The sequence below is a fragment of the Podarcis pityusensis genome, assembly GCF_964106645.2.
Source record: "Podarcis pityusensis genome assembly, chromosome: 3".
Taxonomy (NCBI): Eukaryota; Metazoa; Chordata; class Lepidosauria; order Squamata; family Lacertidae; genus Podarcis; species Podarcis pityusensis.
In genome coordinates this window covers 68236272-68308360 of record NC_138026.1, presented here as the reverse complement: position 1 = coordinate 68308360, position 72089 = coordinate 68236272, and positions in this window count along the sequence as shown.

The window sequence follows — 72089 nt, the reverse complement described above, 5'->3', positions numbered from 1 at the left end:
CTTTCTTGTCCAAAGCTTCCAATTTTTCAAAAATTTTGTCTAGAACAGAAACAGATGCTCCTGAGGCCATATCTTCCAATTGTAACTGCTCTGCTTCGCCCTCTCCCTCCACTTCTGAGGGCAAAGTAGGCACAGATGATCTACGTGTCTGTGAGGCTGAGGTTAGAGTTGTTAAAGTTGTTTGTTTAGCTCTCCCTCTTTTTCTTGTGCCACTCATTCCAACGTTATCTATCAGTCAAGGTCACACTGAGTTATTCCCATGGGAATGGAAAGGTCCAGAGCAAGCAAACAGCAAGGGAATCGAAAGTAAAAAATGCATGTAAAGTCACTGTTTTAATCCAATCCTCTAGAGGGAGCTTAATCTATCTTTCAGAGTCTAATTTAATGTCCAAGAACCTTCAAATACAAATGTTTAGCAGAGTTTATAAATGGTCACTTTGTTGCAGACAGTGCTTATTTATCTCCAAAAAGAATGTTTCAAATTTAAAAGGTCTCAATACCCTCAGATTGTTTCAAGTTCCAATATACAGTATCCAAATCTGCAGTGCTGACAGCTCCCTTAGTGCTCAGGCAGCTCCTGACTCTGGGTTTCACCTTCTAATTTGTAATCCAATAAAAGGAGGAAAGTCAAGTGCAAATAAAATTCCCAAATCTTTAGCTTAAAGTCTTTACTTTAAGATGCAAGTTCAATAGATGCTTAGATCTGTAAAACTTAGAATCTCTTTCTTTCAGCCTCCACTCCTCCAGCTGATTGCTTTTTTCAAGTTCAATGGCTGCGGAAGACGGACTTCCTGCTTCCACGTCTCTCCGCTTTCAGCCAAGTTCAAGCCAATTTAAGTTTTCCTTTTAAAATCTCAAATTTAAGTGACTCAGTCTTTTACTCACAAGTTAGTTGCTTTTTCGTCCGAATCCGTAATTTAGCAGGAAAAGGGATCAGCGCTCACCGACAGTAGCAGCGCGGCTTCACTCCTCAGGCTGTGAAACAGCTCACAGCGCCGCAACCCCCCTCCGCGCTCCGGAGCCCCTTACGGGGTTCCTTCTGCACTTGGAGGGTCGCTCAAGGCGCCCACCGAGCCTCAAGACCCCAGGCTCTTGCCGCCTGGGGTTTTCCAGAGTGGGTCTCCGCTTCGCCGTAGCGGACGACCCGTTGCCTGCGGAGCCTCCTCTCCCGTTCAGAAGAGGACCGCCATTGCCGTTCGCGCCGCCCCCGGAAGTCCTCTCTTTACGCTTATATTTTGTCCTGTATTTCGTTATGCTTATTTGCTGCTTTTATTGCTGCTTTTATTTCTATGTTGGGTGAATTAATGTTATTCACACATTTGTGCACCCCCCTGGAATATTTTGACGAAGGGTAGTTAAGGAATATTTTAAGCAAACAAAATAACTGACAGCTGTTGTCCATAATTCCACGTGCTGCCTGATTATTAGAGAACTCTTATATGAACTTAAGTGATAGAGATAACCTGGCCAAGGTTATCCTGATAATACGGTTGAGTGTGGATTGTATGTCAGACTGCCTTTGAAGACTACTCAGAAACTTTAATTGGTGCGAAATACAGCAGTTAGCTTATTGATGGAGATTGTTTGTTGGAACACTTCTTGTCAGTCATGAAACTCTACTTAGCTACCTGTCTGTCTCCAAGCGCAATTAAAAGGGTTGATTCTTGCCTTTAAAGCCTTAAATGGCTTGGGATCAGGGTGCCAGGAGGACAGCCTTCTCTCACATGAACCTGCCTGAGAAGTACAAATTTCAGAGGATAGCTGCATTTGGGTTTGTCTATGGGCTTGGGAATTGTGAATTGGGTAGGCTTCAAATTGAACAACTTTAGCTCCCATTCCAAGGAATGAAGACATTCTTGCAAGTGGAGACCTGTACACATAACCCAGGGCTCCTGTTCCTCCAAGGAATGATATAATTTGGATGAGTGTGCTTAGAGCAAAAATACAAAAGAACAGATAGCATGAGAAACTTGGTAAGCTTGTCTTAGTCATCTACCTCACAGAGGTGTTGCAAAAATAAAAATCACCTGACCCAGGTAAATTGTCCTGACCTGACTTAGATAAAAGACTGAATTTGATAGACAGGCACATAAACATACAGATAGATTTGTCTGACTGATTTTCCTGAAATAAAAGATTTGCAGTTCCAGATCCCTAATGGCAAATTTCTCTTAAAGGATACCATTCGTGCCTATAGAATGTGGCTCAATGTGTGAGTATAGATGTTTGACTATATCATCTATCTATCAACTATCTATCTATCTATCTATCTATCTATCTATCTATCTATCATCTATCTATCTATCTATCTATCTATCTATCTATCATCTATCATCTATCATCTATCTATCTATCTATCATCTATCTATCTATATCTATCTGATATAAACATTCAACATGGCATTTAAAAATATAAAAATACGGTTGTTTTTTCTCTGAGCCACAATACAACTTATTTCTTACACTCATTGTGTAAGAAAACTAGACTCCCACATACATTCATTTTAATATTATGAAAACAAAACTGCTAACTAAGTGATCCAGTCATTGCTTTTTAAAGCACAGATGTGGAAAGCCAGGGGCAGCCTAAGTGATACCGTTCAGATGTTGCAGAACTCCAACTCCCATCACTCAGATAAAGGGCAATATAGAAATTTAATTAACAATGATAACCCTTTGTTCAAAACAAAAGCAATATGCAAGAGCCACAAAAAGCCTAGTTGTTCATGCTTATGTTTTCCACACATACCCTTTTTTTTGGTCTTTTTGGGTGCCTGTAAACAAATTAAACAGCTTCAGGGTTTCTGAAAACAGAAAAAAAAAAACAATCTTCCTTGTTTACAGAGCTGTAAGTTTGTGAAGAAACCGACATGCTCTCGAAATGCTGAGTTTAGAAAATGTTCATCTGTGCCATGTCTTCACTGAGTTCAATCTCTAAGAAATAACAACAATAAAATATTTGACCCCTACCAGAGGGTGTGACAATGGTGCAAACAGAGAGGGGGGAGGTGACTATCCTGCTCACCAAGATTTAACCGTTTGACTTTATTTCAAGTCTTGACCCAGACCTCGAAAAGTCAATTTTAAAGACAAGCTGCAATAAATTATTGGCCTCCAAAGCTACCTTTTGATGCACCATCTCTTCCCTCAGCACACTTTGGCTCAGTTGAGTATGATCCCTTGCCCTCTTCCCCATCTTCAGTACCTTCCTTGGGCTCCCAAACCAACGCTTCAATGCTTAACAGTGTTTTGAAGATACCCTGAGTTCATTTACTGATGTATAAATTGACCCTTGGTGAGTCATAGACATAAAATGGGTTGTCAATTGCTCTGGAACTATACATTCAGGACAGATTTCACTGGCTTTACGTTTGGTGGGCTGGATAGAGGTGGATTGTGGCCTTACACATTTGAAGGGAAATTTTAAATAAAAGAGCACAAATGCATGTCTAAAGTCTTCATGGTCTTTCTTGCAGTTTTCCCTTCTAGTGCCACCATTTTCTTCTTCTTCTTTTTTAGTTTTTTAGTTTTTTTATTCAAAATTAAAACAAGACATATTATCCAAAAACATATCATCCTTGTCCCCCCCCCCATTTTTCCTCCCTCCCCCCTCCCACACAAAACCCACCCGCCCCTACCCCCCGACTTCCCTCAGTTCCAGTCTTTGGTTTCTCCGAGACTGCTGTTTTCTGCATGTTACAAAGTTGTATAGATCCTCAAACTATTTATCTGATTATTATCAATAAAAAGTTTGTGAATGTTTATTCAAAACCTGCCTAGGAGTCCAGTTCGCTTTGTTGTGTCTTCAGATACTTTGTAAAGGGTTCCCATTCATCCTTAAAGCCACAGTTATCCTTGTCCCATAGCTTATATGTCAGTTTTGCTAGTTCTGCATAGTCCGTCAATTTTTCTTGCCATGATTCTTTAGTTGGGGTTTCTTCAGTCTTCCATCCTTGTGCTACCAGAACTCTTGCGGCCGTTGTTGCATACATGAAGATGTTTTTCGACTTTTTTGGCAGGTCTTTCCCTACAGTCCCCAACAAAAATGCCTCGAGTTTTTAAACAAATGTTAAATGGAACATTTTCTTCAATTCATTGCATATCATTTCCCAATTTTTTAAAATTACATTACAATCCCACCACATATGATAAAATGTCCCTTCCTTATCCTTACACTTCCAGCATATATTTGAACTAGTTTTGTACATTTTCCCTAACTGCACTGGTGTTGTGTACCATCTATACATCATCTTCATGTAATTCTCCTTCAATAGGGAACAATCTGTAAATTTTAAATCAGTTTTCCATAATTTTCCCCAATCTTCCATCATAATGTTGTGACCTACATCTTGTGCCCATTTAATCATAACTGATTTTACCTCTTCATCTTTCGTCTCCCATTCTAATAATATGCTGTATGCGGCCTTCAGTAATTTCACTTTCCCTTCGATCACTTCCGTTTGAAACCTAGATCCTGTATAACTGAAAGGATTCAGCCACCATCTTCTTTTCCCACCACAACCGTAAATGCTTGCCCCCTCATATTCAAGAGTCACACAGCAGAAACAGGATGAAAAGGAACTGAAAACATCTATAAATGATATCAACAAAAGATTAAAAGCAAAGAAAAACAGACAAAGGGTATAATCTGATCACCCAGACAAGAACAGCACAGGGATGGGGTGAGGAGAATAAGCCACTCAGAGTGGCTGGTGAAACCCAGCCAGATGTGTGGGATATAAATAAATTATTATTATTATTATTATTATTATTATTATTATTAAGAGCAGTGGATCAACCACAGCATCCAAAGCCCTCTTGGACCACATTGAACAGAGCAGAAGGTGGGGAAGGGTTTCTCTGTCATTTTGCTGTCATCAGATCCTTATCTGGGAATGAACTAGCAGATGATTCAGGAGGTCCATGGGCAGCTGTGCTGAGGCCCTGAGAAACGTCACATTTCAAGGGCCTCTCCTGGCTACTACTGGGGAGAATCATAGGTCACATCATTATAGTATCAAAATATAGCCTTGAAACAGCTATGCCCCAGATATGTCAATGATGGCCCCATTCAAAGAAAATGGTTACTTGACACAGAATTTCTCTGCTTTTGTCCCAGCTGAGGCTGCATAGAGTTGTTTGGCCAAAGAAAAGAAATGACTTTCAGGAAAAGAAACTGTAATGCTTTTCAGCTCATTTAAATATAATATTCCTGACCTGTCTTGAGCTACACTGCGCGGAATAAAAGCCAAAGGAATTTAGCCTGAGGAGGTGAGCCGAGAATGCCATTAGGAACAATGGCTTGTGCTTATCTTTTCTATGAAATGTGATATTTTACATCTTGAATGATTTTAGAATATCTCTTGCTTCCACCATGATATGAGATGCAAAGACACCTAGTCAGACAACTGAGTCTCAGATACCTTGGCTTGATGGGAAATATCTAAGATTGCCATCTTCCATAGCCCAACTTTCAAACTTCCCTGGGGGTTCCTGTTCCTTCCTACCATGCTCAGGCACTGAGCACCATTTCCATGTCAAATATTTTTAGTACCCATGTAATTTGGTGAGACGAGCACATTTGAGAAGGGTAATTTTGAGCGGAATAAAACTGCTATTGACCAAAAAAGGTTAAGCACCTCCCTTCTCCCCACAACATTTCCCTTCAAAATCACAGCTTCCTCGGGCTGTATAAAACACTCTATTTTGGCCCCTTGGCTAGGTATGGAGAAATCCATTCTATCTGTGAAACAATTTGCAGCCAGTTTTGCAGAAGAAATTGCCTTTTGGAATGAACCCCTTGAATATTTTAAAGACTGACACCATGAGCTGATTAAGTCAAGGTCTTTAGTAAAATCATGCTCAGAGGAATAGCAGAGCATCTGATATTGTAAAAAGTTAGGGGATAAAGCTACCCAGAAGGATCTGGAAGGAAAGGATCAAACAGGTAACCAGATGAGGGGAATCTAGAGGAAGATTAGGAAAGACAATTACTTGAAGTCATGTCTCCTTTAGGAATGTCATTATAGGAATTAATGTCATGAGTGGAAAAGAATTCCTTAGCAAGAAGGCTATTTCTTTATTTTGTAGCCTCCATCTAAAACAAAACCTTGAGAGGGCATAGTTAAAAACCTGCCAATGTACTGTTTTGATTGAGGGCATGGCTTTAGTTGGGGATGGGGCAGAGTTGTGTGTCTAGCTGAGGCAGAAATTATTTCTGGATGGGGATGAGGTTTGCTTCTTTCAGTGGATTTGGGGGCTCTTCCAGGATAAAGGTTGTGCTTAAAAGGTTACTTCTACCTCAATTTTGGCTAATGTGAAGGAACCCCAGGTACTGGGTTGTATTCAACATTAGCCAAACTTGGAGTGGAGACCCATTGAAGTTAATGGACAGGACTAACTTAGGTCCATTACTTTCAAAGGGTTGATTCTGAATAAAACCTAGTTAGCTTAAAAACTCCCCAGAAATACATAACCATGATGAGAAATCAGATAAAGGTCTTGCTTAAAAGGTTACTTAGCTTCTACTCTAGTATTTGCTCTCACCAAGACAGAATAATGCTATTTGGGGATGTGAAATCCTCTACAATTTTGACACCCTGTTTCTAATGCACTTTTAAATATACACATGCAAGAGGCAGATGAAATCCTGTAAGCCGGGAGGAGTGAATCAAGTCAGAAATAGAGGCCACATTACAAAATCGGAGCCTTTTCATTCCATTTAGAGTGAGTATTATATGTTCCCTGTCTTTAAAACACCTCATTTTGGGAAGGCAAAAGCGGTCAGCTTTTCAAATAAATGCGAGCCAGTCAAGATGATCTGCAGTAGCTGCTCTTTCAGGTCAAGCCAAAATGCTGTGAAAATGAGAAATAAATCAAAATGAACTGATTTGGAACCAATTATCATTTCATGTCATATTGACATCAGCTGTGGCACATTATTAAAAACCCACATGGAAGCTGAAGGCATATAGGCTTGGTACAGTGCCATGAAATTGAAAACCCTCTCTGAAGTGTTCTGGCCTCTTCACCTTCAAATATAGCCAAATGGCCCATGTATTCAATAATGTCTATCAGGCAATTAACAAAGACTACATTGAGGAGCAGATGTGCAATGCTTAGTTAATGCCGGTTTACTTTTAAACACACACACATACACTGTAGACTCATAATTATGACACTTGTATTGTAGTATAACTTTGGGGAGGGGAGGGAAGAGATTCTCTCAGACTGACCATGGCCCTCCTCACCCGTCTCTTATGGGCATGCTTTAATGCAAATTTCTGACGGCATATCTTGCTCTTGAAATGCTTCTTATGCAACTGCACAATTCACTTACAGAATCTGGTGTCACAAAATGCGGTGACGCTTGACGGATAGTAGATTGGAGCCAAACTGCACGTTACGCTAAGTAAGTGATTTAAAAAATGCAGTTGGGACCAGGCTGCCATTCCTCATTCTTAACAAAAAGCAGTCATGGGGTGGAGCAGGGGATGGCTACTCCAATCTGGACCTATGGCACATTGAACCTTTCTGCATATACTCTCCTCTCACTGAAAACCTGCTCTCCAGGAGCTGCTATTTGCTGTGATTACCACTTTCAAGGACAAATGTAGCTTTGGAGTTTTGTGGGCAGCACAAGGAGAAAGGACTGAGCCTCTCCCTGACACCTCTCCCTTGATCTGATAACCCATTTCCCTCCCTCTTGTTTTTTGTTAATTGGGCCCAATATTGTGTGTGTGTATGTGTGTTAATATTGTGCTTATCAGAAGAATAAATAGCTGATGAACTATTTTGAGCAAAACGGTTATGTCCATGTGGAGATGGCAATATTGATTCAGTGGCTCATGTGCTTCTGGCTTGCACTCTTTATAAAGATTTGAGGAGTGAGGTTATTACCCCTCTACAACTATCCATACCAGGTCACTCAACCATTGCTACTGTGCATTTCTTCTGGCAGATCAAGATGATCAGGTGACAGCAAAAACTGCAATTTTTTTAGCAGGGGCAATTAGAATAAGATCTGTTATTTGATTATTGAGGGAAACCTCCAAAATGTATTTTGTATAGTTAAGTTTTTTACCTATATCTTTAGTACATTTTATTTTATTGCTATGGATAGTGACAGATGCAAATAAAGATTCTTCTGATTCTGAGTGTGCTTGGATCATTCATTCATTCATTCATTATTTTTAAGGGTGAGGCCAACTCATGGAGAATGGGTCCATCAGCATCTCTATCACAGGCAATATGTTCAAAGGCAACATATCTTGCAGGAGGGCTCTTGCCTGGGGACATCTGTTCAGCCACGGGGGGTGGGGGTGGGGTGGGGTGGAAGGATGCTGTTTGAGATTGAATAGCTCCTCTTATGTTCTTTTGTCTTAAGAGGGGGAAGCAGGTTGCTACTACTCAAATATGTATCACAGGAATGAAGATTCTTCAAAATCCAATTTGTACTTGAGTTCCTTTTGTTAGCAGTGTCCATTGTGGAACCAAATGAAAGAATGTGAAAGACATCTTTGCAGAAAGGTTACTCTTGCTTCCCACCTAACATCCTTTCAAAGCCCTAACAGAAATGGGCATACATTCTTGACAATACAATCGCACTAGCCAAAAGGCACTAATCTCTTCTTGCCTCTGTTGTGGTATACCACAAAATTCACATCGCAAGGTAGGGCTGGATATATGCTGCATGTCAGCCATGAGGACCAGGGAATAAAATGTCAAATGCAGCCTTCTATATTTTAGTTTAGAGGCAGTTTCTGGCACCCAGCTGCATGGAAAGCAAATTGCATGGGCATTGTTCACTTCAGTATTTAAATTTAAACTTTTATTTTTTAAAAACCTGAAATGAGCATTGGATGAATTTTCATCATGGGAAAAAAAAGCAGAGGAAAGGGAAGAAGCTTTGTTTTTATGTGTTTTTAAACTGAAGTGTTAAATATCACGAGCTGTTCCATAATATTGTCACACGTTCACATAACATGAGAGATTGTAGTTAAAATTGTATCAGTCACCACATGAGGTTGTTCTTTTTTTTAAGAAAGCCAAATTGGGCAGGGTGCAAGAATATCTATTCAGGTAACGCCTTGCTCTATGAAAATTGCTAAATTGCTTTGCTTTGAAACATGATTTTAGCTCTACAATATTCAGTTATCCTTCTTCCTGTGGAATTTAACTATATGCAAATGAGGAGTTTATTCTGGAGTCAATAACATAGGTTCTTGGAAGATGATACATGATGGAGAATTACCTGTCAGAGGGAAAAAATCCATTCTGGAAATGATGTGATTCATGTATGGTATGTACCTAATAAATTATTACAGCACAATAAGTAACACAGAGACCACAATGCATTTTTAATTAGGTAAATCACACTTATTATAAACTAGTATTAACAGTGATTAGAGTGTAGGGATTCATTATTCTTTCATCTACACCTGCTGTTTTACAGAACAGGAGTGGGACCAGCCAGCCACTCATGCTCAGGGTACCCAATGAGCATGCTCAGTCCTCATCAAGCTGTTTGGGTTTTACCCCGTCAGGGTCCACACAAAATTTTGATTTGGACATCTGTAACCAGGGAGTTTCTCCAATTTTGCTGAGGCTTATCTCTTGTGTGTGGACATTGCCATTTCTTTCTTTCTTTCTTTACAGCACATTTACCTCACTCTTCAGCTGAAAAAGATCCCAGAGTGGCTTACAAATAAATAAAAACGCCCTAGGCATACAATCTAAAAAGATGTGACACAGAATAAAAAGGGTGCAGAAGGAGGAAGGGAAAAGCAAATTCACCCATCCTCAAAGCTCCAAGCTTTTATATGGGCCTAGACTATTTTTATGGAGCGTCACAGGCACAGTGGTGAGAAGCCAAATTAGCATTCAGATGTGAACAAGAAGCAAAGAGGTAGCAAGAGAGAGCTACACAAGAAGCACCAGCAAGAACAGTTGGTGACAAAAGCAGTGCAACCCTCCATCCTTGCCTTTTGCCAGCATCTGACTGGTCACTATCTGATTGGGCTTAGGCCCATTGACAACCTGATCGTAAGCATGTTTACTTAAGTCCTGCTCCATTCAACAAATTCTACACCCATATGCCTGCCCAAGTCAGTAATTAAAGAATGGCAGCTTGTTGGGCTAAGCTTCATTTGAATCCCAGGATCTCCTTCTAGAATGATGGGACAGCCAAGGTTTAAAGATGAAAATAAAGGAACATGCACACAGAATGTCTGCCAATGCAACTTTGAATTAAGTCTTTTGAGGAAAATACCTATGGTTAAAACAAGTGTGGGAATGAAGGAGCAATAGCTCAGCGATCTACCCATGTGGCAGCCGTGGCACCCCATGAGAGTTGAGCACAGTGGAGAGCAAGATGGGGGATTAGTCAGGAGCAGGTATCTTTCTAAAGCCCATGCAGAGGGTGCCCTAGCAACCAGATGTCACCCAAATCCACTCCTCAGTCCACCCACATGAACACTGGGAGATTTTCTGTGTGATGGGGAGGGCACACTATTTTTTATTTACTGCATTCTTTCTTTTTTCTTTTGTAATTTTGCACCCCTGAGAATTTTGTGCCCAGGGCAACAGCCCCTGTGGCCCCGCCCACACTATGCCACTGGGAGGGACAGAGCTGAATCTGAGAAGATCATAATGCAGAAAGGCCACAGCCAAGTTCTAAACCACCATCTTTGTATGCAAAGGTACCAGTTTAGAAACCCAGCCTCTCCAGATAGGGCAAAGAAATATTCCCGGTCTGAAACGCTTAAGATTTGCTGCCCCTCAGTGTCGGCAGTACTGTACGAGATGGACTGTTGGTGTAACTCAGTGTACAGCAGCTTCCTATGTTCCTGGTAGCCTGGTATCCATAAAATTAGCACACTGACTATTTAGCTTTGTAGTATGTTCATTGGATACAGTGAGGATGAAGATAGATGGAAACCCTCATGAAAGATTTCCACTTCCATCTTTTAGCCTGAGGTCCAGCTCCCAGGGCCTTCTGGTGATTCCCTCACCGTGAGAAGTGAAGCTACAGGGAACCAGGCAGAGGGCCTTCTCGGTAGTGGCACCTGCCCTGTGGAATGCCCTCCCATTAGATGTCAAGGAAATAAACAACTATCTAACTTTTAGAAGACATCTGAAGGCAGCCTTGTTTAGGGAAGTTTTTAACATTTGACAATTTATCGCTTTGTTATTATTATTAACATTCTGTTGGGAGCCGCTCAGAGTAGCTGGGGAAACCCAGCCAGATGGGCAGGGTATGAATGAACGAAAAATATCATCATGACAATGGCAGGTCAGGCACATATGCAAGAACAGCTTAGGAGGTGAGCTCCTACTCTAGGTAATAAAACTTCAGCAGGCTCATGAAAAGTTATGCTTGTTTCCCCCTAAGCGGCCTTGATCATGTGTAGAGAATGAGCCATTAATTATTAAGATGGTTATGCAAATATCACCTCCCAATCAAACAGAGGGCCTTCTGCAGATACAGTGGTACCTCGGGTTACAGATGCTTCAGGTTACAGGCGCTTCAGGTTACAGACTCTGCTAACCCAGAAATAGTACCTCGGGTTAAGAACTTTGCTTCAGGATGAGAACAGAAATTACGTGGCGGCAGCGCGGTGGCAGCGGGAGGCTCCATTAGCTAAAGTGGTACCTCAGGTTAAGAACAGTTTCAGGTTAAGAACGGACCTCCAGAACGAATTAAGTTCTTCAAGATTTATCTACAAAAATACTGTAATTTGAGTGAATGTTAAGCAGGATGCTAGATCATAAATAATTGAGCACCACTAGATTAGATGATTCAAGATGATAAGTGAGATTGAGAAAATATAAACTTTTTCGAGAATTACAAGATTATAAATAAATAGATGGGACATAAGAATGCAAACAAGATGATAAATTGCTGGCAAAAAGTTATAACGATGAAAGTGGGAGCGGGAGATGTGAGGGAGTCCAAAGAAGATGTGAAACTATGTTAAGACATATGCTACATTGTTTATTATATTTATTCTGTATGTTAAACCTTAATAAACATTTATTTAAAAAAAAAAAAAAGTTCTTAACCCGAGGTACCGCTGTACCATGTTATCAGGAGATCGGTTCTGTATGTGATAGGAATCAGGCCTTTAGTAGGGTGGCAGTACCCTTGGGAATTCCTTCCTGTTGTATATTAAGACAGGCACCGTCTTTCCAGCATCTACTGAAGACCTTCCTCTTTCACCCAGCCTTTTATGTGCATGTCTTTATCCCAGTCTACATCTGTACTGCAACTATTTTTTGTATGTGGAATTGTTTTTAAAATGTTTGCATCATCTTTATCTACGAAATTGTTTTTAATCATTTTATATTTAGACTTGTTTTTGCTTTTACACTTTTCTTGTTTTATGGTTGCACCTGTTTTATTTCTTTTACTGCTGTACATTCTACTGTTATTGAGTTTATTTAATTGCAAAAATCTGGCCCAGGAGGTAAAGCGTATGGTAAAGGGCAAGGTAAGAAATCAAATCAAGTCAATAAATGACATGTACATGTTAATAGTGGTAGATGAACACTTCATGTTATTTTTTGAACATCTACCTTGCTTCCAGAGAATTCTAAAAATGGCACTTGTTTCTTAATCACATGTGGCAGATATTGCCAGAATAACTGTATAAAAGGAAATCCTCTGAGCTGCTTGCTTCAGATTACTAATATTTTTTTTGCTTGTTCCCTTGCTTCATCTGAGCAAAAGAGGGGGAAATTGCCTTTGTCTATGTATTTGAAGTTAAAAGTAAATTTCATTCGGATCCCTTAACAGCATTTTGTGTGCACTTCCCAAACATTTGAACTCTACTAGCACAAATATTGGCAATAAGAGGATTTAAAACTCAGCCGGTTAAATATTTGCCCAATGTCAGTTCTGAATTATTTTGCTTTAAATAATTACAATTTAATATTTTGCTGGATTGGTATTCCTTGCCAGTGAGCATAAACAACACCAGGTAAAAGCCACAAATTCATACCCTTTGGCTGTAATTACCATGCAAGGATCATGGAATTGTAGTTTACCTTACTTCCCAAATAAGCCTGGGAAACAATGAACTACATGTCCCTCAGCAGGAAAGGACACTCCAGAGCATCTTCGTATCCAGAAAATGAGAGCCTGGAAAGGTCTCCACCCCCATCATCCAGCCCAGACACTGAGGTCCAGCACCGAGGGCCTTCTGGCGGTTCCCTCACTGCGATAAGTGAGGGTACAGGGAACCAGGCAGAGGGCCTTCTCGGTAGTGGCGCCCGCCCTGTGGAACGCCCTCCCATCAGATGTCAAGGCAATAAACAACTATTTTACTTTTAAAAGACAACTGAAGGCGGCCCTGTTTAGGGAAGTTTTTAATGTCTGACGCTGTATTTTTTTTAATATTCGGTTGGAAGCCTCCCAGAGTGGCTGGGGAAACCCAGTCAGATGGGCAGGGTATAAATAATAAATTATTATTATTATATTATTATTGTCTCTAGCATGTTTTCCATGCCAGTTGTTACCCACTCCCCTTCTCACAGGCATTTCCTTCCTTTGGAAGTGGACACTATCAGAAAAGAAGGGTGATTGTCTCCACCCATTAATGATTTTTGGCAGGGAGGGAATGCAGAGTGTTCTCCCAGTCCTTCCATCTGTGCAAGCATTCCAGCTTGCCAGACAGAATGATTCCCCACTCTTCTCACTCTGCTCATTGTTTTTGGGGTTCTCCTAATGTCCCCACAGTGCACATTGCAGAAAGGTACAAGGGTGGGGCAAGAGGAAAGCCCCACTACCCAAGCGGAAGTGTAAAGAATTCTTTTGCTTTCTCAAGAAAGAGCTGGGGGAAGGGCTTACTATAGGACCTAAATATCCCCACTTTACATTTGACGCCTGACCAAGAAATGTGACATGGCTCAGGAGATCAGACCTTTCGTTAGTGGGGAAAGTAAACCTTCAGCAACTTGCCTCCTGGGTTTATAAGAGCCAGTGTTGTGGAAAAGTGTCATCACGAGTCTTTGTGGGGAAAAACTTCATGAAAACCATCCAGGTATGGCTGATATGGAACAAAAAACAACAACAACAAAATACCTTAACTAAAAATGGGTTTGATGGCCATATATATACAGGGATACAGAAAAATCAATTCATATCTGCCATTCTTGTCAGTTTGAACAAGCTAGGCTATGCCTTGTACCAGAAAATCTCTAGCTACTGCCTTTGCAGCCTATGGAAGCTACCCTCGTATCAATTTTGCTGGCTATTTTTATGAGGTAAAACTTTTTGATATTTGTAGAAGCAATCAAATGACTGGCCATTATCTGTATGCCCTCAGTTAATAGTGACAGTTACCTTTGATTTGGAAGCTCGTGAATTACCACTCCTATTTGATACAATCTTTACAAGCTGAGGATTGAAGAACTTTTTGTAGGCTAATAACATTGGTCTTGCATGTTATACTTGCCTTCGGACACTGGGCTGCAATAAGAAAGTGAAACATGGTGTGGGGGCTTGTCAGCTATCATAAAATAGTTCTTAAGGAGATAAATCTCCTTAAATTGGAAAAGGGAACTTTCTTTCTAGTGTTTTCATGGAGAGCACTAGAATTCCAATAATTTGGATTGCTGCTCAAATTATGGAGAGCTTTTATGAAATTAAGTACTCCATTGCTTTGGGATTTTAAAAATAAAATAAAATAATCAGGTTAGTGCTTTGGGAGGGAAGGGCAAAATTTCCCCCCTGCTCACAGGCTGCAATCCCTCTGAAAATCAGCCCTTTTAACCCTTAGTATTAAATAAACAAAAGCTCCCCGTGTTATCACCAATGATCCAATTAGCATCACATATAGTTAGGTCCTGTAGACTTCTAGGAAAGGAACTAAAGGGAACATCACATAACACAGAGAGGTAGGAGTAGAATATACAAGAATATAAGAGCCCACTGGATCAGACCAAATATCTTATCTAATCCAGCATCCAGTTTCCCAGACAAGAAATCAACAGTCCACTTCTGGCGTTATTCCTCAGAAGGAATGTTAAGGAGGCAGCAACTTCCACCCCCAATGTTATGTACTGAAGTTCTCACCCTGGGCCAGCAGGGGGATACTGTAGATAGTTTTCACTCAGGTCCACATATACAAATAAGGAATTGAAAGTGACGTTCAGTGATTGGATAGTTGCAGAAAGTTGTTACTGTTGCTTTGTAGTTGAGCTCTATATAAGCAGCTTGGCTGAACCCTTCAGCCCTGTTCTGTTCTGGCCTGTGAATAAACAAGAGCTGTCTAAAGAATTGCTGTGTCTGATATGTTCACCCACAACTTAACACCCAACTTTCTTTGTTGCAATCAGCACTGTTTCCACTACAATTTGGCCTCAGCTAACTTGTGTGATGGTCATCTCGCTATCTGCTATGGTAAAAACAAGTCATTCATTTCAATGCATTTGAGTGCAAGGGAAAACAATGCAGAAAATATTTACATAATCTTTGCAGACTAAACACACACACACACTGACAGCAAATGTCACTCATATGTGCTTGCTTGATTTCCATTCCTGACTTCAGATGCGCATGCAGGTAGCTGCTATTTCTGCAGTTTCCGTTTCCGACAAAAGTCTCCAACATTCTTGCTCCCCAGAGAGGAGCATTTTGACACACTGCTTTGCATTCAGAGTTCGTCTTGGCTTGGGCTCCTCTGATGTGCAGGCGTCCCAGCCTAGCAAGAAATGCCTCTATCTCGTCAAAGTAGCCTGAGCAGAGCAGAACCTTTTGCTCTGGTTGCAAACGCTGTGTTCCCAACTCTTTGGTGATTATGCACATTTTGCAGAGCCATGAGCTTTTTATTCTCTTGGGAGGTTCCCCAGTAATAATGTTCTCAAGGGCCGTTCCTGGTCACTACAAATTCCTGGTTAAGTGACGGGCCATTTCAAATGGAGGTGAGAGAGAGGGAGAATCAAATTTCCACCACAAGTGGAATAAGCCCAGCCCAGTGTAGCCCTGGTTTACACAAGGGACTAATGACAAGGGGACTAAGTTTCCTGCTTAACCGCCCCCTCCCCCAGCACATCGCAACCCCATTACACCAACTAACGCCATGCACTAACACTTGGGTTCGGAACTGGAGTTTTCACTCCTCTTCACAATACACCATTTAATTGCAGTAATGTTTTGTTGCACTCCTTTAGATTAAAATGCTATTTCTAACTGTCAGTTAATAGGTTTTAATGAAAGCAATTTATTAGACATTATGTACTCTGTTTAACTCTAACAGGGTAACTAAACATTAAAGTAACCAAGGATGGGGTGGGAGGAAATCTATATTGCTCTAATTTGTATTGTATGTTCCTCTTACTGAGTATAATTGCTATCGACTGCCTAGAGCAGCACTCACCAAATCACAAATAATCAGAAAAAAATATAATTAAGTAAAATAAGCACATTCTGGAATAAACATAGGGCAGGAAGGCAGGAATTAAGTCTACTTCAAATTCAAGCTGCAGGTGGATTTCTCCCTCACATCTGCGCTTGCCTATTGTTCTAATGGAAAAAATAAAAATTATGACCATCAGCCTTAGAACCATCATTTATTTCTCAGGATTGCTGCAGATGCTGCTTAATGGTTTTATTGTAGGTAGCTGTTAGAGGAAGGGAATACTTAATGGGTATAGGAGATCTGCGTTCGAGAGCAGAATGAGACACAGGTCCTAGTTTCACATGTGTGTCCACTGTTTTCTCATAACTTGACAGCAGCACTTGATGGACTTGCCAGTGAATGTGTAAACCAATGAGTAAACCAACAAGTGCATTGTGTTGTTATGTTTGGTGTTTTGGGATGAATCATGGACAATGACTTTGTGGGTCAGGAGGAGAGGGGTTGGCAGATTTTGGCACATCAGAGCAAGAGTCAAGAGGAATAGGGTGTAGTAGGGTCAATGGGGAGGGGGAAGTGAACCTCCTCCTCAAAATGCCTGCTTGATATCACTAGGCAAGGAGTTCCAATGTGTACATGCTGCCACACGAAACAATGAACTTATTAGAAATGTGGAACAGGTGTTAAGCGGTACCTGCAGTAGAGCTAATTCAACCAATTGGAAACATGAAGAGTTGTTATGGCTTGGTCTCTCCCACAAACGCGAGACGACTCTGGCTGTTAATTATTTCAGATTTATTGCTAAAACAACAAACTAGGATGGGGCTCCTCTACTCATCGTCCTCCCCAGAAGATGGAGTTGCCCGTACTGAGCCCCTTCCCCAGCACGGAAGCCCCCACCATCTCTTCCAGTATCTTTTGCGCGTTGGCCACTTTTGAGATCCTACAAGATTTTGGAGAGAATGTCTCCTGCATTCCAACGTCTGGCTCGCTATTGGAGCTCTTTGTTCCGAGCTCAGATTACAGCTGCTCTCCCCTCCTCTCTGCCTTCTGCTGCTAACTGTTCTCTCCCTATGCCTGCTTCTTCTCCTCCTGTCAGCATCTGAGCTTTGCTGACAAGAGTAAGGCAATCTCATATGTACCTACCTCCCATGTTGTTATGCACAGTTAGCAGCACAAGTTGCAACCAACCCTAGTCAGAGATGTTGGAAACGTCAGCCAAATATTGTTTTCCCAAATGGAAAAGACTCAAGTGTCTTGTATGCTGATGTCACTCATTAGCAGTATTTGTACCAGAAGACCTTGCAATTCAAAAGCTGTTTCCCGGACAGACAGGGACAGGAAGTAATAAACAGATCCAGCTTGCCCCCATGCTGTTATCTTTGACAAAATTGGCAGAATTTTCATACAACCTAAATATAACTATAATTGAAATGATCTATCTGTGAAATATCTTTTGCGTCTTCCAAGCCATTTTAAGACAGTAGCATCCTCTGAGAGGACAGCATAACTCTGTATCTACCTCAGACGTTCAGGTAAGATCAAGCATACACAGTTTCGGGCCTGTACTTCACAATGACTGGATGATTTTATAGAAAGAAAGAAGGACTTAACAAGTTGCCCGTTGGAATTTCAACTTCACATATTGCTTTTAGAGCTTGTAAGTGAGGAACATGTTTTGTGCAGTGACAAATAATTGATCTAATGCATCTTGATTACAGCACACATGCTGATCACTTTACACTGGAAAGATCACAGAACTTTTCATATAGAGTAATGAACGTACAAACAGTGGGACAAGCCAGAGTCAAATTCGGACAGTAAAAAGAAAAAACAATTCTTACAAGATTGGTGGCTTTTGGACTTCTAGGATAATACAAAATATAGTTATAAATGCAACCAGACATTCAGAAGTGTTATCCAGTGCTGGACTTTCCCTTCCTTTCTTCTCCTGCTTCCCTCACTTATACCCCCAAAATCTGCTCTGGGGGTTCCCTAACATTTTGAGAGTGTGGGGGTGCAGGAGAAGGAAAAACCCTATTGTGCACACTCTTGCGGACCTTCTGGAGCAGATTCTCTCTCTCTCTCTCTCTCTCTCTCTCTCTCTCTCTCTCTGTGTGTGTGTGTGTGTGTGTCCTATTTTGAAAGCAATATATTCTTATTAATTTCAATATGCAATTTGAACTTAATTGAGTGTAGACATTGATATAGAAAGAGCAGTAGGGTGGGAAGGAATAGGAGAGGATGGTTCCTGGGTTTTTCTTCTTTTTCGTAAAATGTCAAAAACAGTTTACTTAAAATAAGAGATACTGTATAACAATTTTTTTTGTTCATACTGGTAAATCTCATTCTACACACACACACACACACACACACACACACACACACAAAGACTAGATAGGAAACATGCTAAAGTGAAACTCAGACAGGAAGGGGACTTGCAGAAAAAGGCTGTGTAATTATCACCACCAAGTGATTATTTTAGGCAAATGTGTATTTGATAGTTATTTGAAGGTTCCCTTGCAACCGGGTCTCTAACACAAAGAGAACCTCCCCAGTACCTTGCCTATTCTACTGAGTCAATGAAAACTTCATTACAACTTCTGTGTCTATCTATCAAATTCTGTGTTACAATCCTCCCAGAGCTCAACAAAAGCATGCTAATCTCATCATCCGCCTGTGAGAAGAAATTCAAAGGCAGAGTCTGGAGACTTTGTGCCTAAGAAATGTCCAAAACACTTTTATAAAATGTGACTGACAATTTAAGACTGTACATGATCTCAGGCTCCAGCATCTGACTGTGGCTGTTCCCGCCACCTCCTTTCATCCACTTTAATAGAATTCTCACCTGCTAAATAACAGATGTGGCTGTTAGATGAGAAAGATGTAGGCAAAGGCGATAAAGCCAATCTTTTTCACATATTCAGAGCTTAATGGTGTTTGAATTATTATATCTTTTTAGCTGTATAGTTTAGGCTAAATCTGTGTCTTTTGTGGGTAAACCCACATGTTTTAATTTGGTTAAGGCCGCAGTTCCAAGCGAAAGCTCACACACATTCCCCGTCATATAGGTGATAACCAGAGGTCACTTTATACACCCTTCTGCACTACAGACAGAATCTTTTGTGAACCTACACAGAATCATGGAATTGCAGAATTGGAAGGGACTGAAGGATTGTCTAGTCCAACTCCCTGATATGTACAAAGCCTACTCAAGCAGGCCCTGATCATGCAACCCATTGTCCATGAGAAAGGACTGAATGGATCCCATTATGTGCAGAGCTCACTTGCGCAGCATTAACATTGCCCCCAATACTGCCATCCAAGAAGGGAACTGGAAGATGATCTTCTCAGTGGGAAAGAACATACCTGCCAACCAGTAATGTTACACAGCTTAGTTTCTATTGACTTTACACCAATCATCTAGAATTAATCTTCAGCTTTGCTTATGCGACTGCCATGCCTTTTCTTTCTTTCCGCTCAATGCTTCCCATATTCTTAGGCATGTTCAGAAGTTCACCAGAACACAAGGATGCTCCTAGTGTAATTAGAGGCAGGTACATATACTCTGGCCTCAGTGTCCCTGTATGTGTCGTGCCACCTTCAGTCCCAGACCATCCCTGTGGTTGGTGAGAAAGATCTGCAGTGGGCTTCTACTTGCATTCACCTGAACACAAGTTGAATTCCTCACACAACTGGGGGCTTTGTTTTATCAGGGTCACCAGTCATACGGAGGGTTCTGCTCACATTCAAGCTAATGCAAGAAGAGGCTCCCTGCTCACCTTCACTGCTCAACATGGAGATGGCTAGGAACTGAGCATGCAGGGCAATATGCACTGGGAAATTAGGGGATGGGCACAGAGTTTATATTTTCAGGCAAACCCCTGAACAGACTTGTTCGTTGGTATAATCTGAAATCTTCTTTACTGAGCATAAACTGGTAGATTACTTTAAAAAGAGCTTTCTGAATCATCACTGTAAGACTGTCACATATTGCTGATAAGGTTTCTATCATGTTGTTTACCAACAAGATCTAGTTCCCAAGTGGTTCTATTTGTTTCACACCAAGCTAAGGGAAAGAGTTCTGTGAAACTACATGTTATCCAGACAATCATTCAAGAAATTCCAGAGGAGGAGGACTGGAGGGAGGGATTTCTACATGGAAGAAGAGGACAGCTGTGAAGAACTTTGTAATAGGAACAATTTATTGTACCATTCCTGATATGAAAAACTTGGTCCGACTTTTAAGGCAGAACTAGATGCTATGAAAAATGTAGAAGTGTCACCGCTCTGTGTCTCTTTCTCTCTTCCTGCAGTGTTAGATCTAATAAAACACACAATGTGATGTCATCAGGCAAGGGATGGAAGAGTCTGTCAATTTCAGCTCTCCCCATTTCTCATTTTTCCAACATTAAATTCAGCTCCCCACTAGCAACTTGCAATTTATTTTAATCCTCATGAAAATTCATCAGCATTTTAGGGCAATTTTCTCCTAACAAACATATTTTTGTATTCAGCTTTGACTAATGCACTTTTTTTTTTTTGCAAGCAATTTCCCCCAATACAATGCACTTTGTGCATTATTTTCATTTCTACATTTTTATATGCACTTTCTCTTAATATGTGCATTTTTGTGATCGTTGGTTGGGGATCTGCATCGTAAAATTCAGATAAGCACAAATTTAGAAGAGTAGCTGTGTTGTGGAAAGCACAAATTTGTTAGATTTGGCCTTAAATGCACACTGAATCTATTTTCTCCTCCATTCCTGCACCAGGCTGTGATGATTACATTGTCTTATAATGTGAGGCTGTAGCAAGGAAACACACTGTGCAATGATACCACATTTTGATACTGTATTTCAAGTGCAAACCAGGATCTGAAAGCTTCAGTGATTGGCCTGCTGCTAATTTAAATGTGCCACTACTACTAAAGCACTACAGTCCCAAGTTCAGCTTGGGATAGCAAGACCCAAGCTATTTGGTATAGACCAAGGCAGCAAATGCATACCTAAATGTAAGATGCTCTTCCAGTTCTATGGCACTAGGCATACCCTGTGCAAAACACAGCCCCACTTTCACACAATAACAGAAGGTATTTCTCTCATGGCTGCTGTTATGGAATATCTTGCAATGTTGATGTTTCCCAGTCGATGCCGTTATATAGGGAAGGGCCCCTTGTTGTAACGGCAGCTGATGGTTCTTGCAAAAGAGGGCAAGTGTGTGCAGAGCAGCAGCTCTGCCTGTTAAACCTAATTAAAAGTGCTTGTGTGGGCCCGCATTGTGCAAAACCGAACAGGCATTTGGCTGCAAAACAATCAGGCCTCCAGAAGGATTTCAACATGATACTTGTTTTTATCATAGTGCCAGAATTTTAATTGAAATGAAAGCCGGGGGGGGGGGGAATCTGGTGCGAAATGTTCCCTTTATGTTCAATAATTGTACATAGCTTTAAATCATTTAGAGAGAAGAGTAGGGGCAAATTCTTGGCCTGGGTAGGACTCCTTGGGCCACAAGAGGTACAGGAAATATGTTAGAAACCATCTGAAGTTGGAATCTGAAAAACAGCAACCCTACGTATACACTTTGTGATGGTAGGATGCCTGTGTTGCTCAGGCCTAGTGTAAACAACCTCCACACCACCATTAAGTATGATAGTGTTAGTATGTGCTAACTTAATATAGGTTTCCCAGACTATTGAAGCTGCAGTTTATTTTACAGGTGGGGCAGTTCCTGACAAATTATGGCATGCCATTAAGATTATGATATATTTGTAACAGCTCACCTTTTGCTGGGCTAACTATGGCTTTCCCTTGCAAGCAGGCAGTCATAGATAGGTGATGATGGGGACAGGGGACAGTCTGGGTTGCATTTTATTGCAAACGTATCAAATTCACACTTTCTAATACTATCTGTGAACTGAAACACAGCTATCCTTTGAAATTCACAGTGCATCCTCTGAATTGCGTGATTCAGTTCTCTAATGAAATAATGTGTATAAAAATGCATATATTAGGGGGAAGTGTGCATAGAAGGCGTATATATTAGTGAAAATAACATACACAAATGTACTATATTTGGGGAAATTGCTGGAAAAAATATTGGGATATTGGGAAAATGTTCACACAAATATTGATTTTTTGTGATTATCTCTTTACACTCATCCGTATGCATAGTCACAGGAAGTTGGGTTCTTGCTCAAAGTGCAGGTTCTAAGTTGATGTTACCTTGATGTTATCTAGTCAAATTGCAAGCTTAGAACCCTCCAATAAACAACAGCCCCTGAGACCTATGAGGCCTTGTGGAATTTTATTCCTGGCATGTCAGCATCTGACAAATGCCTTTCCTTGTCCTAGTCTTATCAAGAGTTTTGTCCCTGAATCTACTTCACCTTGAGCCCTGGTCTTGAGTAATCTTTAAATTCTGATTGAGAAAGAGCTTGTTATTGTTTCCTTATATACTAATTATATTAACTATTTGGGGGGGGGGGGACGACTGGTCTGTAATCGTGAAATTAGACCTTGCCACTCTGCTTTTGCCAGTGCATTCTCTTAGCACATTGAATTCCAAACTGTTCCACAATGTTCATTCAGTGAGTCTATGATTCCTCCAAATTAATTTGGTAAGCAGTGTGAGATAATTCATGCATCGTTAATTAAGTGTGAGGACTGATAAAACACAGTTCCACCTTCATGCAGCAGCCCTGAAAAGCCACCTGAGTTGTGTAGCGCAATTGTTTAAAAATTAGAGTAGCCATGGAGAACACCACTATTGGTCAGGAGAACTTTTGCCCCTCCATATGTTGATGGATTAAAACTCCCATCATCTTTGACCATTGACCATGCTGATTGGAGTTGGAGTCCAGCAATACCTAAAGGACCACAAGGTTCTCCATTCTTCTTGCAGAAGGTGTTGCATGCAGTTCATTATCCATTTAAATGAGCAGTCAGTCGCTAGGAGTTAAGAGCCACTTTGACCCAATAGGCTGTGTTCATAGATCAGATGAAACTGGTTGTAGAGTGTTCTGTTCCATATTGAACAGGGCAAGAGTTGCAGAACTATGAAAAGCTCCAAGTGAGCAACTTGCTCCAACGGGTTGAAAACAGATCCTTTATAAGCCTCTACTCTCAGATTCAACCTCCCAGGCTCTAACCCATTGTGGAGACCTTAGATTGTTTAAGAGTCAATTCTGTGGCCTGAAAATGGGCACTCCCTGTATGTTTCATGGTCCTCTACCTGGTGTGCTCCTGGTGCCACTGGACCAGTAAAGGCACAAAGTTCCTCCAGTTCAGGGGGAAAGGCCTTTGAGGGTCCTGGTTCTTGCTCTACAGGCCCTGGTTCTATGGGATATTGATCTGTCATCTCCTGTTGGCCCAGTGAACTCCAGGTTTCCAACAGCACACTAGGAGCCCTGAAACTGCTCCAGTTCCTTAGCTAGTGCCTTTGCAACTTCCAGTTCTGTGTCTGGATTGCTGCTGAACTCAGGGGTCACCACAACACTGAGTTCGTTGGTCAATGTGTTTAGCTATAAATGTGAACAAGCCCTTAGATGCTAAAAGGGCTCAGTGGTGTTGGCATGATAACCTCAGTAAGAAAGATCACCACTGCAGATTTTTTAAATAATGGAATTCCTAGTGAACTGAGTGCATGACTATTGGTCACACTTCTTTTGGTTTTGTTAAGTTTATTTTTTGCAATAGGGTGCTGGCTTCGTTAATTTAATTCTCTGAAGCATAGTAGTTATTTTAGAAATATTACCATATTACTTTTAAGATTCTTGAAGAATGCTTTGCTGTACTGACTGGTTAATGCTTTATTGCCATTCCTAAATGGACTTACCTTCTGTAAGCAATATTTTTGTTTATTAAAAAAAATAAAGTACCACAGCACTTTTTGAAATCCACTTAGGAATGGATTTTTGTCAAGCAATATTGCCTGTCTCAAACTGGGGACTAAACTAATTCAGAGAGAAAAGAAATGTGCATAATGCACTTAGGGAGACTTGGTTCATACTGGTTATTTGACATGCATGAGTTTCGGCATATGTTAAATTACTTAGTACCCTTTAAGCATAAAAATAAGCAGTCAGAATTACAAAGTATGGATACGAGGGACTCGGAAAATGGAAGCTATTTAGTTCCCAACAACAATTTAAGTTATGTTTGATACTAAGACAGGCAGCACAAATCCAGATCCAACGATCCTACTAATCTTTCTCATTTGGCTTTATTTATCAATTAACTTTCCTAAAAAGTATAGCTATAAACTAAACTCAAAAATGTTTTCCAAAAAAGTTCATCAAAATGCGTAACAAAACAAAAACTGCTCAGATTACACTAAATAAATCTATTATTAAAATCTACATTACGCTAACGAGTTTGATAGATTTAAAAAAGGATATGGTAGTGACTGAATTAAAAAAAGAACTGCAAGATATTTGCCATGAAATGCTTAATACCCAGTCGTGGAAATTAACCATTCCCACGGCAGAGCAAATGTCTTCTAATCAGATTTCTGCCTCATTTGTTGCCAACAATATCTTACTGCATATGAAGAACCAAATGCATTTGGAAGTATCTGATAAGGTGCCTGCTCCTGTGTGATCACGCTGGCGTATAAATACTTGGGAAGGCTCCATGTTTTGCAACTATCACAAGATTCTTGATTTGCCCAGGGGACGGGCCCTCCACAGTGGTGTGGTGTTTAGGCTCTGGAATAATCATCATAAGGGATTACTGATTCAGTGCCATGCTGTACTGCAAATAGGATTCTTTTTCTCTACTTGCCAATCAACCTATGGCCTGATCATCATGTGACTTGTGCAGAGAGAGTTCTGCCAAGATGCTAAGACACATGGTATCTCATTTATGCTAAAAGCCATGTTTGTGAATGTCTCAAATGTGGCTGGGAAAATTCAACCACATTCAATGGTTGCAGCAACAAGGTTGATTTCGCTTTCACCTGTTATAGTCACTTCCAATGCACAGTTCCTCTTTTGACCCAGGGATAAAAATGACAAACATACTGCAAAGTTATCAGAACTGGACTAAATTACACTGGCAACTATGAAGGACATTCTTTTTGCTGACATTGCTAAAATAAAGTAGATAGGATCAACCCCAAAATACAGACTGTCCTAAAAACATGAAAAGAAATAAGATGACAGGTACCAGTTATTTATCTTAGTAGGACTAAACTCAACCTGCAATTGCTGGTGATTTACACATGGCCTTTATTACTTGATGTTCTGAACGAGTCTCCAAAATTGTTTTCGCTTTACCTTATTAGAGCAATAAAACCATGCACATTTAACAACTTTTTGCATTAGTTCATCTCTGTCTAATTAATATTAGTTGCAATAGCTGGCTCACTTCAGGATAGGTTCCAGTGGACTTAAGCATTTATTTTTTAAAAGAATATTTAAATGAGACCCATCTTAAATTAATTGTATAATTAATCTTGTCAAATTAGGTAACATTTCATACAGGGCCTTATTAAGGAAACCCTGCATATTTTAAATTCCTGTGCTATTAGGTATTAATAAATGTTCCCCTTCTATATTGTTCTGCTTTAGAATACAAAGAAGGCAATTGTAGTGCAAAAGCTTCTTTCTATAGAGTATTAATAATTAGTTGCACATTTATCCATATACTAGCTTTATTTTTCTTCATTGCATTTTTAAAATGAGATGTATAGGCTGTTGAAAGAAAGAAAGAAAGAAAGAAAGAAAGAAAGAAAGAAAGGCAAAACAAAAAAATGGAAAAAAATAATAGTGTTGGTTTGAAATACTAAGTGGTAGTTTGACTGGAATGTCAAAAAGGAAAAAGGCTTCTGAGAAATCTGGTGTTAACAGGCACATGGAATGGTGAGGTTCTTCCTTTCAGATCAAGTGTTCTCCTTCTACCCAGGAATAAGTGGCACATTGATTTCTTCAATGTGAGCGAAGGACTGCAACCCACCCACCCCGAAGCTCCAGTGATTTACAAAACACATCAACTTTCTTGCAGAAGAGACAGTTTCCTCCGGAGACCCCCTGGAGGGTGGCCATGAAGATGATATGCAGGAGTCAGGAATCAGTGGCGGCTGCTGTGATGGAAAAGAGGCAGCCAGGCGGGCTGACAAAAGAGGAATGGATAATGAAAAGGGCCATCAATTTTTTACGGGTATGGAAATTATGCTCAAGGTCATCATAAAGTCCAAACTCATCTAGATATGCCAGGGATATTTTCACGAACATCTGAAATTTCTTTATCTATCTCTGTTATTCTCATGCTGTGTCACTTTATTTATGATATAGAACTTACAGGTGCAACTGCTGTACATACATGTACAAATATATGTTCACAAATATATGTGTGCATGTGTGTGTGTGTGTGTGTGTGTGTGTGTGTGTGTCTCATGTTTCATAGATACAGAGGGGGAATCAATGAAGTTTTACTCAAAGTAGACCCATTGAAATTAATGAGCCTTACTAAGTCATGTTCATTAATTTCATTGGGTCTGCTCTGAGTAAAAATTAAATAGCATCCATAGATATGGTTGTGACAGATACATATACATATAGGTACAAACATGTATTCATCCTATATCTTGGAGTATCCTAATAGGAGGGTTTTTTTTTTTAAAGAAAATACATTATAATGGCATGGGGGGCACAGTGGCAAGTGTCCTAACTTTGTTGTCATTTCTGTTGTCCTTCACAAGTTGGAGGTGACCTTGCCCTTGATTTTAGAAACCTTATTTTTTTTAAGCATTCTGAAATGCATGTGCAGCTTCAGTGAGTAATGGAGGCTGCATGCTTCAGACCTTCACCCTCCACCTGTGTAAAGGGTGACAGGAATGATGACAAAGGAGGCAGAGCTAGCTTGTTCTTGCACTGTCACCCCTTTGTTGTTAGCCTATATGTTGACAGAACGACTAAGGGTATTTATCTATCAATTGTATGAATTATTGACACAAACACACATCCCCCATTGAAGTGAATAGGACAGGAAATCTCACACTTGCATCCATAACCAAAACCAAGTTTTTTGAACCATGGAATTTGCCATCTGCCAGTGGCAGGTGTTGGGGTCTCAAATTTCAGCAAAGCCAAAATTCAGTGCCCCCCCCCCCAATTCTAAATCATAGCTGCAGTGCCCCTGGAGGCTCTCCTGAGGCTCCACGCCCAGTGCTCCTGAACCACTAGCACCTCTGCAAATCAAACAGTAGTGAACAGCATGGTGGGGCAGCAGCACTCCCCTGATCTCCCTAATCTAACTCACACTAGTGAGTTTATTCATACAGCAGAGTACATTCCCCCTTTTACATAGCAGGAAGCTAGTTGCAGATTCATTAGAATCTCTTAAATTCTATTATTCCTGGTAAGACCACTTGATCACCTCCTAAAAGAATAAAGACACAACAGTCTTGTTCATGAGTAACAATAAGAGGTTTACTCACGATCAGAGGACAGTGTGGTCCCGGAAGGCAGGCTTTAGGCATGAAGTTACAAATAAGTAGAAGGAGTGGACATATGCCTGTACTGTGGGATGAGAACCAGAAGTGCAGTCCAGGAGACAAAAGGAGTCAAAAAAGAGAAGAAGCATCAAGAGGGAGGTGGCTGAGATGACTGGACCTTTTGTTAGGTCTGCAAGGGTCACACACCCCTACCTGGTTACATGCAAAAGGAAGGATGCTCCAGACTAGGTGTAACAGGAAGTTCAACTGGATGGACTAACATTCCTCTGCATATTCACTCTAGGCAAACAGGAAATGTTGTACTTGACTGCTCCAGAAGATTACATCCCACAGACTGCGCCAAACCAAGCTCCCTGCTGTCTCACTCTTTCCTTCCCAGTAAGCAGACAGGACTCAGCTGACAGGAGGACAAGTAAACTGCCCTGCCCCACCATGAGGTCTGCTACTAACACCAAGAGAGGCAACCAGCAAGGTAAACAGGGCAGAGATGAGCACCTTGATATGCTGGTGTGGAATCCCACATCTGTGCACAGATCATGTTGCTGGATTGGGGCACACACTTGGGAATCCAATTAGCTACTAACAACAGCAGAGTAAAAATGAGCTTGGGCTGATTTTCCATTCATTCTACACCCAACTTTTGGCTTTAAGAAGGAATTCTTGGAAAACAGCAGAAAGCTTCTATCCCAGGCATATTAAAGCTTTGAAGGGAAACTGCTTGGAGACACTCCTGCAACAGGGTTCTTTGAACCATAGCTCTCCATGCATTAACTGTGTTAGAGCAGAGAACGCCAATGTGTAATGCACAATTGTCAGTGATATTCCCCCCCACGAACTTGATGGAGCTGCGTGTTGATTTTTAGCAGAACTGTCATTCTTATTAGCCTTTTTTTCCTGTGTATAATAATATTTGTACCACCCCCATGCAACTCCATCTTCTTCCCCCACCCTCTCTCCATAATCTATACTATTAGACATTCTGCATTATATTACTTTGAGATTTGATTTCACTTGTGTCAGGCATACTGCTCAACCTGTCGCTGGCCTCCTGCTGCTCCGACTGACACTCACAGACTCCTCTGGTGTTGTGCTGTGGGGGGAAAAAAAAGAGGAGTGAAAGGAGGGGTCCTAGGGATTTATTCCTGCCACAGCGTTTATTAAAATCAATCTTACTCACCTGCAGGGTTTCTTTTTATTATTTTAAGCTCCCCCCCCCCTGTCATTCCATATTATCATCAGTTGTTAATAAAACTGGCCACTCACAGTGAGGGGGAAATTATTTTTATCAGGTGTGTATTAGCAGAGCATGCTGGGCCCAATTGGCTCTTTTTACAGTTAGCTATTTGTCTCTGGTGACAAACCTCCCTGTTATTAATATTTTCCATCTTCAGCACAGGCAGAAATGGAGTTTGGTCCAAGCGGATAATGCAGAACTTCTAATCAAGACTGGCAGACAAAAACCACTTCCTGAAAGTTTGAAGTCCGACTTCAGCTCTAGATCAGATTTGTAGTTTTGAGAGAGCCTGTCACACAGAGTGGAACACTTATTCTATTTGTCTCTCAAACTACAGGTTCTAGAGATCTATGAACATTCTGTTCTAATATTGCTTCTGACTGGATCCATATAACACAATACAATACAATACAGTACAGTACAATACAATACAATACAATACAATACCTACCCTATAACACAAAACCATACAGTACAATACATACATTACGTATCAAATAATTTCTATACCTATATACCTACCCCACATAAACACACCTGCAGTGGCTTGACTTCCAACTATTCTCATTGTGCTAATTTATATTTAATTAACCTATACACATTTTATTTTGAATAATCTCTTCATCCAATTGTTTTCTACTCTAGTTTCGTTATATTCTCTCTGTTTCCTAGATTCATTCAATATCTGTCAGGAGATCTGCCTTCTCCACGTAATCTTTAAGATATTCTTTGAAGATAATCCATTCCTTATTAACTTTTTGTACCATATTTTCTCTAACTCTCCCTGTTATTTTGGCGATATGTAAGTATTCGATCATTTTTGTTAACCAGATTGTTTTTGTGGGGACACCGTTACTTTTCCAGTTCTTGGCAATTAAGATCCTTGCTGCCATGGTCGCATAGATAAATAATGGTCTGACTGTTTTCTTGAGGTCCCGTGGGTCTTCCAGGCCTGGGTAAAGTGCCCCCTAACCTCCCTCATTCCCTCATACCTTCCAACATTTCTCCGATGAAAATAGGGACATCCTATTCAACAACAATAATAGTAATAATAATAATAATAATAATAATAATTATAGCTCACCCATCTGACTGGGTTGCCCCAGCCACTCTAGGCAGCTTCCAACATATATAAAAAAACATAATAAAACATTAAAAAACTTCCCTATACAGTCCTGGCTTCCATTTTCCTCTAAACGTTTATAGTAACTTATCCCCTTGGCTCGGGGGTCACTCCATAACTCCATACCCTCCAATGAAAATAGGAACATCCTACCACACCCTTCAACATTTCTCTGATGAAAATAGGGATGTCCTAAGAAAAAATGGGACACTCTGGGATCCAATCAGAAACCAGGACTGCTTTTGTAAATCCAAGACTGTCCCTTGAAAATAGCGACACTTGGAGGGTCTGCTCCCATACATGGGTCTCATGAATGAGGCTCATAAGACACTTTACAGTTGGCTATAATCTTTCCTGTAAGTAACAAGCAGAGTAATGATCAGGGGCATAAATCCCAAAAATGGTGAGAGCCAGTCCTGAAAGTGAAAACAAACTACCTTGAAGAATGAAGAATGAAAGCATCCTGAACCCATACATAAATGGTAAAAGAATACCACAGTCCCCTTGTTTTCCATACTGTTTAGACTGGCAATATGATATCCTCTTGATTCAGACCAATATGTATTCCAGTTATGAAATTTTCTTGATACATTGAATTATTGTGTCCAAGAACCGACCAGAGGAGAGGCAACCTTCAAGCTGCCAAGTGGCAAGGAGGATTTTACCACACACCAGGAACAAATATGGTGGTACACATGGTGAAATGGCCATTCTACAGCAGCTGACCCTCCCCTGGTGCCTTCAGATGTTTTGGTTACAACTCCCATCAACCACAGCCAGCACAAGTCATCCAAAACATCTAGAGCAGCCATAGGCAAACTCTGCCCTCCAGATGTTTTGGGACTACAACTCCCATGATCCCTAGCTAACAGGACCAGTGGTCAGGGGTGATGGGAATTGTAGTCCCAAAACATCTGGAGGGCCAAGTTTGCCTATGCCTGATCTAGAGGGCAGCAGGGGGAGGAATGGCAAGGGGTTAAATGAAAACATTGAGGTAGGGACTGATGTTGCACAGGCCTGTGATGTTCAGTCTTGGTCTTAACATTGCATTTTGGCAATAATGTCCTAGAATGAAATAAAAGCATATACTGTACTGAAATAAGAGACTCTGCCTTTCATCTCTTGCTAGTTGAATACTTTGAGGTATCACAGCTAGCAAAAGGGCACCTGGGACAGAGAACAGAGGCAACAAGTACTACTTCTATAAAGTTTCTCAAAAATGGAGCAACTTTCTTCTACATATTTTATTCAGCATGTCGGAGCTTAAAGAATCCCCTAGAATGGAAGTTTGAATGCTTAATTTAGGTGTCACAATATCTCCTGCGTATAACGTTATGTGAAATAAAAGTATCTGTCCAGCTTCTTTCTTCCTGATTCCCTTCGTTTACACCCTGTCCAAGTCTGTAGGGTTTCCTAAGAGAGCAAGTTTATTCCCTGTAGAGCAGAAGTCAATTTTAAGCTTGCTTTTCTTTCTGCTTTCCTTTCCTGTATTCTTAAAGTCTGACAAGGGCCTTTCTCTAGAGAGGCATCTTCACCAGCCCTCTTTGTATTTGCTGTCACTTGTTGGCATTTTCCTCCATGTTAAGGAGTCAGGAATGTAGCCATTGCTGCCAACATCTTATAGATCCACTTACCAGAATATAAAATAGAATAAATCTAATATGCTTGGCTAATAATGATGGACATGGCGAACACTAAGCTTCATTTCTGACTTTGGATTCCAGTCAAATTTGCTGAAGAGAAAATAAATGACCTCTTGGATGAATACTGATGTTCTTCATGGGTTGGGATGTGATGTAGCCTATACAGCACATGTTCAGAGGAAAGGAGATGATGGGTGTCAAAATGATGCTAATTTTGGATTCTTGTAAGTATCTTGGGTGCTGTATGTCACTCAATGATTATAGCAGGTTGAAATGAACTTTCTGGATTCCTTATGTTCATCTTTGATTAAAAGACTTGGCAGCATTTTGTCAGCTAATCAGCATTCCGTCTGGTACTTGTATCTCGGTGTGTGTGTTTTTAAGGAAGACAAGGGTTCAATAAATCAGTGAGTAACAATGCAATTATATACATGTGTACTAATAAGTAAGCCCAATTGAGTACAATGGTACCCCAGACAATACAATGGTACCCCAGACAGTAGCAGCCAGCAGGGCTGCATGGATTGGGCTGCACTAATCTCCTGCCTCCCAAATGAGGTGCAGCACTGCCACTTACCAAGAGGAGAAGCGGAGGGACAAGGCAGCAGGAGTTTGGCATGGGGCACACAATGGAGCCCAGTCACTGCTCCATTCATTGTCTGTTTTTCGCAAGGTGCTTTTGCCTTTGCTGAAAAGGGGTGGCTTTGGAAGTTCTCAGGAAATGCAAAAAGGATTACTTTGGGCCTCATTAACACAGGCCGTGTGCACACTACCAGCTTAAAATTCACCTAACGCATTCTTTTTCTCAAATCAAATGGAAGCTGGTTTGGGGGATAATGCATCAACACATAAGAAACAACAGGATAGGTATGGATTGTGGCTATCGTCACGTAAGGGAGTCAGCGGTGGGAGCACATTGGCTGCCGAGTAAATGGGAAGGTGTACACAGCGGCAGTCTATTAGCAATGTGCTCTGGCAGGGCCATCTTTAGCATATGCGCTGCTGGGGTGCAAAGATCCACCCAGTGCCCCAATTTGGGGGAGGGGGTACAGGTCAAAGTTGTTGAGCTTTTTTAGGGGCGCAAGTCTAAGTTGTTGAGCTTTTAAGGACAGGAACAGTGAAAACCGCTAACATGAAAATATAAAAAGTGGCAGCGATAACTCCGCCTTCCGTTTTTGTGATCTTGCGAAAATGAAATACACCACTGGGGGCGTTGCTAGATACATTGATTCTGCAGCTCTTCCACAAAAGAGAACGGAAACGATCCGTTCGCGGTCGACTGGTTGCACATCCCTGAGGTAGATAGTTAAGAGCTTAGGCTCCCCAGAATTCGGCACACGGGTGCCCCACACCCCTTGCACCTCCAGGTAAAGACGGCCCTATGCTCTGGCCTTCACTGAAAGGGGACAGTTGTCACGAGGCCCGCAATCCCAACTGGTTCAGGATGGCTGGACAGCTCGAGGAGCAGCAGCCAGAAGCGCTGATCTCCATCATTTCCCCAAGAACTTGGTGCTACTTCCACCATTGGCAGCAGATGTGGGCCTTCAGTCTTGTAGGGAGCGAGCATGCCATATCTCGCCTTTAAAAGCTGGCAGGAGAAACTTGCATGTTTAAAGAGACACTATCACAGCTTTTGTCCAGTCTTGGGACCCTGGCGTCATTCTCAAACTCTTAGTTGTGCCTCTATTGATCTATACCAGTCGTCTGACCCGAATTGTTGTAAGCCTTGAATAAAGCTTTCTTTCTTACAGGCACTCGCAAGAGCCTCTGTCCTTTCATTTGTGACAGGAGTTTGGACAACAGGCTTGGGTTGCTTAGAAAATATGAAAGGATGTGTAATTTAATTGAGGTGGGGTATGCTTTCCAGCTGAGACCCATTTAGTTACAATGGGACATTACTGGCTGAATTTGGAGCATCGCTTGCATTAAGTATAATTGGAACCTTTGCTTAACTGGGCCAGGGTAAAACCTTCTGCTTGTGGTTAGCATGTATCTCAAGCTTACACCAGCACTGACTTCCACAATATGGGCTTTCTTTGGTGCCTCTGGTGATATTCTCATTGTTCAAAGCAAAGCCAAATTACAGACATGGTTTTGGGGCACATGTAGAATTCCAGCTGAACCTAACTTTTCTGTAACACAGTGTTTATTTTTGACACGGCATTTAGGCAAGAATCAATTGCAATTTAACTCCACTTTCTTTCATTGTATCACCCCTTTTCTCTTGAGTACATACTGTGTTTTGTGACCAAAACCCTCTTTGCACCAGGTTAAATTCTAGTTGGTTTAAACATGGACTGTTTTAAGTGACTTTTGTTATAGCAAATCTCATTTCAAATTAAATGTAAGTTGCTATGCAGTGCTTTTTCCATGGTGCTCTGCTTAGCTCCAGATCATTTATATTTTGTCAATCAGTCCAACAGTGCTATTTATTTATCTATCACATAATAACCGTGCTGAAGAGAATAATTTATCTGGCATAGCATGGTAATTTGTACTATAATTTCACCCCTGCTGCCGCAGACTTGCATTCCGTTACAGTGATGGTTGAGAAAATTATGATTCTGAGGTCATTTTTTTTCTGGCTCTGTTTTCTGTCTTTCATAATTTTATTTTGTCTCATCTCCAGCTGAGGGTTCATCCAAAAATATTAAGGCTGCGATGGGGGGGGGGGGAGAGGCCTGTTGTTGAAGCCTCCAGTTTTAAGTTATTGCCTTAAAGATGAGGCAATAAAATAAGTGTGTGTTTGTGTTTAAACATTGTTGTTGTATTTACATGGCACTCAAATCTCAATGTTTTCTTTTGGTGCAAAACTGCAAGGTCTGAACTCACTATCTGTTCCTGGTGTGATAGTGGGTTAAATTCTGCTCACAGAAGAACATGGTGTTTAGCTGGGCCAGATATCTCTTTCTACTTGGGAGGATTGCCTGGGAAAGTAGAAAGTGAGAACACCCATTTCCAAAAACTTGTTTCTGCTGAACGGATCACTGAGGGTCAACTTACCACACATTTATATCAGAGGTGTGATAAAATCCTCCTTCCTTCTTCATACAAATAATAAATACAAATAATAATACTCGGAAAGGCATGTCTTCTCACTCTGGCATGGCACCATTGCAAGGTGAATGAAGGGGTTCCCCCCCCCATCGCTATACTGGGCTAGGAGGAGAAATGCCTCAGAGTGTTTTGCTCTCCTCTCACAACATTCATTTATCCATGAGCATGAGTGTTGTGGAGTAACTCATTTACATTAAATAGTGTTGAAGACACACACGCCCCTAGAAATTAGAATGATTTCAGGATTAATTTCAAGTGACCTTAACTTTTACTAGTTTTTTTTTTTTTTTTAGTTTTAAAGAAAAAAGAATTAGATTAGTAAATTACATTGCTCCGTTAACTGGATGTCAGGATTTCCATTCTGAACAGAGGGAAGATGCAAAGATCTTTGTCTATGAGTGAGTGTGGCAGTTCCTGATGTAGGTGCTTTTCCTCCCATTGTTGGGGAACTGGTGAGGGGCATGCCCACAGCATTTTATTGCCTGTCTCTTTTACTGCTGTTTCAGATGTGGCAGTTAATTTGTATTTTGCCGTGTTCCCCAGCAGCCATTTTGTGACTGGAACCCATGGAACTTTCTCCAAATGTGTTTCAAATGCGCCCACTGGGGAAAGGGACTTTGTGCTGGCCACCAAGCAATGGCTTTTTCCACCTGCCTTGCCACCCCCCTCCAGCCCTAACAGCCTTCAGAATAGTGTTGCTGCCACAGACATTATGTGTATGCGTCTTTTAATGAACAGAATAGAATGGAAGATTATCAGTCACCGGGAGAGTGTGTGTATGAATTAAACGATTATTATTTTTGGTTGCTATTTTATATTACTTTTGTTGTAATTGTGCTGTTTAGCTTTTTTTTAAAAAAAGTTGTTTTGTTAATAGTGTTTTATACTTTGTAATTGTTTTACAGATTTTTTGTTAATTACTCTATATGATTTGTGTTGTAGTTGTGATATTCTAGCATGTTCTAGTATGCAGATGATACCCAGCTCTACCTCTCTTTCAAATCAGAACCAGTGAAGGTGGTGAAGGTCCTGTGTGAGTGTCTGAAGGTGGTTGGAGGATGGATAGCAACTAACAGATTGAGGTTGAATCCTCACAAAACAGTAGTACTGTTTTTGAGAGCAGGAGGCGGGTGGGTGTGGAGGACTCCCTGGTCCTGAATGGGGTAACTGTGCCCCTGAAGGACCAGGTGCGCAGCCTGGGAGTCATTCTGGACTCACAGCTGTCTATGGAGGCGCAGGTCAATTCTGTGTCCAGGGCAGCTGTTTATCAGCTCCATCTGGTACACAGGCTGAGACCCTACCTGCCCGCGGACTGTCTCGCCAGAGTGGTGCATGCTCTAGTTATCTCTCGCTTGGACTACTGTAATGCGCTCTATGTGGGGCTACCTTTGAAGGTGACCCGGAAACTACAACTAATTCAGAATGCGGCAGCTAGACTGGTGACTGGGAGCGGCCACCGAGACCATATAACACTGGTCTTGAAAGACCTACACTGGCTCCCAGTACGTTTCCGAGCACAATTCAAAGTGTTGGTGCTGACCTTTAAAGTCCTAAACGGCCTCGGTCCAGTATACCTGAAGGAGCATCTCCACCTCCATCGTTCTGCCCGGACACTGAGATCCAGCACTGAGGGCCTTCTGGCGGTTCCCTCGCTACAAGAAGCCAAGTTACAGGGAACCAGGCAGAGGGCCTTCTTGGTAGTGGCACCCGCGCCCTGTGGAACACCCTCCCACCAGATGTCAAAGAGAAAAATAACTACCAAACTTTTAGAAGACATCCGAAGGCAGCCCTGTTTAGGGAAGCTTTTAATGTTTAATAGCTTATTGTATTTTAGTGTTCTGTTGGAAGCCGCCCAGAGTGGCTGGGGAAACCCAGCCAGATGGGCGGGGTATAAAGAATAAATTATTATTATATTGTTAAGCTGCTTTGCAATTTAGTTGAATAAAAGTGGCCTAGAAATATAAAAAATCAAATCCAAAAATCAAAAGGCTGAAATATTCGATAGGCATGCCAGTTGCCCCAGAATAAAAATGTCTTTCCTCACTTCATGCTCATTTGTATATGATAATTCATTTTCACATTGGCTAGTACTGCAATAATATGCTACGGTGACATAAGACTCCTTGCATAATTTTATTTTTGTTTCTGTCAAAGGGGATCACAGACTAGAATGGACGCTGAACTTGAAGAAAAGGAGCAATAGAGAGACAAAAACAGAAAAAATCATTTGAGTAACTAATCTAGTCCATCATCGTTACCCACTTTTACTCAGTAGTTATAATCTAAGGGATTCCCCTCCTTCCTAGCAATCTAAACTTCCTATTTCATTTATTAAATTTATATCCTTTCCTTCCTCCCAGAGCAGCCAAGGGAGTGTATCCACTTTCTACTCCCAACCAGCCTTATTTGCCTAAACCCCTCCCCCTTCCTCTTAGACAGTTTTTTTTTAAAAAAAAACAAGTTATTAAGCCCAACCCTGCCTAAGCTCCCCGCCTCCACTCAATTCCCTGATTTCTCACCTTCGCTAAGCTTCATTAAGTGAGTCTTGTGGCCTTGTAATTACTCTTCTCAGTTCAAACTCTGCAGTCTAAATTAATCCCTGGCTGCATTATTTAACAGTAATCATTTATACATGGAGCAACTGAATGAAGTAATTTTTTAAAAAAGTAAAGTTTAGTCTTCTGCTACGCAATCAGTTCTTGAGTTCACCATTGTGTGCAAAGAACTGAGGAGACAGGACGCTTGGTCTCTTGCTTTGTTCAGGACTGAAAGAAAGACAGCTTTCTGGGCATTGCCTCATTCCATTGCGGGGGGCGGGGGGCACCACTCAAGAGTAGCTTGTTGGTGAAGGGGATAAGGTGATGTAGTGGGCATGGGGAATTGGTGGGAATTGGGTGCCCTGCCTTGCAAAAGTGGAAGCAATTTCTACTAAAGCAAAGCTCCCATTGCTGTGACTGAACTTGGAATACTGTGTGCAGTTCTGGTCACCACACCTCAGAAAGGATATTGTAGAGTTTTAAGTCATTCTGAAAAGGGAAATCAAAATGATCAAGGGGCCCTATAAGGCAAGGTCATGGCATCTGGGGGCTTTCTAGTTAAAAATAAAAATAAAAGACGTGGAAACATAGGATGCTGACTTATACCAAGCCAGATCACTCATCTATCTAGATCCACCTTGTCTACATTGATTTGCTGTGGATCTTCAGGATTTCATTCAGGAGTCTCTCGCAGGAACTGCACCTGGTATTTTCTGTATGCAGAGTAAATGCTCTACCTCTGTGCTGGTGTAAAAATTACGCATGGTGTGGAAAAAGTGGACAGATAAGATTTTCCTCCCTCTCTCTTAATACTAGAACCTGGGGCCATTCAGTGAAGCTGAGTGTTGGAAGATTGAGGACAGGCAAAAAGGAAGCACTTCTTCACACAGTTCATAGTTATGAAAGATAAAGGGATGGCTTTAAAAGGGAATTGGACAAACGTATGGACATGAAGGTTGGTTATATATTATCTCCAGTATCACAGGCAGCCTACCTTTAAATGCCAGTTGCTTATAGTTAGCAGAAGCAGAAGAGCCAGGTTGTCCCCAAGACATGTTGCACATGTGTGATGTTACAGGGATGCATAATGTTGCGTTGTCTGGAGGAGGCTGAGGAGCCGGGTGCTGAAGCTGTGATGTGTGATGCAAATGATGTCGCAGATGTGCAATGGGGCCCCTCAATGTTGAGGGGGGCCATTTCCTTTCCAACCAATATTAAGGGGGCAGGAGGGTGCTGCTTGCAGATTTCCCAAAGGCACTTGGGTGCTGGACTAAATGGGCCTTTGGTCTGCTCCACAAGGGCTCTTCATATGTTCTTATGATACAACCTAAGGAGATGAACTGTGTGAGAGCAGCCAGGAGTATAATGTGTGGCTGTTCACAGAGTGCATTTGGTCTCTGCAGTATATAAACGCCTTCCTTTATGTCTCATCCATCACTACGGGCATTTCTCTTGTAAAACATGCAACAAAATGTAATATCATTTAGCATACTCTAGTACCAGTAAGGCATTCTTTTTAAAAAGGTAGCTCAGAAAATGAACATATTTTCACCTAGAATAAATAGAATTAAACTCTATTCCTGTACATTGCTTGCTTAAGCCACTCAATTATAACAGTGAACTGAATTGCGAACAGTTTGCTGCTGGCTGCTGGAATGGTTTAAACTACCATACCTTTCCATCTATAAAACACGCCGATGTATAAGAAGCCCCCAATTTTGGGGGACTGAAATTTAAGAAAATGGGGGGAGATGGCACAAAGTTGTTGAACTTTTTTTACGGAGGATTGCACAGAGTTGTTGGGGGGATTACCAAGGGTTGTTGAGCTTTTCTTAGGGGTAAATGCCGAAAATCACTCAACCACACGCATCACAAAATCCGAGCCCCGTCTGTCCCCTCGCCGGCATAAGCTCCCAATTGCCAGCCCGATTGACAGTGCGATGGCCAATCAACACCACCCATTGATGCAGCAACCAATAAGACGCACAATAGACAGACCCAACAGCAACCAATCAAATGTCCACCCTATGCACTACCCATGTGTAAGACGACCCAAACTTTTTAGCATGATTTCTAAGGGGGGAAACATAGTCTTATACATGGAAAAGTATGGTATCTCAAAGCACATGTAAACCTAGAAGGCTTATTAGTTCAGAAGGAGTTTAATTAAATATAACACTAATTTGATTAAGGGAAGGAGAAGAATGTGATGATCTATTTAGGGTTTAATTGGGTTCACTCCTTTTGTGTTGCAGTCCAAAATAGAATCAGAGGCATTTTTGAATAATTGGTAGGTTTGAGAACTTACATTTTTTAATGAATATTTGGAATTGAAAGGGTGTGTGTGATTTTATTTTGTTTAATCCACACAACTGTAATAATACCCCTACATAATCTGCTAAACCAACCTTCCCCAACCTGCTGTCTTCCAGATGTTTTGAATTCCATCCTCCATCAGACCCAACCATCATGGCTATGAGTTTCATGGATTGTGACCCCGTTCTACACATACTACATCCTTTTTCCAGGTTTGTATCAACTGGATGGATATTCTTTCCATAAACATGAAGCAATCCCGCTAATAAAGTGATTTCTTGGAACTGTGTATCTGGGAAGCATCTTAAGCATACAAAGGATCACACAGGAAAAAGACAATGTGTTGTATCCAATACTGCACCAGCAAAGTTCCATTCATGCAATGGGACTTCTCTTTCTTTCTATACCCCTGCAGCCCCAGCATGCCCCCAAAATCTATTCCATAGGGTCCTCCAAGCCAATAATCACATGCACACATATACATATATGATGCTGAGAAAATAAGAAGAGCCTTACTACACCAGACAAATGACCAATCTAGTCCAGCATTCTTTCTTCACTGTGGCTAACCAGATGCCTATAAGAAACCCATAGGCAAGATATGAGAGCAATAGCCCTCTCCTCAATCGTAAACGCCAGCAACTGAGATTCAGAAGCATACTGAATTTAGATTGAAGTAAAGCTGCTCGGTAATCATCTTCTTTAAATGAGCCTAATCAGTTTCATACAGAGGAAATTCTGTAACTCTAAATATGAAAATCTAAGGGTTCTGTACTGTCTTGGATATTTCTGTTGATATTAGTGGAAGAGAGCCAAGCTTGCTAAGGTTGTGTGCATCCTCAAAAGTAATTTCAGGTGAAGCAGAATGTGTACAAGAGGCCCCCAAAGTGGATGCTTTTGTAAATTAACTAGATAATGTCTCATACAGAAACCCCTAGGGACGGTGCAAAGTTATCTCCCACTGGAAAAACCCCCACTTAAATCCATATTTATAAACACCTTTTTCCCTGTAAGAGGAATTATTAAATCACTATCTCCAGGGCTGCTTTGGCTGTGGTAGATAAACTTAAGTCTATGCATTGTTATGTCTGAGTGTTTCGAAGCACAGTTAAAGAGAGGGCAAAAGTTCAGTGCAGGATATGACTGAGCGGACAGATGGAAAGAAATGTGATCAGAGGATGTACACCGCTTCACATGGAAGGAAGTGCTCTGCTCATTAGCACTGGAGAGACGCCTTGCCAACAGCAAAGTAACCGCCCCTTGGGAGCGAAAGAGAGGAGGAGGTAAAAGCTCTGCTAAGAGAGTGTTCCTGTAATTGACTAAAAGGAAAGGATGATTCAGGGATCACACAGAACTCAAGATGATGTAAGGTACTGGAAGTGACCAAAATCATGGCTGCACTGGAATATCTGCAGAATTCACTAGCTTCAAGTTTCTTTTTTAAAGACACCCACATGCTATTCAATGGTGCACCTTAGATCTTAAGAATTTGGCTCCACCTTCAAACCTAATCTCACTCTCTCGTCAATCAAGACCCATTTATTTGTTTGGTAAGTGAGCTCCTAGAATCCTCACATATAGCCATGTGTGAGGCTCTGTAGTTTTGAGGGAAATATTATTGAAGACTTTACTGGCAGGAGAGAAGTTCTCCTTCCTTATAACCCAGGCATCCCACCTCTGCACCAGATTGAAAGCAGTGTGTATGGGACCAGCATGAATGATTCCAAATTGAGGGGGGAACTACATTTTTGCACTATGGATGAATTAGTGTGTATGCAGACCAAATGTATTTTGGAAACCACATATGTGTAAGTAAACTGGGGGACAGAAGTTGATTTGAATGTAGAAATTGACAGAAAAATAGGCAAATGTAAGTATGTCAAATGAGAGCCTTTGTGAACAGATGCTTTCAGTTGAGGATCCTATTAATAGATTTTGAACCAGTCTTAGTACTGATAAGGAAATATTTCCTCTAACGAGAAACTGCACGACACATGGCACTGTTGCTGTTTCCTTCTTCTTTCCTTCTCTTATATAATTTCTAGCATGTAATTATAGTGTGTAATGATAACACTGGTCAACAACAAATTTGTTATCTGCGTTTTTTCAGTTGATTTAGGACAAATCTGATGCGCTGAATCCAAAAATCACATTGGTTTTGCTCAATCAGGTCAAGTTTTTGAGCTATGGCCACATGTCTTTATTTACGTTTTTGTTCACATGTTCGCTTGTGTGGAGCATTTTCAAAGAAGTTGGTGGGGGTAAAATGCCATGTTGAATAATTGTTTTGATTGGAATGAAAAATGTTTATTTTAATGACAAGAAGTATTCAAGTCCGATAGTTCTGGGTGATTATGTCGAAAAAGGGATCAGTTTGAAGTCATAAAACCTTGAAATCTTCCATAAATTGGTGCGGCAAAGCATAAAGTTGGGGGATCAAAACTAAGTTAATCCTGATCTTCAATCAGCACGTCGTCCTGTAGCTCATTGTGATGAAATTCCAGTGCCTATCTTCGGAGAACTTCCTGACATTAGTGACGAAGATGCCTCCAGTGTTGAAGGACATGAAGAAGAAGTGGTTCTTGAAGATGATGCTCCACATCCATTTTCCCAAAAGGAGTTGAATGATCTAGTTCGCGACCTCAGCTTGTCAAAGGACTCTGCCGAACTGTTGGCATCCAGATTGAAGGGGAAAAAACCTCCTCTCTGACAGTGCTCGCATCAGCTTCTTCCGCAACAGGCATCAAGAGTACCTCCGTTTTTTCTCGGAAGAGAAGGACTTGGTGTACTGTGCAGATATTGTGCAGCTTCTGCTCAAGCTTGGAGTGCCACAGTACAAACCCAAAGATTGGAGACTGTTCATTGACAGCAGCAAGCGATCACTGAAATGTGTTCTGCTACACAACGGCAACCAGTTTGCCTCTATACCCCTGGCTCACTCGACTACACTGAAGGAGAACTATGAAGCGGTGAAGTATGTGCTGGAGAAAATTGGTTATGATCAGCATAAGTGGTTTATTTGTGTTGACCTGAAGATGGTGAACTTTTTGTTGGAACAACAGTCAGGCTTCACCAAGTACCCATGTTTTCTGTGCATGTGGGATAGTAGGGACGTGCTCAGCATTACACGAAGGACTGGCCTGTGCGGGAGGAATTGGTGCCTTGCAAAGAAAGGAACGTCATCAACGACCCTCTGGTGGACAGAGACAGAATACTCTTCCCACCGCTGCACATCAAGCTCGGCTTAATCAAGCAGTTCACCAAGGCTCTGGACAAGGATGGTGACTGCTTCACTTACTTGTGCCAGGCTTTTCCAGGATTGACCATGGAGAAGTTGATAGCTGGCATCTTTGACAGTCCTCAGATCTGTCAGCTCATCAGAGATCCAGAGTTCAGAAACTCAATGAACGAAGTGGAACTGGAAGCGTGGAAGGCATTTGTTCTGGTAGTGAAGAACTTTCTTGGCAACAATAAGGCCAGAAACTACGCAGAACTTGTCAACAACATGCTGACTGCTTTCAGAAACCTGGGCTGCAACATGAGCGTCAAGATGCACTACCTATTTTCACATCTGGACCGGTTTCCTGAGAACCTGGGTTCAATGAGTGACGAGCAAGGGGAGAGATTCCATCAGGACATGAAAGAGATGGAGACCAGGTATCAGGGTCGCTGGGATGCAGTCATGATGGCTAACTACTGTTGGACTCTGAAGAGAGACCTCCCTGCCGCTGAGCATTCCCAGAGTTCCAAGAAACGGAAGTTCAAGCCCTGAAGTTTGAAAAATGGTGAAGCAACATGCAATTTATGTGTACTTACCTTTATCAATGCCCACCATTCAGTTTACAGTAAACCTGACCTGATGGAGAGAAACGGATGCCATTTCCTGATTCAGCAGTGCAAAAATACCCTAAATCAGTTGTAGAAATCTAGACAACATTCAAAAAGTAAAAAATTGTTGCCCAGTGTAATGCGTGTTGGACTGCCTCCCTCACTGATAGTCAATGGTGTGGGCCTTCCCTGTGGTAGCACCTCATTAATGGAGTTCTACTCCTATTGAGGTTTGAGAAATACCAATGTTCAGCTGAAGATGAAATTATTTGCCCAGCCCTTTATGGCCAGTGCATTAAAATCACCAGTTGTGCACTGATACATTGTCTGGTCTGAATAATTTTTAAGGTCATTGGGATTTTTATCTGAACTTTTGTTTTGAAAGGTTAATGTGAATTTATTGTTTATTATGTTTTGTATTGTAGCCTACCTATAGAACATGAATTCATTGAAGGGCAAGATAGAAACTGAAATAATAAATAAGTAAAATGAACATGAGGTGGGGATGGGACAATACATAGCATAATGACATCAGGATGCATATTTGTTCAGTTGTGATGATGAGGATAGAAGCAGGAAGCAGTGGCCACCCTTCTTTCTTGTAACCTCCCCTTATTCTTTTAGATTGAAATCCAAACCTTTCCCTGACACCGTGCATAGTTTTCCATAGTTAAAACCAGTGCTTTTTTTTCTAAAAAAAATAATGTTTATGGGTAGTCTCATTTTGACTCATGAAAATCACCATTTTATAGTTCAAATTGGGAAAAATAAATACAGTAAATGGACAAAAGTACAAAGAACATGCATTACCTCATATTACACAGCTGACATCTCACAGTAACTTCCACATTGGCGTGAGGTTGTGTGCACTAACAGAAAACACCAGGAAAGGAAATGAAGCTGCCATCAGAGGTGGTAACAATGAAACTGACCAATCATCATGCTAGAGTCCAACTCCTGCTTCAAACATTAAATGCTCGCTTCTGTCTGAGACTCAGGAAACACCGTGACAGGAAATGAGGTCGCCATCGGGGGGTAGCAACGGAACTGATGATTCACCATGCTAGAGAAGAAACTATTTTTAAAATTTATTTTAGTTTCTTCTCCCGTTAGATTCACAAAATGTTTAGGGGTACGCGCACCCCTGTGTCCCCCAGAAAAAAGAGCTGGTTAAAACCATGCTCAAAGCAGCTTACAACGTGTAAAAGATTACATAATTACAAACCTAACAAAAGTAGTCATAAGCAATAACAAAACATCAAAGAGTACACAACCAAATTGAAACAATCTCCACATAAATCATAGTAAGATTTAAAAGAAAGATGCAAAAAGTTATATCAATAACAGCAACATACACACACCCAACAATATCCCAGCCCAAGTGTCTGCTCAGCAGCCTCAGAATTTGTAGCTCGAAACAGTCAGGTGGGAAAAAGCAGGGAGAAGGTCTTCCAGGCAAGATTGTCCAAGATGGTGAAATAATAGACACATATCCATTTTACTAGTGAAACCCACATTTCAGCCACCTAGTTTGTGAATGTGCTTTGTGACAATGATGATGTAAACTCATAGCTTCATTATTGTCAAGACACCTGACGTTGACATAACGTTATGGGTTTTCAGATGCCTGTTGGCAAAGGTAACACCAAGAGGTCCCCAGGGCTAGTGCAAGAAAAGAAAAGAAGAACTTCAATGGTTACAACTACTCTGAACCAAATAAATGACTGAAAAACACATTTTTCGTCAGCTAAATATAGGCTGTATTGATCCATTTGCAGGGAACAAGAAGTAGACAAAAAAAGAAAACAAGCGGAAAAACAGACTAACAGAGACATTTCATGTTTGCACCCAGCAGTTATGTCCTAAAGAATTGCATTCATTTTGATCCACTCCAATTTTTTCACCAAACAAAACATCTTAACTTTGGTTTTAAGTATTTCAATAACTATGAAGCATGTGATACAATAGAAACCTGCCTCCTGGCTAAAGAACAAGACAGTGATACTCCTTAAGAATAAACAGTTCAAACCGTAACGACTAAGTTTTCCTCTCCCTTCCCTACTGATGTGTCACCTTCTTGAGTTCAACAGAGTTGCCAAGGCAGAATATTATATCTGCTTGATGGACTGTAACTGCCTAACATAATGCACAGAAGTTCATACTTCCTCTAAGCCACGGGGCTATTTGTTCTGGAGTCACAGTGCTGTTGTATTAAACACTGGCTGAAAATACTGCCCCCAAAACAAAGCAAAACCCTTCTTGGCCGAAATTGCTGTGAGTTATAATGTAATAATAATCTTTAAAACCTTAAAACCTTTATTTTTGTCTGTGCTTGTTTTATTCCAAGTACCCTAAGGACACTGAAAACAATCTAAACACCCTGGAATGCGAGAATATGAGATTGCTGTATATATTCTGTCTTAGTTCTCTTCATCTAAGTGGAGCTTTCCACCAGAGAAGTTTGAATTTTAGGATACTTCTGGATCAAAGTACTTGTGTTAAGAGGACACCTGACACCTGCCGTGGCCTTCAACAGTTGCACTTACTAATTAAATTTGGAATCTTGAATTACAATTGGGGGCCAGTCCATACACTCTAAAATTCTCTATGCTGAGGGGGCTCATAAACAGAACCATGTGGAGAAAATAACACATGAGCTAGTGTGATCACATTAATAAGTATTGCTTCCTAGGGACCATTTACATGCCTAGGCTAATCTCTCTTTGCTCAGAGACCTTCTGGAACTATAAGACACCAAGCACTCAAGCTTTCATAGGCCAACAAATTCTGGATAGTTTAAATGTTTTTGGTTCTACAAAGGCACTGTAACTGTGATGGTTGTAGTGAAATCCTGCCACTTTTAGCACTGAACCAGCTGAGAGCTGGTGGGTGGGGCTCCTTCTCTGACACATAAACCCCATTGAAAATCAGTGAGTTTAGCTATTTAACTAACTTAGGGTCATACCCTGTACACTGGATCAAGCTGCCTACTTGATCATCTTTCTTTCACATTTGTATCTTCATGTAATTATTTCTTATTATAGTCAGAAGGTAACCATAAATACATGAAATAGTTTCATCTTCCCCCCTCCCCTCTTTTTTTAAACATCTCGCCTCTTGATTTGCTTTTCTGTGTTATTTGGAATAGCAGTGCCATGGATCAGATAGTGTCCAATTACATTCCCTGCAGGGGGAAAAAAACCCAAGAGATCAGCAGTCTTTTATGCTTTTGCCTAAAGGTATCAAATACAAAAACAAATTAGGTGTCTAAAATAAAATTAAGGATAATAAAATTGATTTTTATGCCAGACTTGTTTGTACTCAATGACACAGACTGACTGGGCAGGTAATTGTTATAATCGGTTTTAGAATGAGAATTTGGGAAGCAAATTAATTTTATTTGTTCTTGGACAGTTAAAAAGGATATTGAAAGTTAAAACACTGGAACACTGGAAGAGCTTAGAGAAATGCTAGCATTTCAGCCCACGACAATTATGATTTCCTAGCAAATCAGTTAGAAACGGAAAGAGCAGTATAATGTTTAAGTCAGTGTGTTTTGTATTCTGGAAAGTTTTAAAAACAAACATTTATTGGAAGTTTCCTTTATAAGTTTATAGTACAAATTAAATAGCTATCATATTCATAAAAGCAGGATTATTGTTAAACAACAAATCCAGTTCTTAACTAAAACTGTTGGCTAGACCAAGGACCTTCTATATAAATGTTGTCCCTGGGTTTGTAGCAGCAACACACAGCTATGAATTTCAGTAAGGTCAGAAGGAATAAAACCCCTTACTGCTTAATAAGACACTGTGGTTCATAGGTATACTATCTGCAAACTGTCTCAGGAAGTTGAGAATATAATTTTTGTCCCTTATCAAATGCTGGCAACTCTCATTCCCTCCTTCAGCTGACATCTAAATCATTTTTGCCTTGCTTACTCCTCCCTCCCATTTTGGGGTTCACTGTGAACTACCTTGTATCACTATTCTCACTGGAGGAAGGAGGGCCAATTCACACTTAGCCCAAACATAAGAGGGTTATATCTAACGCTGCCATTCCACCTATGTGACAGACGTCCAGTTGCAGAATGGAAATTTTCTCATCTCCCCTGCAGCCCCCTCCCTCAAAATCTGCTCCAGAAGGTTGGGGGAATCCCTTGGACCACATTTTTTTGTGGGGGGAGGTTTGTGGGGAAAAGAGAGGAAGAAAGATATCACTGTGTGAACAGAAAGCCACTCTTGCAGCACTGGATACAAACCATACGTTTTATGCTATGGGGCATGCACTGACTGGAAACAAAGCAGTATGCCCACCCTGAAACATTTGCAGGTGCAGACAGTATTGAAAGTGTGGGTTGCTAATAACCTCCTCATTACTACTATGAGCACAAATCATCATGAATGCCCATTTTCACATATAGATAGATAGATAGATAGATGATAGATAGATGATAGATAGATAGATAGATAGATAGATAGATAGATGATCGTGTACTAGGTCAGCCTTTTAAGGAAGGCCAGAAAACCTGTCAGTCCAGATTTTCTTTTACTGGTCAATGTGTGTGTGTCTCTGTGTGTGTCTGTGTGTGGGAAACCTTAAAATTGAACAAAATATTTTATTCTTATACCTTTAACGTTATGGTAGTGAAATAGCAGATTTTGCCTTAAAGAAATGAGAAAGGAAGGGGAAATCAAGAGGGAGGATTTTATTTTGTTTTTGGCTTTTTTACCTTGAGGTATTTTAAAAGAAGCAGTTTTATCTTCTCACCTCCAAAAGGGCAAAGACAAAAGCATCCTGGCCCCCCTCAAACTGACATTGGTGGTTCCTCCCAGATTAGCCCTCTTTTAATGTTTTTTTTTCCTCCCCCTCCTAAGAGATAATAGTTGCAAATATAAAGAGCAGATGAATAACTCACTTTCAAGATTCCAAATGATTCCCCCTTAGGGCACACAAGCCGAAAGTAAACATGAAGGGAAGATTAAGCCCCCTAAATACTACTATGATAGTCAAGCTGACTCAGACAATTACAGACTCTCAATAAGGAGAGAAACACAGCACAAGGACAGAAGAGCATACCCTCCAACATTTCTCCGATGTAAATAGGAACGTCCCATTCCATAAGGATAATTTTACTATTTATACCCCACACATCTTACTGGGTTGCCCCAGCTACTCTGGGCAGCTTCCAACATATATATAAACATTAGACATTAAAATGCTTACCTATACAGGATTGCTCGGGGGTTGGATAACTCCATACCCTCCAACATTTCTCCAATGAAAATAGGGATATCCTAAGGAAAAGTTGAATATTCTGGGATCAAATTAGAAAGTGAGATGGCTTCTCTAAATCAAGGACATCCCTGGAAAATAGAGACACTTGGAGGATCTGGCAGAGGCCTTTGCAAAATAGTGCAAAAGATTTTGTCCACAAAAGTGAAAATGCTGCCTTATTCACATATATATTTACCGTATTTTTCGCCCCATAGGGCGCACCGCCCCATAGGACGCACCGCCCCATAGGACGCACCTAGTTTTTTTTGGGGGGGGGGGAATAAAGAAAAAACATTTTATTTCCCCCCCAGGCACGGGGCTGGTGCGGGGGAAGCCCGAGCTTCCCCTGACCCCAGCCCCCAGAACAGCCTGCTATCTGCAAGCCTAGGGAGCCGCGCCAGTCTCCCCAGGCTTGCGGAGAGCTGCGCGAAGCCCGGGCACGCTCTTAAGCGCGCCCCAGGCTTCGGAATGCAGGCAGCTCTGCGCAACCTTCGGGAGCCCGGTGCGAAGCCACGGTTGAGCAGAGCTGTGGGAAGCCCGGGAGCGCAGGCAGCTCTGCGCAACCTTCGGGAGCCTGGTGCGGCTTCGCTGCAACCTCTCGCTCTCCAGGCTTCAGCGAAAGCCTGCATTCGCCCCATAGGACGCACACACATTTCCCTTTCATTTTTGGAGGGGAAAAGGTGTGTCCTATAGGGCGAAAAATACAGTAGTACGGGGGGGGGGAATCACTCAGTAGTTAACTGAGGGCTTATTCACACTTCCTTTTGTCCCACTGCTCCCTCCCTCTTTAGAGATTAATTGCAGCAAACTGCTATTTGGGTTTTCTGTGGACTGACGCTCGCTCAGATTTAGAGCTAAAGAACAGGTTTTCTCTCAAAAAGGAGCAGGCCGGGGAGGGTGGGACTGCTGAGACCTATACTTTCTAGGCACGGGGCAAGAATAAATGTGGATGCACCCTGATTTATGTGAAATAGCTTGTTTCCTAACTTCTTTTGAGTGGAATTCTGATTATAGGTTTCCTGCTGGCAAAAGGGTGCAACTTTCACAGATTCGCCTTTCCCTCCGCAGCTCCTATGCTCTATGAAAATTTGTTTACTGAGGGCTGGAGGGGGAAGCAGTGAAAAGCTGCTCCCCACTCCTGCAAAGAGGCCAGTTCCAGATAAGCCCTATTTATAATTGCTTGATCATAGAATGATAGATTGTAGAGTTGGAAGGGACCCCAAGGGTCACCTAGTCCAAACCCCTGCAATGCAGGAATCTCAGCTAAAGCATCCATCCAACCTCTGTTAAAAAACCTCCAAGGGAGGAGAGTTCACAACCTCCTGAGGAAGACCATTCCACTGTCAAACAGTTCTTCTGTCAGAATGTTCTTCCTGATGTCTAGTCAGAATCTCCTTTCTCGTAACTTGAATCCACAGTTTTGAGTTCTACCCTCAAGAGCAGGAGAAAACAAGCTTGCTTCATCTTCCATGTAGCAATCCTTGAGATATTCGAAGATAGCTATCATATTCCCTCTCAGTCTCTTTTCCAGGCAAAACATACCCAGCTACTTCAACTGTTTCTCATAAGGCTTGATTTCCAGACCGTTTATCATCTTGGTTGCCCTCCTCTGTGCATGTTCCAGCTTGTCAAAATGCTTCTTCAATTGTGGCACCCGGAACTGGACACAGTATTCCAGGTGTGGTCTGAGCAAGGCAGAATACAGTGGTACTATTACTTCCCTTGATCAGGACACTATACTTCTGTTAATACAGCTTAGAATAGCACCAGATTTTTTGCTGTTGCATCATACTGTTGACTCATGTTAAACTTGTTGTCCATGAAAACCCCTAGATTCTTTTCACATGTATTACTGGTGAGCCAGGTGTTGCACGGCTTATATTTTTGCAGCTAGTTATCGCTGCTGAAGTGCAGAACCTTACATTTGTCCTATTGAAATTAATTTTGTTAGTTTGGGCCCAGTTCACCAATACGTTAGGCTCATCTTGAATCCTGATTCTGTAACACAGTATACAAACAGAATTGTAGGGAGTTATTTATGCTACTTGTTCGATCAGCCTGAGAGGTAATCTACAAGCCTAGACTAGGTATTTATGCCCAAACATATATTCCTTCTTTTAAATAAGAGAGAGAGAGAGAGAGAGAGAGAGAGAGAGAGCGAGCGAGAGAGAGAGAGATGTGTGTAATGTGTTGAGAAGCCTGTTGAGAACAATAGTACCTATAGTTCTAGCTATTGACAGATACAAAAGTAAAACCACAACAAATGCCCTTCAAACACACACTTAAAAAAAAATAATCAGAAACAACCACAATTTAAATCTTAATTATATCCATGAGAAACAACTTTGAACATTTGGGCACTTACTTTTTGCTCCGCTTACAGAAATTTAAAATGGTATCCCTCATCTAGTTGCTTATATAGCAGGGGTGGGGAAGGTTTTTGACCTAATGGACCAGACCTTTATTTCTCCTCACAAGCCAACTTTTACAGCTGGGCAGGACCACCATGGCAGAAATGGGCTCATGGGGCAAATAGGGAGGCCTGGTGGGCCAAATTTGGCCCAAGGGCTGGAGTTTCCCCACCAAAATGTTTAGACCCCAAGTTGTTGACCTTTTTCTTAGAAACTCACCAACATTGTTGAGCTTTTTGGGGGAAACCTCCCCCCCAAATAGTGATTTTAAGCTTTTGGAGCTGTTTCTACTGCTTTTCCCATCACATTACCATACATTCAGGTTTTCCGGGCATTCCCCCCTGACACCCTCTTTACACCCAAAAACCAGGACATGTCAGGGATTTTCCTGCCATATGGCAAGGAATCTGCAAACATTTTTCAAGAAGCAATTGTCCCCTAAGCTCCAGAAATGCCATTTTTATGGCATTCTAAATGAACTGTTCATTGTATGCACATTTGTAGGGGTTATCTAAAGGCAACAGGTTGTTGAAATCTGCAAATAAGGACTCATGGTGCACAATTCAACATAAACTATTTGGGGCATAGCATTTAAGTTAGCATAACATAATCACAACACTTTTAAAAAGCACCCTGAAATAAAATACATGGCATCTAATTAAGATGTAAAGGGAGAATTAGTCTGTGATTAAAATGTGATTAAAGTAAACATTGTTGAGCCCTATATGATTACAATATTTCTGGTTCAAGAGAAATACTTTCAATTCATGTTCCTGTTAACACTCACATCCATCCACCCACAAGAACACTCTACTGCCATAATGTTGACACCCCAGAATAGTGCTTGCCAGGCCTTTATATGGAAGTGTAAATAACAGAGAGCTAATGTCTCACTGCACAAAGGTAACAGCTATAATATTTCAGCACTTGCTATCCACCTAACTTCGAATTGGCTCAATAGATCCCCGTCTATCTAACTGGATATTATTGACTTGCCTTGTTTGTTTGTGTTAACAGGCAATTCCTTGGAGAAGGAAATAAGTGAAGCAAGAGAAACGGCTCAGAAATTTGTCACTGGGAGATTTGGGGATAGATTTCCCCAAGCACATCATTCTTTGGCTCTCACCTTTTCATCCCTATGTTAAGTCATTCCTTCTCAGCAGAGCTAGTGACTTTAGGGTGACCCACACAGTTGAAGGGACTGGAACAAATGAAGCTTTCAGGATTGAAACTCTGCCAGTTTGGTAGTGGGAAAGGAAGTGTTCAAGGCAAGTCTGTACAGCTTGTGAGCCATCAAGCTGCTTGCAGCCTGCCAGCCTTGTATGGTTGTTTAATTGGGACTTAATAAGCCCTCTGCTCCCCACGCTTCAAACCCCCCCCCCACCGTCTGACTGGAGACAGCAAAAACAAGGAGACTGCTAAGCAGCTGGCTGGTGGTCTGGTACAAATAGTGAGTCACATATTGTACAGGTCTGGTCTTAAAAAATGTGTTTGATTTCGGGACTGGCAATATTTAGGGATGGGTCTCAGATACAATATATTATTCTGCCAAATAAAACTGCCAAAATTTTTTGGCAGGAATCTCAACTTCACCTTGTTAAGATGCTAGTTAATGGTGGAGGGAACATGGCTCCAGGTGACAAGCCAGCCTCTGCCACTGCAGTCCCAATCCTAATTGAATACATAGGGTGGAATCCAACTCTGTTCCATTGGATCAAGGATTTCTGCTTGAGCAACAGAACTGCCCCCCTACTCCCAAATCTGTCCCCCCTCCCCTGGATTATTCCCCAAACCTCCAGAGTGGATTTGAGGACAGCACAGGACATGTGTGGGGAAAAGGACATGGGTAAGTTCCATTGTGCAAGCAGAAATCCTTATGCTGATAAAATGAGATAGCTGGGTACTGTCCATGCTTTTGAAAATGAGGCTGAAGGCCAGATGCCTTCACAGCAAGGACCCTTTTCAGCTGAAAATTGGTAAGCTATGTCTCAAAATGAAAGTCAAGGCTAGGAGCACAATCAGATGGATAAATATTTCATCCCCTGTTGGTAAGGCCACCTGTCTGCATCCTATCTTCATTTGTGCCTGAGAAAAGTAGCATGCAATAGGATGGGAGCCCCAGTCCCGTAAAAGCCTGTTGCTTTCGCAATGGAGGCCATTCTGATGATATCACCACAGCTATGCGCCATACATGAGAGAATGGCTCTGTGTATATTTCTCAGCAACAGGGGTTATGAGTCAAATGAAACCATCTGTTTATATTCACCACTAACTTTGTCAATGCGTTTTTCATACAACAACAACACAACAACAATTTTCCCTAGCCACTCTGGGCGGCTTACAGCACATAAAAAATTGCAAAACATTAGACATAAAAAAAATTCCCCATACAGAGTTGCCTTCAGATGTCTTCTAAAAGTCAAATAATTGTTTATTTCCTTGACATCTGATGGGAGGGCGTTCCACAGGGCAAGCGCCACTACCAATAAGGCCCTCTGCCTCGTTCCCTGTAGCCTCACTTCTCGCAGGGAGGGAACCACCAGAAGGCCCTTGGAGTTGGACTTCAGTGTCCGGGATGAATGATGGGGGTGGAGATGCTCCTTCAGGTACACTGGGCAGAGGCTGTTTAGGACTTTAAAGGTCAGCACCAACACTTTGAATTGTGCTCGGAAACATACAGGATGCCAATGTAGGTCTTTCAGGACCGGTATTATATGGTCTCGGTGGCCACTCCCAATCACCAGTCTAGCTGCCGCATTCTGGATTAGTTGTAGTTTCCGAGTCACCTCCAAAGGTAGCCTCACATAGAGCACATTGCAGTAGTCCAAGCAGGAGATAATCAGAGCATGCACAACTCTGGCAAGACGGTCTGTGGGCAGGTAAGGTCTCAGCCTGCATACCAGATGGAGCTGGTAGACAGCTGCCCTGGACACAGAATTGACCTGCACCTCCATGGACAGCTGTGAGTCCAAAATGACTCCCAGGCTGTGCACCTGGTCCTTCAGGTGCACAGTTACCCCATTCAGGACCAGGGAGTCCCTGACACCTGCCTGCCCCCTGTCCCCCCAAAACAGTACATATGTCTTGTCAGGATTCAACCCCAATCTGTTAGCTGCCATCCATTCTCCAACTGCCTCCAGACACTCACACAGGACATTCACCTCCTTCACTGGTTCTGATTTGAAAGCGAGGTAAAGCTGGGTATCACCCACATACTGATGAACACCCAGCCCAAACCCCCAATGATCTCTCCCATCGGCTTCATATAGATGTTAAAAAGCATGGGGGAGATGACGGGACCCTGAAGCAGCCAATTAATACCTAAGAAAAAGAGACAGTGTGGTCTGCTGGAATAGTTACCCCATTTAACCAGTATTTGTGGCATAACAATCTATAGACAGAAGTCAACGGCAATCCAATACAGTAAGGTGATCTGCAGTATGGTAATTGTAACTGTGACTTGACTCATTAATATTTGGTAACAGTTTCTAAGCAACTCATTAGGCAGCTATTGAACAGCAGATGTCAATCTGGGAAGGATTTCTCTCAGGGCGAGAAAAGAATTGTGTGTTTGAGTGTAGCACAGGTTCTAAGCTGTAAACATGTTAGGCTTGGCCAGTCAATAAGCTCTCAGCTCAATGAGTCCTTTGACTACAGCACCATCTCTTCTTACGGGCTGGTTTCTATTGGGGGCGGGGACGGGAGGAGAGGCTCGAATAGCATTAATCTGCACTGTGACGCAAGGTGGCTCATACAAATCCCAGGTTTCTTTCAAAAGCACTTTCCTTCAGAATTCATGTAGGCTAATTTGTTGATGTGTATTAAGTCAGATACAGCACATTGGCTGCAAATAAGCATGCATTAGTTCCTCTTCATGTACCAGCACCTTGGCTATGGTGAACAAGGTCTGCAGGCATGAAAATTAAAGCTGTCAATGCACAATGCAGAACATATGCTTTAATCACATAGCTGCTGTATTGATTTCATGCACCAGTAGTATGAGGGGCAACGGGACCATCAGCTGGACAATGAAGGAGAAGTCTAACCAAGTACACTTTTTCCTTGATGGAAATGAGACTTAGTTTAATCAAGAAAATGAAGACAGACTTGCACAAGATTCCACATGTATCAGGAATAGGCTGGTAACACTGGGCAAATCTGACTCACTTTGCTTTATCTCAATGACAGTTTTAATTTTCATGATTCCCCTTAAATCATATAGGACTAACAGTGCAAACCTCGACCTGTTTACTCAGTAGTAAGCGGTATGTTATACAATTCATAGTTCAAAGTATGGACTTTGAACAGGTCCACCAGAGTGAATTTTTGTTTCTCATTTCTTGAACCCTCATCAGGAAAAGCAGCAAGAATGTTCAGACAATGCTTTCAACGTAACAATATTCACAATACTAGGCATGGATTTTTGTTAGCCTTTCATGAATTACTGACTCTGCATGCCCATTGCAATTCTTCTCACATTCCTTTTCTTTTTTTTATGTCGTTCATGGCTCAGCTGTGGGAAAAGGAATAATTTTGAGGATTAGTAATAGGATATGGAGCATTTCACCTCTAGGTCACTGGTTTGAATCCACCCTCCTGTCAGTAGTGATTGAAAATCATTGCCATTTGATTGCTTTTCGGTGGCCTATCTGACATGAGCTGGTGGTCCCAGTCTAGATCCTAATAGATGGGTGCCCACATCTATCTTCCGCCTCAGAATTACCTGGCTGGTTCAGTCTGAGCAAAAACCACAGTGTAAGAGGCTGTTGCTTCAATTTTGGAGCTGGTCCAAGCCTGTCAGGAAAGGTTTTTGTTGTTGTTGTTCTTTTTCATGTCTGCCTTCAGACAAAGGAATCCCTGAGCCAAATCTGGAAGCTCTTACTTAGAATGCATTCCTATGGGATGATTTGGCCATGTGATTACTGCAGATGCCATTTGATCATCTGAAAACATGTGGAACTGCTGCCATCTTCCACATGATCTCTTTACAACCCAACAGTCAGTAAAAACAAGCCAGAGTTGATTGCAATAATCCCATCTCAGTTTAGGTATCACTGGATGCAACATATTAATTCATCATCCTCAGTTTTAATTCAGTACAAAACATCCACAAAATGACAAAGGCAAGCGCAACTGGGTGCCATATGATTGTTTTAGCCTATATTTCTTGCTTCAACACATGAGACACTTCACTATTAATTGAATCAGGGAGACACATGGAAAAAAACAGTGTACCACTGAGGAGTTGGTGGGAATAATGTGCTGGATAATAAGAAAGAAGAACCTAAGATCACCAGTGCAAGATAGAAGTCACAAAATCTTTCTTGTTTATCACTGAGGTTTTCCATCCCCCCCTTTGTCAATTTGCACTCTGCCTACAGAGGAATACAGAAACACATTTTCAATTACCATTGGGTGACAATAGAACAGCAATGTCAGTGCTTCCCTTCCCCCAAAACAACATGTTATTTCTTGGATTGCAAAGGGGTCTATTTATAGATAGTTGCAGAAGAGCTTCTTACAAATGCTTTTTATTTTCAACAACACAATACTCCAGTTATTGGAACAGTGGGGTTCATGAAACATTTAAGAGAGAAAAATATTTCTTTGGAAGATGGTAACAAAGGAAATGTCCCTCGTAGATGAAAGTAAGATGTGGGGGTTTCTATGCTTTTCTGTTCACAAATGTATAACGGCCTTTGGTTTCGCTGGGACAGTGTCTGTCATCATGACCATCGGGATAGAGTCTGCTGGCAGAGAAACTCAATGGACAATAATAATAAAAAAACTCAGAAACTTTGGAATCATCCTATAAACCATTTTTTTCCACTTCTCTCAAAGCAAACTGGGCCTCCAGACAACTCTCCCATCTCTCAGGTCCTGCCATTTGTTCACGTATCTGCTTCCCTCCTTCCTCAAAAGCTAGAAATGTTCCTGGAGGGGGGAATACTCTTCAAGGCACATTGTCATTTTTAAACATTTTTTTAAAATGTGTTATTCTGTTAGGTCAGGACTGGGGAAGCTGTGACTCTTCAGATGTTGTTGGAGTCCCAACTCCCATCATCCCAAGCCAAAATAGGCAATGTTCAGGAATGACAGGAGTTGAAATCCAACAGCACCTGCACTACGGATTCCCCAGCCCAATATGTGTTCCATTTCATATTTGCATTAGTATGACAGTAGCAGGTTTCAGAACACAGATGGCACCCCACAGACACACATACATTCAAATAATGTATCAGAGCAGTGGAAGCTAACTCTGTTCCCTGCTACAGCTGAGCCCAGCATCTATGCTCCTCACCCTCTATGTGTTGCTCAGCATTTGTGAGATGTGGCTGTACACAAATACCAACATATGCACAACTTCTCCTATCAGCTTCGGTTGCAGTGTTCCACACACACAGTGCCATGAGTAGTGATGCTGGAGCACTGCAGCAATTGTTTAGTTCTGTCTAACTAACCCATATTTCTTACAGTGTAGCAATGCATGGGATCAAGCTATACATTCAAAACCTTCCTTCTGGTACAGGGAGTGTGTTGGTTGGAATGCACTTCAGAACGGAAAGAAAAAGTGACAACGGTCTATATAACAGAGTTTGGCCCTAATGAAAATGGACTGGAGGTAGGTAAATCAATTAGGAGCAAAATTTAATTATTATGCTTTAAACCATAATATGCCATTATCCTGTCCATCACACTCAGTAACATCATCCTGTCCACCATACTCAGTGAATTTCTAATGTACCCATTGGGTTGAATAAGCACTCTTTTGTTTCATTTTCACTGGTGCAGACTGCTGGCTGTGGTGTTAGCATTGCTACCCTGGTGCAATTCGATACATCATACACTAAAATCCTGAAAAAATGAATTACAGACTTGCTAGTTCATGATCAATTGATATTGTACCATATATTCTGTGACTGAACAGGTCCCCCATAAAGTAGCAGTAATTTACCTACAGAAAACCAAACAGTTGTACTCCTCATTGCAGTCATACCTCGGGATAAATAAGCTTCAGGATAAGTATTTTCGGGTTGCACTCTGCGGCGACCTGGAAGTAACGGAGCGTGTTGCTTCTGGGTTTTGCCGCTTGCGCATGCGCAGACGGTCAAAATGACATCACGCGCATGCGCGGAAGTGGTGAGATGCGACCCACGCATGCGCAGTCATGTCTTACGTTCTGTTCAGGATGTGAACAGGGCTCCGGAATGGATCCCGTTCGCATCCTGAGGTACCACTGTATACTTAAACGTAGTGTTGCGCAGCCATGGGGGTCTTTGTCCTTATACTTTAATTTCCAATATTACTCTGGAAAATGCTTCTAAGCAATCAAGAACAAAGAGACTTTATGTAATGCCTGTTTCTACATCGTGAACATTTAAGATCTTTGCAAAGTCTATAACTTCCTAGGGAAAAGAGATAATGGCCTTTCCCCACAAAACTTTTTTTTTTTAATTGTGCAGATCAACACTATAAACTACACATTCAGTGATAAAATATGTTATTCTGATTAGCTAAGGTTTGGCATGATGGTTTTTAAAAACTTCACTAAATTATCTCCCCTACCCTGTTCTCGTCTCTCATTCCATTAACCTTACTATTACAAAGCACTTTAATTTTGTATAAATAGCTTTTCTGCATTTTGCCTGCTAGTTTTTGACGTACCTTCAGTTTTTTAAGCTTCACCTGTGGAGTAATTTTTTTCTTGTTTTAAACCACAAAATGTTTTATAAATTGTTCCAGAAAAATAGCTTTTCTCCTTTTTAATGTTTTTAAAGTGTGCCATTTGAGTGTGTTTTTCCTTTGAAACGAGAAAGTACTAAACATTAATAGAAACATGCCATGGTTTTGCTGATTTTGCTGGTTGAGTCTCTAATGTGGAAAATTAATTCAAAAATAATTGTTGAAACAACTTTATTTAATCCCCTTCATAATTTTTAGGAAATTGGAAAGGTAGCTGTGAATTCTTTTCAAATAGGAAATCACTTTTATCCCCCAGCATCCCAAAGAAAACATTTTGGATTTTTATAGAAATAAAGGGTGGTTCACAGAACCCTTGGGCACTTAACAATGTAGATGCTTACATTATTTTATGGCAGTGACAGGGAACCGGTTGTTGCTCAACTACCCCTCTCACAACTGCTCTCCAGAGGCCACTATTATTCAGGGCAAACTAGCATCAGCACTGAGTGACAAGGAGCTAGCTGACAAAGAGGCACAAGTGTCCCAGGTACCCTTCTGTTCATTAACTTATTCCGTCAATTACAATAAAACATAGAGCACAACTCTCTCCAACATGCAAATAAGTGTGACATTCTGAGTTTGGACCCTATGTTTTTTTCTGTACTTTCTGCTTCCACCACTTGGTGGAGTATGTTATTTTCTATACAGCTTTTTAGATGAATACAATGAATTCTTAATGAGTCATCTTTAGCTCCTGCATCATCATCATCATCATCGTTATTATTTTATTTTATATCCTGCCTTTTCCCCAATGTAAGGCATCTTATACAGATTAAAACAACACAGATAAAATACAGAAACATATAAAAGAAAATAGTTAAAAAGTAATTAAAGTATAGTAGAATCAAAACAATATAAAAACAAATCTATTAAAATACAGATAGTACAAACAGTGCAATACTGTTAAGAACGCTTTCCTTAAAAACAGTCTGTTCTCAAAAACCTGTCGGAATAAAATGGTCTTCACCTGCTGGCAGAAGGACAACAAGGAGGGAGACAGTCTAGTTTCTCTAGGAAGGGAGTTCCAAAGTTTGGGAGAAGCCGCTGAGAAGGTCATCTTTCGTGTCCTCACCAGACATGCCTGTGAGGGTGGTGGGACTGAGAGAAAGGCCTCCCTTGAAGATCTCAAAACCTGGGCAGGTCGGTATGGGACAAAATGTTCCTTCAGATAGTTTGGACCTAAGTGGTATAGGGCTTTATAAATCATAACCAGCACGTTGAGTTGTGCCAGACAGGTAGCCAGTCGAGCTGTTGTAACAAGGGAGTTGTATGTTTTCTATAACCAGTCCCAGTCAACAGTTTGGCTGCATTCATTTTGGGCCAGTTGGTGTTTCCGAGCACATTAGTGTAATCCAAACAAGACTTGTGTCACTTGGGCCAGATCAGACATCTCCAGGAATGGAAGCAGCTGGTGTACCAGCTTTAGCTGCAACAGCACTTCTGGCATCCAGGCTCAGAGCTAAATCCAGAAGTACAACCAAACTGCAAATCTGCATCTTCAGGTTTAAAGATATTGCCCCAGCCAGGAGAATCTCTACTCCCCATTCTGACTTCCAACCAAGAACAACACTGTCTGGTAAGAAACATATTAACGCATCTTTGCAGTGTTCATTTACATTTTGCATTTTCCATTTGGGGTGGGTGGATTCTTTTAACACCCACCCACACTTGTTGTGTAGTAGTAGTTGAGAAGCCCACCACAGGAAAGATGCACCGTGGTTGGTAGGGGGAAAGGAAGGGCAAACTATGGAAATTCCAAAGACTAGAAAACTAGAGATGAGCAGGAAAAGGGAAGGGGAAAACAGAAGCTCTTTAGGGGTGTTATGTATGCAGGCATTGTAGGCCGAAGCCAGACTATGCATGCAATGCAGGCCTAGGCCTTCAGGCTTCCTGGAGCTCAGGAGCTTCATCTGCATAGGGCCATTGTTGCGATTTGCTAATTCTTATGTACTGAAGTTCTCAGCATGGGCCAGCAGGGGAATACTGTAGATAGTTTTCACTCAGGTCCGCATATGCAAATAAGGAATTGAAAGTGATGTCCAGTGATTGGATAGTTACAGAAAGTTGTTACTGTTGCTTTGGATCCCTTCCAATCGGGATTCAGGCCTCATCATGGGACTGAAACTGCCTTGGTCGCACTGGTTGATGATCTCCGGCGGGCTAGGGACAAAGGTGAGAGCTGTTTCCTAGTTCTGCTGGATCTCTCAGCGGCGTTTGATACCATCGACCATAACATCCTTCTGGACCGTCTTGAGGGGCTGGGAGCTGGGGGCACTGTCATACAGTGGTTCCGCTCCTTCCTCCTGGGCCGTGTTCAGAAAGTGGTGGTGAGGGATGAGTGTTCAGACCCCTGGGCTCTCACTTGTGGGGTGCCTCAGGGTTCTGTCCTCTCCCCCATGCTTTTCAACATCTACATGCAGCCGCTGGGAGAGATCATCAGGGGGTTTGGGCTGGGTGTTCATCAGTATGCAGATGATACCCAGCTCTACCTTTCTTTCAAATCAGAACCAGTGAAGGCGGTGACAGTCCTGTGTGAGTGTCTGGAGGCGGTTGGAGGATGGATGGCGGCAAACAGATTGAGATTGAATCCTGACAAGACAGAAGTACTGTTTCTGGGGGACAGGAGGCGGGCAGGTGTGGGGGATTCCCTGGTCCTGAATGGGGTAACCGTGCCCCTGAAGGACCAGGTGCGCAGCCTGGGAGTCATTTTGGACTCACAGCTGTCCATGGAGGCACAGGTTAAATCCGTGTCCAGGGCAGCTGTGTACCAGCTCCATCTGGTACGTAGGCTGAGACCCTATCTGCCCGCGGACTGCCTCGCCAGAGTGGTGCATGCTCTGGTTATCTCCCGCTTGGACTACTGCAATGCGCTCTACGTGGGGCTACCTTTGAAGGTGACCCGGAAACTACAACTAATCCAGAATGCAGCAGCCAGACTGGTGACTGGGAGCGGCCGCCGAGACCATATAACACCGGTCTTGAAAGACCTACATTGGCTCCCAGTACGTTTCCGAGCACAATTCAAAGTGTTGGTGCTGACCTTTAAAGCCCTAAACGGCCTCGGTCCAGTATACCTGAAGGAGCGTCTCCACCTCCATCGTTCTACCCGGACACTGAGGTCCAGCACTGAGGGCCTTCTGGCGGTTCCCTCACTGCGAGAAGCCAAGTTACAGGGAACCAGGCAGAGGGCCTTCTCGGTAGTGGCGCCCTCCCTGTGGAACGCCCTCCCACCAGATGTCAAAGAGAACAACAACTACCAGACTTTTAGAAGACATCTGAAGGCAGCCCTGTTTAGGGAAGCTTTTAATGTTTGATGTAACATAGTATTTTAATATTCTTTTGGAAGCCGCCCAGAGTGGCTGGGGAAACCCAGCCAGATGGGCGGGGTATAAATAATAAATTATTATTATTATTATATTATTATTTGTAGTTGAGCTCTATATAAGCAGGTTGGCTGAACCCTTCAGCCCTGTTCTGTTCTGGCCTGTGAATAAACAAGAGCTGTCTAAAGAATCGCTGTGTCTGATATGTTCACCCACAACTTAACACTAATTGCAGCTAATTTCACAGGCAGTGTGTGTATTTTGCCAGGGCCTGTTTAAGGCATATATACTGTTTGCCCCTGTTTGTTACTCTTGTTCTTCTTGTTCCTGATATTCCAATAAATCCTTTTTGAGCCGAATCTTGGTCTTGGATCATGCTTGAATGCACCTGCACTTCAAGGACCCCAAGAGTTTCTATCACCTAGTGCTGCTAGAGAAAGAAAGAAAGAAAGAAAGAAAGAAAGAAAGAAAGAAAGAAAGAAAGCTAGTTAGCTCACTCTGAAGACATTGCTGACTGTGGGTCTGGTACAACAGAAGCCACCGTCCCTTTCTCTCATGGCCCTGCTTCCGGCCAAGTGATGGAAAGTTTTATTGGTTTTATTGAGAAATAGGGTTCAATTCTGGTTTTCTAATTGATAAAACATGTACTTTTTGTAGTAACAATCTTGTTTCATATTGTATGGGAGTGATATTTTTCACATAAGTCTCTAGGCATCAGGCAAAAATGTTTCTCTAGAAGCAGGTCTTGGGCTGATTATATGGCCTTTTAAATGTGTTTGTGGAAGAGGAGGCTATTGGTTTGTTCTGGTTTTGTTTTTATTATGTATTTTGTATTTTTATGCTGTGAACCACCCTGTGATCTTCAGATCAAGGGTGGTATATGAATTTAAATACTACTAATACTGATACTACTAGACATGCTTTAATTGGCTTGTAAACATTCTGTAGGTTTTGTATAATATTTTATGTCATGGACTATAAGATGATACTAATACAGATATAGTTTATGTTTAGTTTAAATTATTATGTGTGTGAATTGTTCCTTATATTTTAGTTTCTCTGATGAAGGCAATACCAAAACACATGATGAAGTATTGGGATTAGGAACTACTTAAAACATTTTTCTGTACGTTTAACAGTGCAGTCCCATATATGCTTACCTAGAAATAAGTCCTAATAATGGGATTTACTCCTAGGTAGATGTGGATAAGATTGCACTGTTAAAAACATTTTTGCTCCTCTATTTGGCTTCACTTTTTTGTTCTGTTTTTCATATTGGCCCTCTGGGTTTTCTTCTCCAAAGATCATTTTGAACAAAACATAACAGAGAGCATTGCTGCTAAGGTTCAGATAATCCACTGCATCAAATAAATGGATTTAAACTCCCATAATAAAAATGAGAGGAATTTTCTGTAGCTCATGTTTATAAAATCTGATAATAGAAGGTGGTATGGCATATTACACACTAAGAATATATGTGAGCATGTAATTTCATTTTCAGTATACCAGGTGTTCCCTGAGTTGTAGAACTGTTTTAATTTCAAAGAAGGGTAAAATTTAGTTTGAAATTGTTTAAACGAAAGTACCTGCCCTTTCACTTTATTGGTTCCCTCCTTCTTATTTAATTATCCTTATATCTGAAACCACAAGCCTGCTATTTCACCACTTGTTTAAAGAGAGCAGAAAAAAAAGCCCAGAAGATTTGCACTGGGAATATGAAGTCAAGGAGTTTATGGAATTGAAAGGATTTTGATTTCTTTCCTAAGCCATCTTTACATTTGATGGCAAAGGGTTAACTGTAAGCAGTAATGTCTGTGATGGAGATCTAGTTTCTCTCCCCACTCCTCTCTAATAAGTATGATGAAGTTATTGGGCTTGGGGATTCTCTGCCTCCCGCCCTGCAGTATAGGATTTTTATTTTTTGCCTCATACAAGTTGAGTTAAAAACACCTTTAAAATCTGAAGAGTTTGGTCAAGTGGGAAGAATGTAGACAGGCTCACTCATGCATGAAAGTCTTCTAATGGAACTCAAATATAAATGTAATTGGCTAGTGCCCAAAGTGCAAAAAAGATGTGTAATTTCCATTGTAAGATCAGGGCTAATAAATGAGAAGACAAATCAGAAGGACAGGTTTCACAGAAGCTAAGAAAGTCATGTGAAAGCTTTATAAACTCCCTTGTACTGAGGAGTAGCACTCAGGCATCCCATATAGAAAAAGCATAGCATGAAGACGTGGTTTAATCTAAACAAAATGCAGAGCCACAACTTAATTGTGATATTGTATTTGGGAAAGATATGTGAATGAGCAGAAATGCTGGATCAGGACTTAAGATTCCCCCCCCCCCAAGTTTGCATTATTTCCAATGTGGTTAAATGTGAGGATTTGAAAAAAACACACAAAAAAGAGGTGGTCTGTAGCCATAAATGTTACGTTGTGGGTGAACATATCAGACGACACAGTGATTCTTCAAACAGCTCTTGTTTATTCACAGGCCAGAACAGAACTGAACTGAAGGGTTCAGTCAGCCTGCTTATATAGAGCTCCAGTACAACGTAACTGTAACAACTTTCTGTAACTATCCAATCACTGAACGTCCCTTATTTGCATATGTGGACCTGAACTATCTACAGTATTCCCCTGCTGGCCCAGGGTGAGAACTTCAGTACATTACAATAAACATGCAAAGAAAAATATAAAGGGAGAAGCTGCCATGTATGTATAGATTTTTGTGGGAGAAGATGCAAAATGTATTGCTTATTATAGTTTTCTTTCTCTTCAGTTTTCGGAGCACAGTTTTCCAGAGTGTTTCTGCAGTGACAACTCTGGCTGGGATAAAAAACACCAAGTGGAAAGTGAAGGTATATGCTAGTAGGTATTTTAAAGATTTCGTCTGGTGATTTTTTTTTTTACATTTGTACCCCACTTTTCTATGATAAATTAAGCTCAAAGAAATGGAGTGTAGCATTTAAATTCATTGAGGTATTTTACAACATTATGTTTCCATAGAAATATATATATAGTTCTTTGACTCTGTAAGCCCTGGTCCATTCCCAGCATACAAGGTTGCATTGGTTGCTTTCTGGCTTTATACAAACCAGTCCCATCCCATAATATTAATTCTGTGTGGTTCCTGCTGATTCTAGACATCCTTGTTCCTTACTCGTGGGAGTCATGGGAGGGAAACTACCGGTATCTACTGCTTTCTAGTTTCAGCTTTTATTTTTGTACTATTTTTCAAGTGGCAAAAACTAAGAAGATGCATGTGCTTAAGCTATACAGTGTGCAGAAGTGTGCAGCTCCCTTTTTAGTATTGGGCATAAACACAACTTTGCTTGCACAAGAGAAAGGCATTTATACCTTTGAGGCTGCAAGCCTACCCATGCTACCCACGATTATGTAAATTTAATAGATATGCCAACCAGCACAATTTTATATGTTAAGTTATAAATGATGGATTTTACGGTGTTGAAGCAGTAAAATGCATTTAGGTTTGATAAGTAAGCATTGCATATGTTTCCATTTCCTCCCAGATCCCCCACCCTGACTCTGGGTTTCCTTCATACCAGATGTATTAAGGCCTACTTAAGGTTGACCTACAAAATTTTTAAACTGCATGCATTGGCTTTTGTCTATGTACTTGTGACACAATACTCACAGATAATGAGCATGGGATTTACCTTACACAGAAATTATAGCAAAGTAGGAGAAACATTTTGTGTTAAGAGTAGCATAGAGTGATGCTGATTAAAGGGAAATTTGTTTGAGTTTCTAATTATGAAATCTGAAGAAGCCCAAAAGGTGTAAATAGTAACCATTTACACAGTGCTATTTTTCAAGAAAAAGAGGTGCCGGAACTCACCATGATCGCCTCCCCTAGTTCTCTCATAATGGCAATGGTGCCCATCTCAGAGGTGCCAGATGTGAGTTGCAGCTTAAAAAAAGCTCTGCATTTACACAAACTCCAGGGGGTATTTGCATATCACTAAAAAAACCACCCTGCAGCATTTGTTCACTATGTGTGACAGTTAGCTGGACAGCAGTACAAGGATACCTCGGTTTAAGAACAGCCCTGTTTACGAACTATTCGGTTTACAAACTCCGCAAAACCAGAAGTAGTGTCCTAGTTTGAGAACTTTACCTTGGTCTAAGAACGGAATCCGAACAGTGGAAGGGCACCAGCAGCGGGAGGCCTTATTAGGGAAAGCGCGCCTCGGTTTAAGAATGGTTTTGGTTTAAGAACGGACTTCCAGAACAAATTAAGTTCATAAACCGAGGTATCACTGTATAATGCCTTGAAGTAACATGCTATTATTTGTTTGAATATCAACAAGTAGAATGATTGCTGGTGCTTCTATTATTATTATTATTATTATTATTATTATTATTATTATTATTACCAGCAGTGGTTCACTAGCTTTGGATGTCCAGAAATGAAAGAGCAAATGTTCTGAGGTTGGTGGGTGTAAATAAGCTGAGTATTTGTACCGGTATGGCTTAGGGTGAATCAATTTTTCATTTATTTTCCTATATATCTCCCCTCTCTGTTGCTTTATTTGTAGATGACTTTAAAAAATTGCCTTTATATATTTTTCTCATAAGTATTTCCACAATCAGTCTTCAAAGAAGTACCCACAATATATTCCCAGATCCATTCAGGATTACATTGACTACGTTGCACAAACCATTTCCCCCCTAATTTCTTTTGATCATATTAAAAGTCAAAATCTAATTTCCTAATAGGTGTCCACAAGGCTCAAAAGTCCCTTCAGTTCTTAGTTCCGCAGACTAACAGCCATGACTATGCATGTTAATTGTTTTGGCTTGAGCTATTCACCTGAATATAGCCTTAAAGAGACAGGGTTAAGATGTATGTTTCTGTTGCTCCTCTTAACTTTACAGGTTATAAAGCATAAATTATAGACAGATCAACTTGACTCTGCCACCTCATGTCGAGCTGATTTTACAGGCTAACCAATAAGATATGAAGGAAGTCAAGGGCAAACTGGGAGGTAGGATTTCGTGCTCAATTTAGTTCTAATACATGAGTGGGTCCATTTTACAATTAATACTCTTTTTCAGGGGCAGGGAACCTTTTCAGCCCAAGGGCCATAATCCATTCTGAGCAACATAACAGGGGCCGCATGTTAGTGGTTGATGGGGCCAGAGGCAGAAGTAGGCAGAGCCATAAATAATTACTGTATTTTTCGCCCTATAGGACACACTTTTTCCCCTCCAAAAATGAAGGGGAAATGTGTGTGTGTCCTATGGGGCGAATGCAGGCTTTCGCTGAAGCCTGGAGAGCGAGAGGGGTGCGCACCGACCCCTCTCACTCTCCAGGCTTCAGGAGAGCCCCAGCGCCAGCCCCACAAGGTCGGGGGATAGCGGGGAGGCGCAGCGCGTCTTCCCGCTGTCCCCAGACCTGGTCTGAAGGCTGGTGGTGGGGAGAAGAGCGCTTCTCCCCGCTGCCGGCCCCACAAGCGCCTGGGGAGGGAAATAATTTTTTTTTCTTTATTTCCCCCCCAAAAGACTTGGTGCGTCCTATGGGCCGGTGCGTTCTATGGGGCGAAAAATACGGTATATTAATTTCACCTTTGTACGGTAGGCTAGCTTCCACACACACCCTTCTCTCGATCCTTCACCCAGGCAATCAGTCATTATTAGAATTCAAGGACACATTCCAGCACGGGCATAGCCGGGAGTAGAGGGTGGGGAGCTGCCCCGCTATATCAAATAAAACAATAGAAATACTTAACTAACTGACCATTCACTTCGGTTCTGCTCCCCCTAACAAAAATCCTGGCTACGTCCATGCATTCTAGTCAGGCGAAAACACTCAAGGAGGATGCACAGCAAGGCTAGTGCAGGGTTTGGCAGTGGTAAGAGGGGAAGGCATGGCTGTGAGGCTTGGGCAGAGTCCTGAGGATCAGACAGAGACATTTGGCCAGGAGCCTGAGTTTCTCCACGCCCTACTTTAATTTCTGGATGGATAGTTGTGTATTCTTTATTGCTTTGTTGGTTTGGTGAAACCAAGAAAAGCCAGTCTAGTGCCTTGTACAGGGCGTTGGTTATGCTGTTACTCATGGCAGCTAAATGGAAATAGCGAGATGTGCAAAGAAACTGCCAAAGAAAGCACCGAAGTTAAGAGATACTACAAGTGAGATTCACAACAAGATGTTGTAATCCTAGTAATTCCTGCTTGGCAGGGGGTTGGACTCGATGGCCCTTGTGGTCTCTTCCAACTCTATGATTCTATGATTCTAGTGTGCATGCGCTGCCTGAATACATGGCAGCTGGGGATGAAAAAGAAAGTAATCGGTCATTACTTTGTGTGGAAATTTTATTTACTTACTTAGTTTTTGAAAATTTAAAAGTGCAACCAGTCTGCATGCACGTCAATGGAGCAAGAAGTTTACTGAGTGCTTAGAATCATAGAATCATAGAGTTGGAAGAGACCACAAGGGCCATCGAGTCCAACCCCCTGCTAAGCAGGAAACACCATCAGAGCACTCCTGACATATGGTTGTCAAGCCTCTGCTTAAAGACCTCCAAAGAAGGAGACTCCACCACACTCCTTGGCAGCAAATTCCACTGTCGAACAGCTCTTACTGTCAGGAAGTTCTTCCTAATGTTTAGGTGGAATCTTCTTTCTTGTAGTTTGGATCCATTGCTCCGTGTCCGCTTCTCTGGAGCAGCAGAAAACAACCTTTCTCCCTCCTCTATGTGACATCCTTTTATATATTTGAACATGGCTATCATATCACCCCTTAACCTCCTCTTCTCCAGGCTAAACATGCCCAGCTCCCTTAGCCGTTCCTCATAAGGCATCGTTTCCAGGCCTTTGACCATTTTGGTTGCCCTCCTCTGGACACGTTCCAGTTTGTCAGTGTCCTTCTTGAACTGTGGTGCCCAGAACTGGACACAGTACTCCAGGTGAGGTCTGACCAGAGCAGAATACAGTGGCACTATTACTTCCCTTGATCTAGATGCTATACTCCTATTGATGCAGCCCAGAATTGCATTGGCTTTTTTAGCTGCCGCGTCACACTGTTGGCTCATGTCAAGTTTGTGGTCAACCAAGACTCCTAGATCCTTTTCACATGTACTGCTCTCAAGCCAGGTGTCCCCCATCTTGTATTTGTGCCTCTCCTTTTTTTTGCCCAAGTGCAATACTTTACATTTCTCCCTGTTAAAATTCATCTTGTTTGTTTTGGCTCAGTTCTCTAATCTGTCAAGGTCATTTTGAAGTGTGATCCTGTCCTCTGGGGTGTTAGCCACCCCTCCCAGTTTGGTGTCATCTGCAAATTTGATCAGGATGGCCTTGAGTCCATCATCCAAGTCGTTGATAAAGATGTTGAATAAGACCGGACCCAAGACAGAACCCTGTGGCACCCCACTAGTCACTCTTCTCCAGGATGAAGAGGAACCATTGATGAGCACCCTTTGGGTTCGGTCAGTCAGCCAGTTACAAATCCACTGAGTGGTAGCATAGTCAAGACCGCATTTTACCAGCTTCTTTACAAGAATATCATGGGGCACCTTGTCAAATGCCTTGCTGAAATCAAGGTAGGCTACATCCACTGTGTTCCCTTCATCTACCAGGCTTGTAATTCTGTCAAAAAACGAGATCAGGTTAGTCTGACATGACTTATTTTTCAGAAATCCATGCTGACTATTGGTGATCACAGCATTCCTTTCTAGGTGCTCACAGACTGTTTGCTTAATGATCTGCTCCAGAATCTTCCCTGGTATTGATGTCAGACTGACTGGGCGGTAATTATTTGGGTCCTCTCTTTTCCCCTTTTTGAAAATAGGCCAGTGAGGGAAATGTAAGGAGATTGACATTTGCTACAACCTGAGAGGTGTGGGGGATTTGGGCAGCTTCATTTGGCCAGTGAGGGAAATGTAAGGAGATTGACATTTGCTACAACCTGAGAGGTGTGGGGGATTTTTAACTGGGTATCAGCCTCTCCTCTTACCTGCATTATGAAGAATGAACTGGGAACTGGAGTTTATCCCTCACAGAGCTACAATTCCCATCAACCCTTAGCAATTTACAGTGCCCAGAATTCTTGCAGGGGGGAAATGTGCTTCGAATTTATTATTTATTACATTTGTATGCCAGCTTTATCTTCCAGGGAGCTCAAAGTGGCGTACATGGTTCTCCTCCTCCCCATTTCATCCTCACAACAATCCTGCGTGGTAGGTCAGGCTAAGAAATGGTGACTGGCCCAAGGTCACCCAGTGAGTTTCGTGGCTGCGTGGGGTTTCGAACCTTGCTCTCCCAGGTCCTAGTCCAACACTCTAACCATTACACTGCACTGGCTCTCCTGCAATAATAAAATCCAGAATTTGCTTTAAAAGTCCCGTATTATTCGCTTTATAAGATGTACCGGACCATAATACGCACCTAGTTTTAGAGGAGGAGAACAAGAAAAAAAATGTTCTCTCCATCTCTGCTCAGCGCCTCTCCAGCAAAGCGGGGGGAGAAACGGAAAGGGCTCCGTTTCTCTTCCCGCTTCGCTGAAGAGCCGCTGCACAGCTCTCCCTCTCTGTGCAGCGCCCCTTCAGTGAAGCGGCAGGAGAAACGGATCCCCTTCCATTTCTCCTCCCGCTTCGCTGAAGGGGCGCTGCGCAGAGAGGGAAAGCTGTGCAGTGGTTCTCCAGCGAAGTGAAGCCAGGAGAGCAAGAGGGATCGATCCCTCTTGCTCTCCTGGCTTTAGCAAAAGCCTCCGGAGCGCAGCGGGAGGAGTGCTCCGCTGCTCTCCGGAGGCTTTGGGCGGGTCTCCTGGCTTCAGCGAAAGCTGTGCAGCCTGCATTCGCTCCATAAGACGCACACACATTTCACCTTACTTTTAAGGCAGGGAAAAGTGTGTCTTATAGAGCGAAAAATACGGTATTCTGTGTACGCAACCTTAGGCTGTGGAGTTCAGGATTCCAGCCATCAAAACTGTGTATCCAACCTTTAAGCACCTTGAACATGCAGAAGTAAACTCCATTGATTTATGTCCAGCGGACACTTGTGGATGTATAGTTGGGATCACAACCATACCATATTCTTTATCGCTATAGTTAGGCTCTTAAGAATTGGTTTTTAATTTTAACGATATATTACTGTTGTTGATATGGTTGGCTTTACCTAATTATGTGGTTGTGTGAAATTTTGTTTAGACTTTTTCTGCCATTTTTGTGTCTAAAGGATAAAAAGAGAGCATTTAAGGCAATATAAAATTCTGTGTTTCAGTCATGGGTGAAGTAACGATTGCATATTATTTCACTGTAATTTGCAACGAATCCCATGATCTTTTAGGATAATGGTTATTATAGCAAATCTGACATGATAATGCAAACATGCACGGACAATAAAGATGAGATTGCTTGGAGGAGAGAAACAGCTTTTCCTGTTTAATGCTGCATTCAGGTTGGCTTAGTTTTTACTTTAAGTATAGCAAATGAAAGTAATTGCATAAACATGTGTGAGAGAAAAATACATAAATGTTCTGTGATCAGAAGTAGTTTAAGAGCTGTGGTTCCCCTTCCCGCCCACCCTCTGAGCAAATAAATGCTCTGGAAGATAACATCTTATCATCAAATGACTATCCAATGAAGCACATTGCCACTCTTCAATAGGGAAAAGAACTTACACCCTGGACCCTCTTAACTTGTGAGAACTTTCCCCTCTCCTCTGTGCTGTTTGATTGCATTTCCTCAGTGAATATTTTAAAACTCTCTGCTGTAGAAAATAACACAGAATTAATGCCACCTCTCCACCCTCCCCACTCA